General features: G+C 44.0%; 2 protein-coding genes and 1 pseudogene across 2 annotated transcripts in view; 1 reads left to right on the top strand and 2 right to left on the bottom strand.

Annotated features, from left to right (window-relative positions):
• Nucleotides 1-2,047: 2,047 nt before the first annotated feature.
• LOC110573437 lies at nt 2,048-3,074 on the bottom strand (annotated as a pseudogene).
• Nucleotides 3,075-37,220: 34,146 nt separating this feature from the next.
• AIM2 (absent in melanoma 2) lies at nt 37,221-44,689 on the top strand. The gene is given in 8 exon segments (XM_044916019.1): nt 37,221-37,264; nt 41,184-41,225; nt 41,227-41,338; nt 41,396-41,477; nt 43,379-43,457; nt 43,711-43,790; nt 43,793-43,893; nt 44,669-44,689. Coding segments are annotated over 8 exon segments (561 nt in total).
• An 8,452-nt stretch (nt 44,690-53,141) lies between these two features.
• Nucleotides 53,142-61,050, bottom strand: part of IFI16 (interferon gamma inducible protein 16) — a 93,493-nt gene continuing 85,584 nt past the window's right edge. Inside the window, 3 exon segments of the mRNA XM_044915881.1 lie at nt 53,142-53,457; nt 54,433-54,618; nt 55,983-56,405. Coding sequence (XP_044771816.1) covers nt 53,377-53,457; nt 54,433-54,618; nt 55,983-56,405 — 690 coding nt within the window. The 3' untranslated portion in view covers nt 53,142-53,376.

Here is a 61,050-nt window from a genome sequence, read left to right as displayed (position 1 = left end):
TGGTAGAGTTTGGTAAGCCTGGTTTCTAAGCAAGAAAACCCCTCCACGGTCACGTAGGTGATTAAGTGGCTTAACTGGAATGGGAAACGGGACGTGAGGGCTTCCTCAACAGCTCCTATCACTCATTTGTACAGGAAATAGAGAATCCCACCTGTTGAATAAGACTTTAACTTTTCCACCGCCACCAAACACATGGTTCTTGGGGGAAGAGCTTGAGGTGCTGGATTCTGACAAGACTCTGGTTGGAATCCTGACTCGGCCACTTACTGTCTCTGGGACTTGGAGCAAGTTACTTCAGTTTTCCCATCAGTCATGGGGATAATCATATGACCTACCTCAGAGAGTAGGTACTGGAAGCCTGGACCTCCCACTCCCCTCCACCGTTTTGCCCATCACTTCACCCCCTCTCTGGCAACCATCAGCTTGCCCTCTGTATTTATAAATCTGGTTCTGCTTTTTCCTTGTTTATTCATTTTTTTCATTTTTTAGATTCTACATGTAAATGAAATCATATGGTATTTGTGTTCTCCATCAGACTTATTTCACTTAGCCTAATACCTTCAAGGTCCACCTGTGTTGTTGCAAGTGCTGTGCCCTCAGACGCTTTAAGGTTCTGGCGCAGAGCATGTGCCCAGCACTGGCTGTCCATAACTAGCCTTTGCCTCCATCAGCCACAGCCAGGTTCCTATCTTTCCTCCTGAGAGGCAGCTCTTTACCTTCACCTTGTCTCCAGGGATTCTTTCCATCTTCCCTGGGATCCTGGCCCCACCCTGCTGGCAATTATCCACATGCTAGTGCAAGCTTGGAGGTCTGGCTCAAGAGTTACAACAATGTATACCATGTATGGACTCCAGTTAATAGTGCGGGATTGTATATTTGAAAGCACTAAGAGAGTAGATCTTAAAAGTTTTCATCACAAGAAAAAATACTTGTTTTGGTTTGTCTCCCTCTCTGGTTTCGTCTTGTTTCATTTTTCCCTCCCTTCCCCATGATCCTCTGTCTTGTTTCTCAAATTCATCATATCAGTGAGATCATATGATAATTGTAACTGAAAGAGACTCTTAATCTCAGGAAACAAACTGAAGGTTGCTGGAGTGAAGGGGGGTGGGAGGGATGGGTGGCTGGGGGATGGACATTGGGGAGGGTATGTGCTATGGTGAGCACTGTGAATTGTGTTAAGACTGATGGATCACAGACCTGTACCCCTGAAACAAATAATACATTATATGTTAATAAAAAAAATTTGGAAGGAAAAGTAAAAAAGAAAATTTTGTGAGTTGGCTGAGGAGAAGTGTGAGGGTGCAGGATGTCAACTAGACTTCTTGTGGTGACGGATGTCAACTAGACTTCTTGTGGTGATCATTTTGCAATAAATACAAATACTGAGTCGTTAAAAAGTTATGACGATGAAGGAGATTTTAAAATCGGCGTAGGGATACTAAGTACCTAGGTACCTTTCCACAGGTAACTCTGCTGCAGACAGTTTAGTCCAGGAGCAAATTACAGAACAATAGCTGTGATAATACCACAGGCCATTAGAAAGAGGAGTAGCCCGCTGAGGCCGCTGCCTGGGGCTCCTTGTGTAAGACAGACTGCATGTGCCTTGTCTTCCCAGCTAAGGGCTGCAACAAGCTAGCAGGACAGCATACATAGTAGGTAACATGTAAGGAATGATTCCAAGTGTCCTTTGCACACAGGACTCTGAGCATCTTTTGAGGGCACGTTTTCTAAGGATAAAAAGAACTCGGGGAAATCAGTCGTTTCATTGTAGATGTTATAATTTTGAGATTATCATATGTGTATTGTAGATAAAGCAAATAAGCAAAAGCTGTTGGTGATATTAGAATCCAAGGTTTTCATTACATATATATATATATTATTTTTTCTGCCAAAAGTTTTATTGTTTCCATTTGGTCCACAGCTTGGGAGAGGGCTCCAGGGCGGCTAAAAAGCTACCTAGTGGCTGTAGGGAGAGGCTCAGGCACAAGACTTGGCACGGGGGGGATGCCAGGGGGGCCCCTCACAGGCTGCTGGGCTCCAGAGGCTCCTAGTCGCGCTTGAGGATGAGCCTTTTGAAGAGATGCTCCCCCAGCCCAGCCTGGGGGCTAGACAGCCTGTGGAGGCTAGTCAGGAGGTACCCACCATCTTTTTATTGTTATGTTAATCACCATACATTACATCATTAGTTTTAGATGTAGTGTTCCATGATTCATTGTTTGCATATAACACCCAGTGCTCCATGCAGAACGTGCCCTCCTTAATACCCATCACCAGGCTAACCCATCCTCCCACCCCCCTCCCCTCTAGAACCCTCACTTTGTTTCTCAGAGTCCATAGTCTCTCATGTTTCATCTCCCCCTCCCATTTCCCCCCCTTCATTCTTCCCCTCCTGCTATCTTCTTCTTCTTCTTTTTTTTTTAAATATATAATGTATTATTTGTTTCAGAGGTACAGGTCTGTGATTCAACCGTCTTGCACAATTCACAGCACTCACCATAGCACATACCCTCCCCAATGTCCATCCCCCAGCCACCCCATCCCTCCCACCCCCACCACTCCAGCAACCCTCAGTTTGTTTCCTGCGATTAAGAATTCCTCATATCAGTGAGGTCATACGATACATGTCTTTCTCTGATGGTCCCCCACCATCTTGATGAATTTCACCTCCTCATCTAGGAAGTGGCTCCAGGAAGTCACAGAGATGGGGTCTGCGTGGGCAGAACCCAGGGCATGCAGCTCCAGAAGGGTCTGGTTCAGGCTCTGCTCCAGAGACAGGGCGGCTTCCATGGTGTCCACGGTTTCACCCCCCTCATCCTAGGATGGTTTGTGCGCAAGCATGCGAAGAGGGCGTGGCCGCTGCACTGGTTTTGCATCTTTAAGAGATATTCAGCACCCTCACACTTCTCCTCAGCCAACTCACAGAAGTGGCCAAGACCCTCCAGAGCCACACCCTCCTGGTGGAAATAGAAGCCCAGAGAGAGGTAGGTGTAGGATGCTCACAGATGCATGTTGACCAGGTGGTTGATGGCGGCCTCCACCTCGGTGGAATAATTCTGGTGAATCTGGGAGCTCATGGTGGATTGGTAATAAGTTGCTAAGCTCCAAATAGGGTGTTGGCTGGTCCCGAAGGCAGATTGTGGCCAAGGAGATGGCTCTGAAGGTTGGGACTGGAAGAAAGGTTGTGGTTGAAGGCTGGTAGAAAGGGCATCCCTGTGTCTGTTCCATCTATCCATACACTGCTGAAGCGAGAGACAGATCCACAGGACCACCAGGCGCATTGTTCAAGGTTTTCATTATATGAGAAAAGAGAAAATATGGAAACAAAGAAGTTTAATGGGGGGGACTATAATATCAAATCTGAGTTAATATCAATACAAGCACAAAGTTAATGTAATACAATCTGCACATAATCCATATAAACTATAGCAGTATTATATACAACCTAATCCATGTGAACTGTTAATCTATATTATGCATCCATACATATGGGGGAGGTGGGGAGAAGGGACAGAGAGAGAAATGCAGGAGTTTGCTCTGTCCAGTGAAAGGGCTTGGAATCCATTATGTCCGGGAGCAATGAACACACCTGACCTTCAGGTGCTGTCTTCTAAAATACCATTCTCACTAGAAGAATCAGGACTCCTTCGAGGAATGGCGAGTTCTAGGTTTAAGGCAGGGGATATTGAAGGCGAGCTTAAGATCTCTCACAGTATCAGAATGAGAGGAAATGCCAAAGACTGACTGGGTCCTGTCAAAAGAACCCAGATGAAGGGCTCTCACCAGCCAAATTTGGGACAATATGAGCATCAAAAAGAAGAAGGTTTGTGATTGATCGTATGAATAAAAATGTCAGCCTTTAATGATAAAAAAAAAAGTAAGAGAAAAGGAAAAACAAGAGAAAGGGGAAATAAAAGTGTCTTTGCTACCATGGGGATTCTTAGTACACAACTCTTATTCTGAAAATTCGTAGTTAAGAGGAAATAAGTAAGCTTTACCTTGTTTATTATTCATCTGGATAGGTAGGTTTTATGCTGCAGTAATGAACAACCTTAAAGTCTCAGTGGCTTAAAACAAGAGTTTGTTTCTCACCTTCACTACGTATCACTCTTGGGTTTGCAGGTGTTCTGATCCGCATCATCCTCCACAGGGACTCGGTCATTTAGGATGCTGCTAGTCTCTGAGGAAGTGGAAGGAAGGTGCTGGAAAGTACATCCACACGCCTGCTCATATTTCATTGGCCCAAGCAAGTTACACGGCCGTGTCCAAATTCAGGAGAGTGGAAAGTTCAATCCCATGATGGCAGATTCGGTAACTTTTGTAGGAAATAACCTCCTCTCCTCTGCCCCAGGAGCAGAGGGGCTGACTGTGTGACTTGCTGTGGCTGATGAGGGTGGGGGTCAGTGACAGCATGCTGGCCCAAAGCAGAGGCTCTGGGAGGCACGTCCCACTTTCCCTTTCTCCTTCGCACTCAGCTCATCCCGCGGAAGGAGAGCAGGCCCCCGGGAGCCATGGCTTCCTTGTTTGGACGCCTGGTGACCCTGACCCATCACCTGGAGCCACACCCAACACAGCTGCAGCTGAGCCAGCGCCAAATCACAGCTCTGGGAGCAAGCAGTGTTTGTTGTGATAAGCCACCATGATTTGGGGCTGTTTGTTACGAAGCTGGAGCTGACTGATACACCCATCCAGGACCCAGAGGGAAGAAGAAAACGGCGTGTTGGTGAACAGCTGCCTCTCAACGAAGGAGCCCTCGTGAGTCCCGCGGGAGATGGCACCAGCCAACCCTGTGGGCGGAAGGTGGTTAGGAACAGAGTGCTTGGATGGGGCCTCAGTATCACCCTACAGACTCCTTGCTCTTTGCCAAGGGTTAAGGGTACCTTTGAAACAGAGAGCGCTAATGTCAAGTCGGCCCGACGGCTTGCGCCGCCCGCCCCCTGCTGAGTCAGTGTAAGTGATATAGCACTCTCTTTGCAACGGTTTGCCTAAAATGTTTATCGGTGTTTACGCAGGGCTTCAGTCCAGAGCGCGTACAGGAGACTCGGGAGTCCCGCGAACACCAGCCCGAGAACCAGCACATGAGGAACGTGATAACTTTATAAGGCGATTGTCCGAGACGCCTCAAAGTGTCAGTCCATGGGGATCAAACAGCCACCTGTGTGGGGGGCTGTTCTGGTTTCAAAGTGACAAAAGGTATAAAACAAATGTTGCGCTTACTCCCTGATACGATTCTAGGTCGTATCAGTTGGAAAAAAACTGTGAAAGTGCCGGTTGCTCAGTTTGGGAAATCTGACTCCAACGTGGACATTGGGGGCTAACAGGGTATTTTTGATACTATTCCTAGACATGATAGAGGTATCAAGGCTATTTGGGGATTTTTTTTCTTATTATAGGAGATGCAGGCTAAAGTGTTTAGTGGCTAAATATCATGATATCTAACCTAATTTCAAGTGGTTCAGCAATAAATTTATACAGGTAAACACATATCCATATAATGTTTGCAATTAAGGGATAATGTTAACGTTTCTTGAGTCTAAGTGTTGGGTATACAAGTATCTTATTCTGTCAAATTTATATTTGAAATTTTTCATAATAAAAAAAGCTAGAAACAAAACAAAGCAAGATATGGCAGCGGGGAGGGTGTGAAATTCACATCTGTGCCCAAAATGTTGCCCTCATCCCGAGGTGCACGAGGTAAGTGTGGCCGTGATTTGTTTTCTCGTCCCTGCTTCTGGGCCATTTCATTTCAGGGATTCTGAGCTTGAACGGTTGCTCTTGGCCTTCTGCATCCTGAATCTTTTTCTCTTTACAAAGAACCATCCATTGATTAGGGAGAGAGATCAATAATCACACTTTACTTGACTTATGGCCCCTCTGGAGAAACCATATCTTACTTGATGGCCTGGTGCTTCTTAGTTTTAGAAAGAATAACATTATATATATATTATAGATGCATGTACTTGACTTTGATGTGTTAATATTTTTCCCGTATTCCAACCTATTCTGCCTCATTGGACAAGGCGTTTCTCTTCTTTAAGGTTAATTTCACCTTTGCTCCAGAGCATGTCCTTTCCTGATGCCTTCAGGGTCTGATCTGGTCTGTGATCCTCTCTCTTCACGGCCTCTTGACTCTTGGCCTTCAGCTTAACACACACACAATTTGTAGAGCCAATTTGTAGGTCTTATATTTCTGCTGGACATCAGCCTGGTGAGCTACTGGCATGAATTTACTATTTCTAATACGGTCTGTCAGATCATCTCGTACCTTTGGTGTGTTGAGGGGGTGGTTCCAGGAGAATCAAGGCTCTATGTGCCCCTGCCTTAGGGCTGGGAGATCATCTCGATTTCCTAGTGGACCTGTGCATGCCAGCTCGAAGACCGCAGCGTTGTACTAACATGGTAACTGGTGTTACCAGCCACTTCACTGCCCCGTTTCTCTGGTGGGGCTTCCCAGCTCACTCACCACTCTGCCTGGCTATGCGGGTAACCATGACTGCAACCTGGACCTCACTCGAAGCTATAGGGATGCATTGGCTCACACGGCAGACAGACTGGAATGTTCTCAGTGGTGGTTTTCAAACTTTACACATGGTGACAGCTTGCTGCGGCCAGGAGCTTTGGATTTATTAGGTCTGGGATGTTGCAATTCTGGTAAGTTTCTAGGTGAGGCTGACATTGCTGGTCCAGGGACCACACTTTGAAAACCACGACTCTAAGCATGAACTCCCTTGAAAATGGGGAAAGGAGATGAAGCAAGAGCTCTTTGTTTTCATTTCCCTATACCTAAAATATCTTTGGCTGAGGTCTCAAGTTAATAGGAGAAAAGCTTGAGTGAAAAAGGGAACAGAAGGCTAAGAACTCGATGGGAGGAACCCTAAAGCCCTTCGTTAACCAGGCCCTTTCTTCTGGGGCTTAGCACTCTGTGACCCTGCAGGAGGGCCAAGTTTGCAAGGGAAGCGAGCAGGTGGTGCCTTGTCCTTGTCTTTCAAAGCCTTCTTTTTATCATGTCCCATTGCTAATAAATGCAAAGCTTTACCTAGTATGTTTTTCCACCCTACCAAGACAAATAGTCCCCCTGAAGCTTTGGCTCAAGGACTAGTCTGCCATAGAACAAGATCCAAGTGAGTTAAGGCCCATGTGCAGTTTTCTGGAAAAAGCTCTGGGGAGCCAGTTGCTGATCAGAAAATTAGTTACAGATTTGTGTGGTGGAGGAAGATCTGGTATTGACTTTATTCCAGAAAAGGAAAAGCCGTGGGTAGTCTGACCTTAAACCTTCAGTTGACTGGGGGGGATAGATATCACCTTTTATTTTACCACAACAGAGACCTTAACAAAGGAAATGCATTTGGCTGAGGTGGGAATTAGAATATGCTGTGTAGGGGGTTGACCCAGATGGAGCCTAAAAGGAATTCTGATTTTTCTGGGTGTGTTGGTCTGCAGGTGTCTTATTGACATGAGTTCGTATTTAGAGGCTTTTGATTTCTGGCTGAAGGAGGGAGAAGCTTAAGGGCTGGGGAGCAGTTCCTAGGAAAAAGACAACAGTGACATGACAAAATTATTATAAGGTTAACGTCAGAGCACAAAACTGTATTCTGCATTATTCCCGCAATTAAAAAAATACCTAGCAGATGAACTCTCACTTCACAAACTCAGATAGGCAAGAAGTATGTCTTTTTATTTTTTATTTTATTTTTTAAAAGATTTTATTTATTTATTTGAGAGAGAGAGAGAGAGAAAACGAACAGGGTGGGGAGGGGCACTGGGAGAAGCAGACTCCCCGCCGAGCTGGGAGCCCGAAGAAGTATGACTTTTTAAATGCTTTCTATTACACATTTTCATTTCCATTTTTTGTAGTCTATTCGATGGCAGAAATTTTACTTCAGTCCACTTAAGATTGGACCCCATTTTTTCCCACAGTCACAGCTGAATCCCTAGAGTTTGGGGAACGAATTAGATTCATGTGATAACTTTCCTTTAAAATTTGCTGAGACATCTTTAAAGCCCTATTGAAAATATAATAAATATTTCTGAATGTGCCGTCAGATGAAAGTTGTTAATTGTGTCATTCGACTCTCCTGTATCTTGGCTGAATGCTTGTGGCTGTTTGAAGTATAATTTATGGAAAGCAGTATGCTATATTCTCCCACTTTCACAGTGATTTATCGGTTTATTCCTGCAGGTCCATCACTTTCGGTGTAGATCCAGAGTCTATTTAATAACGTGCATCCATGTTTAGAATGGTTATATTGCTTTGGTAACTTTAATCATCGCGCAGAAACTCTGTCTTTAATGAAGCTATTTGCCTTAAAGTCTTCTGTGACTGACATTAACGTGGCCAGACTGGCTGTGTCTGGTTGTTACTGGGCTGATGTATCTCTTCCCATTCTCTGCCTTCCCCACGGTTCAGTGCTTTCATGCATTAGGTGTGTCTTTCTGCAAACAGCCTCAGAGCTGCATTGTGTTGCAATCCACTCTGACATTCTCATTTAGCTGGCAAGTTCAGTGTATATGTATGGGAATAATTGATATATTTGGATTTGGTGTTACTATTTGTTTTCATATTATACTTTCTGGTCTAGGTTTGTGTCCCTCTCTTTAAAAATCCTTTCCTAGGAACAATATTCATATATCTCCCTTGATCCCTGTTTCCTACATCTGCGGGCACATGTCATTTTCTTAAAGTCCAATAATTTGCTTCCTGGTGCAGCCTTTTTGTCTGAATATTTAGCAACAAGTTCTTTCTCATTTGTAAATCGAGGTGAAATTCACACGCTATAAAATTAACCATTTTACAGTGAATAATTCTACGGCATGTCATATACTCCTAACGTCTAGCCGCCACCGCTGGCCAGTTCCAAAATTGGACAAGTTCCCTCTTGCCGTGTGCAGACGGTCCCCAACTTACAATGGTTTGACTTACAATTCTTTTTTGACGTCATGATGGTGCAGAAGCACAGGGGAAACTGTGCCTTGAGTTTTGAATTGGGGTCTTTTCCCGGGGTGGTGATGTGCCGGAGACCCCCTCTCGTGATGCTGGGCTGTGGGCAGCGGCCGTGGCTCCCAAGCAGCCACGGGGTCACCAGGGTCAACAACCAACGTGCTGACCACCATCCCGGCCCCGTGCAGCCATTCTGTTTTTCACTTTCAGCACAGCATTCAGTAAGTTACATGAGCTATTCAACACTTTATTATGAAACAGGCTTTGTGGTGGATGATTCTGCCCCACCGCAGGCTCCTGTAAGCATTCTGAGCGCTTGTCAGGGAGGCACGGCTGAGCTGTGATGTTCGGTAGGTTAGGTGTGGGAAATGCAATTTCAACTTATGATGTTTTCAATTTCCAGTGGGTTTTTCAGGATGTAACACCACTGTAAGTCAAGGAAGAACTGCATTTTACTAGGCCTCGAGCTGGGTTGTTTTAATTTTGTTAAAAAAAGGGGGGCGCCTGGGTGGCTCAGTCGTTAAGCGTCTGCCTTCGGCTCGGGTCATGATCCCAGGGTCCTGGGGTCGAGCCCCGCATCGGGCTCCCTGCTCGGCGGGAAGCCTGCTTCTCCCTCTCCCTCTACTGTTCCCCCTGCTTGTGCTCTCTCGCTCTCTATCAAATAAATAAATAAAATCTTAAAAAAAAAAAAAGAGCTCTATAACCCGGGAGGAGGTGTGGCCTGCCCTTGTCCTCACTCCCTCTCCACTCTGCTGTTAGAATAATCATACGTCTGATCTGAGGTCAAAAAGCAGATGGATGTGTCAGTCCTCCATCATCTGGCTGGGGTTGTCGTTGTGACCTAGTGTTCGCTAGGGCGGCCGCTTCTAACTCAGTCTTGTCCTACTGACTTTATTTTTTAATTTTTGAAGCTGAGCTGTGATTGACATATGACATTGTACTGGTTTCAGATGTCCTGTGTGTCACAGATGCTGAACGCTGGGTCCCAGGAAAATGCCCAGCAAGGGCTGTGGCTGGAGTGCTGACGGGCTCTCCCCATCTGCGTGCGTTAGGGTGAGGGTGTGTAACCCCCACGTGTGGGATGGGACACTGCCGGGACCCGGCGCCCTCACCCTCACCCCACATTCTCCCGTTGCTTTCCGGACACGGCCATTCCTGAGCGTACGTAGAAAGGAGGAGGATGTGAACAGATGACATCTCGGCCGCTAAAATATCGACCCACACGCCGTGAAGGATTTGATTTCAGTTTTCTCTGTGGTGTAGACCCCACTTCTGGAATCTGAAGGGGCAGGAATTGGGGGAGGGACAAAGTGTCTTCCAGACGTTTTGCTTGTAGGTGACAGGTTTGGGTGGGGGACACTAGGGCTTCTGACTGCTCTCATCGAGGTGTTTCAGTCAGGCTCCCACACTCTGGGCTGACTGGTGGTGTAAGAGTTGTGTGTTTGTGTTTGTTTCTCGCCAAGTTTTACATTTGTCTTTCTCTTCATAAATAATTTACCGGAAAGTGGGGAACGGTTGTGTCAGGAACTCTGCATAGTCGTTGTTGTTTTTTTTTTAATGATACTTCGAGGCCCATAGACCCTGGTACCAAGGGCACAGTGGAAGAGTCTGGATTGTAGTGTTGGGGTCTTTTGTGAATAAATGGTGACTGAACATTTTTGGCAGCTCAGACTCTTGTTCCCAAAGCCTTCATTGGAGAAGGTGTCATAGGCTGACCCTGAAGCCATCCTTCCTGTGGAGGAAGGGCCACGGTCTTGGTCTCAGCCACCTGCTCAGACATCAGGGAGAGACTGAAGGGAGAACTGCGTTGTCCTGTGACCGCCGAAGCCTCTGTCCTGTGGGCCGGTCACTGCACAGCCGTGTCCCATGACTTAGCAAGGTCACTGCCGTCCCGGGATGACAAACACCGTGGGGTCTGGAAATTCTTCTTCACAGCTTCTGCGATACAGTTTCCTTCCTTCTTCCCCATGGGGGAATCTCCAGCAGATGTCCATGTATTTGGAGGTCTGTTTGGGGTAGGTGGGCAGAGCCCCGAGAGGAGCGGTGGCTCCAATGACCTGAGTTTCATTTATAAGTCCAGTCATTTTACTTTACGTCATTTGTTTTTGTCATTGATCTTATCACCCCTTGACACATTTTTTTTTTTGTTTCTCACGTTAAAAGATAAGTTTGCCTTTTCTGAATTGCATCACCATTGCCGAGTACACAGCAAAATAAATTAATAATGAAAAAATTAATATTCGTTGCGTTAAGGTAGCTCTTTGGGTGGATGAATGGGCAGTAGCGGCAGAACTCGCTGAGGGAGCTGTAAGCCGAGACTCCCTGTGTCCACCCGCGGCCAACCTCCCGCTCCTCTTCAAAGGATTGAGGAGCACTCTCTTCTTGGACGTTGGGGGTCCTGTGGGTTCGCCCTCCTGCTCTGCGAGCCATCGCGCCAAGCATGTCGGGCAGAGTCTGCCCGGCCCACACCACCAGGACCCCGGCACACGGTCTGCACATACCATTCCCGAGGACCCTCTGACCACCGGGATGGTTTCTGAGCACAGGGAGAAATTGCTCTGCATGTGATTTCCCCTTTGCTTTAAAGTAAAAGCCAGAGGCCGGACTGTAGCTTTTCAGTAGGGCCACCCATCATCCCCGTTTATGGCTGTTGTCCCAGTGGTATTATTAATGTCCCATCTTTACTCGTAAGTGGGTCCAGTTTGGACGCTGCACTATGTCCCTTCTTCCTCTACCCCTCCCCCGATGTACTTCTCTGACCTGTTACCGCCCATTCTCGCTCTCCTGTGGCCACCCTCAGCTCCCCACTGTCCCTTGAACTCATGCGTGTGCCCCTGCCCCCAGAGCCTTCATGTGAGCTGTTTCTATTTCTGGAACACTCTTCCATGGGTTATCTGCATAATCAATTCCTTCAAGTCTTTGCTTAAATTTTACCTTCTCAGTGAGACATAGGTTGACCATAGGCCTTGTTGTTTCTGTTCCCTGCTGTAGCAGAAGAGCCTGGAATGCCTTGCACTGTAAGCATCAGTACACATTTGTTGAATGAAGGAGTGAAAGAATGAATGAAAACTTATGTTATTTTCTATTTACCCCAAAGACTTGCCAGGTGACTGGCTAGCTGTAAAGATCCAAGTTGTTACTAGCTGACGATGACTTACTAGTTTATCCCTAAACTGGGCATCTTTTTCATTTTTATTTCCCAATAAATTGGACCTTTTTACGGCATGGGACTTGACCATTTTGTCACAGACCAGTTTAAGGGAAACTTGGAAGAGAGGCAGGTCTTTAGAATCCCTAGAAATAATCCCACAGAAGCATCTCTCTATTTTATCTAAAAGACAGGCTAACCCAGCAGAAATGGTTCTAAAAGTAAAAGAGTATCAATGTTGGCATCATGCTCTGTGGTTTATGGAGCTCTCTCAATCCCACTATCTTATTTAAGCCTTATAATAGCACTTTCTATTATCCCTATTTAGTTTATGAGGAAACATAACCCAGAGAGAATGATGATTTCCTGCAAGATCTATGGCTGGTTGTGTGGCAGAGTGTTTAAGTGGCAAAGTGACTTCCCACGACTGGTTTAGTGCCACACTATGTCTGATGTCCCTTTCTAGATTATATCAGGACACGCTTTCATTAGTTGTGCCTTCTGGGGTCTCTGGGAGAGTATACAGGAGACAGAGAATGTCATGACCCACAGCACATGAGAGGATGTTGTCCCAGTCCTATTGTGCAGCTCGATGGACACTAAGGGAGCAAGGCCAGGGACATTTGCCACCCAGGTCCAAATGGACACTTTATGCAAGGCTTTCATAAGAAACAGAGAAAGACTCTTTCTTAGGATATTTCACAGTCCCCTCCCAATGTCCTCTTACAATCATGACAACTATATCCATTAGTAATAATAGTTACCCTGTACTAAGCACACTGTATGTCATGAACTATTCTAAGTATGGGTGTTAATTCACTTACATCTCATATCAACTCTTTGTAGCAGGCATTGTGATTAACCTATTTCCACAAAAGGTCCTAAAAGCACATTTGAGCCCATCTCACAGCTAGAAATTGGTAGAAAGGCGGTTTGAACTCATATGGCTCAAGAAAGTGCTCCAGAAAAGTGCTGTCCAATAGAAATATAAGCCACATGTGGTTTTAAATCTTCTAGCAGTTACATTAAAAAGTGAAAAGAAACATCCGTGCATACCCAGAGGGTATTATGCTAAGTGAAATAAGTCAGATGGAGAAAGACAAATACCATATGATTTCACTTATATGTAGAGCCTAAAAAACAAAAACAAAAGTAGAAACAAACCCATTAATACAGAGGGCAAACTGGTGGTTGCCAGAGGAGAGGGGAGTGGGAAGAGGGACAAAATGGGTGAAGGGGAGTGGGAGGTACAGGCTTCTAGTTATGGAATGACTAGGTCCCGGGGTGGAAGGGCACAGCGTATGGAACACAGTCGGTGATGCTGTAATAGCCCCGTCTGGTGACAGATGGCAGCTACAGTTACGGTGAGCACCACATAAAGTACAGAGATACGCACTCACTCTGTTGTACCCCTGAGACTAATGTAACATTGTGCATCAGCTATACTTCAATAATAAATAAATGTGAAAAGAAACAGATGAAGTCAATTTTAATAATGTGTTTGATTTAACCCAATGTATCAAAAACTTAATACTTCAACATGTAACCATATAAAAATTATTAATATGATAGTTCACAGTTTGGCACTAAGTCTTCTAAGTGTGGTATGCATTTTACTCTTAGAGCACGTCTCAACTTGGAGTCTAAATTTTCATCAGAAATACTTAAACTATATTTAGATTTCATTAAATGTATAATTGAAAAAATAGATTTCCATATTCAAGTTATTTCAGTCATACCTAAAGTTTTCCAGTAACTGAATCAAGTATGAGTTTTTAAATTAAAATTAAATACAGTGTAAAATTCAGTCCCTCTGTGGTACATTCTGAGTGCCCTAGAGCCCCCTGTGGCCAGTGACCACTGTGCAGGGGGCTCTGATGCCCATGTCCATGCCCGAGACGCCAGACTGCTCTAGTTTCTGGGAGAGGCCCCACTGCCATTTTGGCTCGGCCCCAACTGCCCCATCCCTGCGTGGTTCTTTTGATCTTCTTCTGAGCTTTTCAGATATTCGGACGTTCAGCCCATAATTCCCATCTTCATCTTTAGCATTAACATCAAATGTCCTGAATTACACAGATCCCACATCATGCTTGGAGAAAGGTGAACGACATCATAAAACTAATAAAAAACTATGCCGGTTTTCCTTACTAGCTCTGCTTAACATACAAGAGAATTCAGGATAAGTTAGGACTATCTCTCACCCATCCAGGATAGAAATAATAGCCAGATTAGATTGCATGTCAGAGCCTTTGCTTAGTGAGGCTCCAAAATCGCTCCTTTGTTTATGACCAAAAGCCCTGCACATTCCCTTTGAGTCGGTGTGGGTGAATTTGGGAGAAGGAGAGGGTTGGTAAGAAACTGAAGAGAGGAAGTTCCGCCTAGAATTCCCTTTCGTGTTTCCGACCTGGCGTTCAGGGAGGGAGTCCTTGTCCCCTCTGCAGCCAACAGGGCAGAAGATGAGAGATCTGTCCAGCACTTGAAGTATGGCTGGTGTAAAACCAAGGAAGTAGATTTACTTTTGTTTGATTTTACTCAATTTTAAATTTACACAGCCACACGTGGTGGGGGCATCCATGCTGGAGAGCACACAGGCTCTGTGAGGCGAGGGACTGTGGCCCCCCTCCTATCATAGTTCCCAGCACACGTGCCTGGGAAAACTGTAGGTGGTGTGTCTCTTACAGGTTGATCCTTCTGTGCTGAGATGGAGAAGAACTTCTGTTTTACAGGACGTGGGTGTCTGTGCTGAGGAGCTCAAGAGATTGAGGTTTCCACCGTGTGTGCAAAAGGTCTTCAGACATGAGCCAGCAACCCTGTGAGGCTCAAGGTAGGTGAATTCCTGATAGAAAATGCTTCTTCTGCCTCTGCTCTGAACTGTATGAGACATTCTTTAAAATGCACGTTCATGAATTGTCTGAAGGCCTACAAAATAAGAAGAATGAAGGCTATCCCTCCTGGGCATGGAATACTACTTCAGACGGAGTGGGCAATCTTCTGTTTGTCTTTCGTGCCTGGGCGGCTGTGGTGGAAAATGACCTGAGATGGAAAATGTGGCCTGAGATGGAAAATGGATTTGCCGATTTAGTGATGTGAGCAAACTGGGTTTGAGCCCCACAACAAGCATTAATCTAAGTGGTTTATGTGCACTGATTTACATGACCCTCAAGTTCCACCATCTCTCCATTTTACAGAGAAGAAAATTAAAACATGGGATAAGTGACTTGCTCGAAGTCACTCAGCTGACTCAGTGAAATGCGGGAACGGGGTTTGAACCCACACATCGAGGTTCTGCTCTCCCTGTGTTGCCTTGACAATCACTAGCTCACTCTCGCTATACTTACCCTTCCCGTAGCAAGTTTGCTGTGGGCTGTGACATGGTGTGTGTGCGTGTGCGGGGTGAGCTTCCCCAAGACGATGGTGTGTGCGCATGCAGGGTGAGCTTCCCCAAGATGATGGTTTTGTGCTCAGCCTGGCAGGTGAGGGGCTGGATGAACAAGGCGTGAGGTGACACACAGTCTGGGGGGAAAGAATTCACCTTGGAATTAGAGCCTCTGGTTTCTTACTGATGAAATTTGGGGAAATATTACTTATTTCATGTGGTTATTACAATTATGTAATGTGATGTAGGTGGAAGGGCTTTAGGTATCGAAGAATCTAAAATACTGGCACATTGGCCATTAAGTGATGCCAGATCTCAGAGATTACGCAGTTACAGGACTTAGTGTTTTACCTAAGATTTGGGGGAATTCTGGCTTTTTTCTACCGGCAGTTCAAGGATTCATCTTCCTCGAGCGTGAAAGAGAGGCCTGAGGGCTTCCTTGCAATTTCAGATTTTCTGCGTCTTAGAGTCGCCTTAATATCAAAGCAACAAAATGTCTAGGAATTAACCCAGATCGGAAGCACGCAAGAGATTAAAGGATGAAGGGATACCTTTGTTCATGTCACTAAAGGCCAGTGCAGCCCCTCAGAGCCCCTTCCAGGAGATGAAAGTCACCTGCAGCCCACGTAAGCATCCCGTGGCGCCTGGCTGCCAACACCCCCGAGGCTCCAAGCCTCGTCGTGGCCGGCTCCGGCTCTGACGTGCGTGAGGAGCCGGGCACCTGTCTCCCTGAGGTACCGCTGGCTGTTCTGGTTGTGTCCGCCCCTCAAGGAAGAGCCGGAAGGCCGTGGGCATTATGCAAAGTGTGGAGACACTTCCCTGCAAAGCAATAATTTAAAAACGTCTCTTAGGGGCGCCTGGGTGGCTCAGGCGTTAAGCGTCTGCCTTCAGCTCAGGTCATGATCCCAGGGTCCTGGGATTGAGCCCCGCATCAGGCTCCCTGCTCCGTGGGAAGCCTGCTTCTCCCTCTCCCACTCCCCCTGCTTGTATTCCCTCTCTCGCTGTGTCTCTCTCTGTCAAATAAATAAATAAAATCTTAAAAAAGTCTTTATAAAAACGTCTCTTAAAGCTGGGAAAAGAAACTATGGATTAGTAGCTTCAAAATCCATAAAGCACTTGCAGTGAAAATAAATGGTCATTTATTTGTTAAATCCTAGGTGATTCTTCCCCAGCTGTATATACATGGCCCAGCGAACAACCACGGAGCTATGAGCTAGCCTTGGGTGCCAGGTGATGTTGGCACATCAACCTATTCCTCTTCACAACATTTCTGCAGGGTGGACGTTCTATCTTTCTTTTCCAGATAAGACTCAGAGAGGCTAAGCCGTATGCCCGGAGCCGAGAGCTGGTACCTGGAAGGATGTGAAGATGTGTCGACACTGCCTGGTGCCTGCTCCTGGCACTGCCCCAGCTCGCCTGCCTTGAGTCTCAAGTGAGACGTCTTGGGTAACCAGCCGAAGGGGGTGTCCCCAGCGTGCGGTAACTCGGTGGGTGGACAGCAGAGAGCGGCACACCGGCTTCAAAAGACAGGGTGTCCCAGGAACCACCACCCTCTCTTTCCATAGTAGAGCCTTCTGACAGCCAAGACCTGCTCCACCAAGATGAGTTACACCCTTGTTTATGGTACCAGGGGAGAGTTCATAAAAATGCACGGGTGTGATGTGATGGCTCAAATTTTACTGAGATTTAATATGTGAAACCCACACTGTCTGCAGTTTCTTCTCTGCTTGGCCCCTCCATCACTGGGATAGCCTTGACTCGAACAGGAGCTTCTGTGATCATCATTATAAAGGACAAATCCAGGCTGTGATGTTTTCTTTTCAATGTTTTTACTTCCTCCTTGGGGAATTCTTGCTAGGATACAAATGTACAATGTTGCCAGTTAAGTTATTAAAATTTTAAATGCTTCTAGCCACTGCAGATTTCCAGGCATCCATTATGATGTTTCAAGAGTGGGTCTTTCCACCTCAAGGCAAGTGTGGTACTTAGAGAGCTCAAGTTACAGACACTTTGGCTCTCAGAGGAACGAGGTTCCTTTCAATACAGGCCATGAACGAGGAAGAAGAACAAGGTGAGGGGATAGAGTCTTCTAGAGCACTTAGCTGGGAAGATAGAGACAGCAGAGGGAGCTCTCGTGTGAACAGAGGGCTGCAGGCTGGGGTGGCACCGCCGGGCATGAGCCCCCTTGCCTGCCTGTCTCTGCCCTGGGCACAGACGGAGCCCGCGGCTCAGCTGCATCCCCACCGAGTGAGTCAGAGCGCAGGCGTCCACACGGCGCAAACTACTCTCCATCCCAGCTCTACCGTGTCCCACCCTGGGGAGAGGTTGCAGTCCCTTAGGGTGTGGAGGGAAAAGAGAGAGGGCAATGCAGAGTTGTGTGCACTTCGAATTAGATTGAATTACGTTAGATTATAACACCTGTGTAACAGAACACCACTCTTCCCATAACTACACTGACTCGTAGCCAGTGAGGAAAATGGTCCGAAAGGCTCATCACAGAAGGGTCAGAGTGCTTGTCTCTCTGGATGGTGGGTTATGAGTGTTGGCTTTTTTCTACATTTGTTTGGCTACATTTTCTGATTTTCAGTCATGATTTTAATTGCTTTTGTAACAACAACAAAAAGAAAAAGGCATGAGCTTAATGAAAGAAATAATAAAATAATTTTTTTATATTCAGGTTGTTTTACTTTTTTTTTCTAGCATAAACAGGCTAGAACAAGAATAACTGGCTGAAAATAAATAGAACGTATGAAACAAAAAGGTAGAACAAAATCCTTAATTTTGGAGAAATTATTTGTAAAAATGAAAATCTTTAGAAATAGTTGCAGAAGAGTTTTATGGTCTGCCAAGCTGCCAATACTTAAAAAAATCATTGAGAACATTTGATTCTTCAACATTATTAAATACAGCATAGATACACAGAGCACCTGTTTAAGATGCAAACAGTATAACACAGCACAACAAATATCTTCGTGCCTGTCACCTGATTTATAAAATATACTATTCCTGTTATTTTGGAAACTCCCCGGCTGCCCTCCAGTCCCACCCACTTCCTGCCCCCCCCCGAAATAACTATTATCCTGAATTTTGTGGGTCTTTATCCCTCTGATTTTCTTTCAAGTTTTGTATCAATAACAATATATTATTTAAGTTGTTCATTTTTATATGTTAAATAAATGGAATCATATGTATATTCTTCTGCAACTCACTAAGATTCATTCATGTTATTATTGTGACTGTTGTCACAATTCACAGTTGTGTAATATTCCACTACACGAATCTATGAATATACCACAATTTATTTGTCCATTTGACAGTTGGTTACTATTTTTTTTTTTGCTTTAATAAACTGCTTCTAAAAATCCTCTAGGACTTGGAGTGCTGTGTCATAGGATAGGTGTATCTTTAAAATTAATAAGCAGTGTATATTTGTAAACCACACATCTGATAAGGGTTAATATCCAAAATAAGTAAGAAGCTCATACAACTCAATAGCAAAAAAGCAAACACTCCAATTTCAAAATGGGCAAAGAACCTGAATTGATACTTTTCCTAAAAAGATATTCAGATAGCCAACAGGTATATGAAAAGATGCTCAACATCAGTAATTATTAGGAAAATGCAAATTAAAACCATGGTGAGATATCACCTCACACCTGTTAGAATGATCATCATCAAAAAGACAAGAAATAACAGGTGTTGTCAAGGATGTGGAGGAAAGGGAGCCTAAGTGCACTGTTGGTGGGAAGGTAGACTGGCGCAGCCACTCTGGAAAATAGTATGGAGGTTCCTCAAAAAATTAAAAATAGAACCACGTCTGATCCAGCGATTCTACTTCTGGGTATAAATCTGAAGGAAATGAAATCACTGTCCTGAACAGGTGCGTGCACCCTTGTGTTCATTGCAGCATTATTCACAGTAGCTAAACATGAGAACAACCCAAGTGTCCGTCAGTAGATGAATGGACAAAGAAGATGTGGTGTATCTGCAATGGAATATTATTCAGCCATCAAAAAGAAGGGCATTCTACTCTTTGAGGATGTACCTGGAGAGCATTATGCTAAGTGAATTAAGTTAAAGAAAGACAAATACTATATGACCTCACTTACAAGTAGAATCAGAACAAAGCCAAACCCATAGCAACCGAGGTCAGATTTGTGGTTGCCAGCATGGGGAGTCAGGGCTGGGGGACTCGGGTGAAGGTGGTCAAAAGGTACAAACTTAGAAGATAAAAACATTCTGGGGATGTGATGTCCAGCATGGTGACTACAGTTAACAATACCATATTATATATTTGAAAGTTGCTAAGAGAGTAGATCTTAAAAGTTCTCATCACAAGGAAAAGAATTGTAACTATGCATATTGGTGGACGTTAACTAGATTTATTGTGGTGATCCTTTCACAATATATACAAATATCGAATCATTATGTCATACGCATTAGACTTATAAACACGTCAATTGTATCTCAATAAAACTGGAAAAAAAACCCCAGTGTACTAGATAATGCCACGTTATGCTCCACACACGGATGGCTCCCACACCTCCGCCTGCAGTGTAAGATGTTCTGTCTGGCCACATGCTCACCAGCTTTGTTCTTCCCTGTGGATGGAGAAACACCGTCTCACTGGGGTCTCTGCGTTCCTTTCCTTGATGTCCTGTGATGAGGTTAAGCAGCTTCTTCCGTGTTCGTCCTGCAGCTGTGTTTTCCTCAGTGCTAAGTGTCGCCCACGACCGTTGCTCATCTGTCTACTGCGGCACTTTGCCTCCTTCTTGCAGATTTACTGCTCGGAGCGTTCTGCACATGGATCCTTTGTCAGTTATGGGCCTGCACATGCCTTCTCCCAGGTTCTGGCGCGTTCTTTACACTTTCTCTGATACATTTTAATTAACAGACAGTCTCAATTTTAATGTAATATAATTTATCAACTTTTTTTCCCCGTGGTTTTCATTCTGGATCCTTTAGAGCTTCACAGCCATGAAGCTGTTGTTTTATGTTTTCACCTAAAAGTGTTATGATTTTGTCTTTCTCACTTCAGTTTTCAATTGACTTGAAATGGATTTATGTGTATCGTTTCCTTTTTATTTCGTATGGAAATATGCAAAGTGCTATCAACACAGTTCTTCCTGGTCAAATATGCACTGACACATTTCGTGTTTTCTCTGTTCCATAACTTGATGAAAATTAATTCTGCCAATTTTTGGTGCATATTTTTTCCAGTCCTTTTAGGTTATCTGAGATATCTATTGTGCTGACCGACATCTGCAAGCTTCCCCTTCCATCTCTGGGTTTTCAAGACACCAACCCAGGGTTCTCTGTGGCTCTGAGTGAATGATCAACAGCTGGATCACGACAGAATCCTGTGACACACCTCCACATATTGTTCTTCCAGGCTGAATTCTATCCACAAATCAAAACTCTAGAGGTGCACGTTTCAAAGCACCTGCAGATTCACTAATCGGTATCATGAATTTATTTTTTTCCTAGGTTATCTGTTGCAAAGATTAAATCCATTTTTCCCCCAGAAATCTAACGTGCCTGACTACATCACTCCACTGACCCGCAGGAAATTCAGATGCCTTTGAATATTCTAGAGCCAGGGAGGAGAGCTGAAGGAACCCGCTGTGCCTTGTGGAATTATGCAAGCTGCCACCGATACATTTTTCCATTTGTAAATGTCATGGAAGGGTGTGAGTGTGTGTATGTGTGTGTGTGCATCTCTGCAATATTTAATTTATGCAGAAACAGATTGGCATTTGGTTAAGATTTTAGGCTCTGGAGAAAAACTACCTGGGATCAAATTCTGACTCCTCTACTGTGTTTTTGTGACCTTGGGCAGGTAACCTATCCTCTTCGCACCTTTGTTTCTCTAGCTGAACATGGACAGCAGAATTGTTTCCATCCGTAGGGTTGTGGTTGGGCCTGGAGAATCCCCGAAATGGCATGAGGATGCTCCCTCACCCTCTCAGCTTCCCGACATGGGCTGTCTGTGTCCGTGGCCCCCACGTGCTCCCCTCCCCCGGAAGAGAACGTCGGCCTGTTCCCATCTGATACTGTGTGGCTGTCGGAGTCCCTAACCCGTGTAGTGGTGGAGCGTGCTGGTGGAGTTTAACTTCTGCCCAGTTAGGACGGAAGCTGTTCTGTGCTGTCAAACGCTTGCAGCAGATACATGCCCAGAACATAGGTCATCTCGTGTACGGTAGGTAGCAACGGACTGTTTTCAGATAACGCCACATGGTACATTGGTCCCTGTTTCACATTCCTCTTCAATGACATTTTGGTGGCTGGACTCTTAGTTCTGCAGGTAATGTTTTCTTTTTTAACTGTTCAACTTGGGTTAGGATGAATAGCCACTTATGTAAGTCTGAGTTCACGCGTGTGCTTCCTAAGTTACATACTGAATGTATGTGCATTGCCAGGTTATGACCATTTTCTCTCCCTTTTCGAGAATCTTTAATTCACTGTAAGAGCCACACTAATCGAAGGATTTCACGTCGATCATTTCCTTCCTTGGTTTGTGAACTAGAAACAGGGCTCTCTTGAGGGCGTGTGTGTCTTTGGACAAAGCTCCTTCTTCGCTTCCTCTGCCCCTGTTACCTTGCAAAACTCCAAGGACACCATTCGCTTTCTGTTCCGTGTCTCAGGTGTCCTCGAAGCCCCCTTCGTGACAGAACATTTTTATAGATGAGATGGGTTTAAATGTCCACCTCTTTAAGACGAACTTTTCAATGGAGAGGGACAAAGCCACTTCTTTTGGTTTGGAAATCACAGGTATTTTGATGAACACACACACACACACCATTTGTGAACACGTCCTTGACATTGCAGCCCTCTTAAATTACTTTCCAAATGAAAAAGGTATCTGGAGAGGAAATCCTTGAGCTGATTGCCTTGATTCAGGCTTTCCTCCAGATTGCTCCCTGGAAAGAGATAATGAGGATGCATGTGATGCTGGTATCTTGTATGTATATCCTTTTCTTCATTGTCCTCAGCGACATGCTGTCTGCCCTCAAGCATAAAGGGTGGTCTTGTGACTGTGAGTCTTCAGGGGTCACGGGAGCTCCTCCTCCCGTCCCCCAGAGGGAACAGTGGGAAGGAGCCCAGCCTATAATATGAGAATGGAAAGACAGGGTCCCCCCAGGCCCGTGTGACAAGTGTGTCACTGTGTGCTGACTCTGCCCCGCTCTTTTCAGGGTCCTGAAGCCACACACAGTAAAAATCCCACTGAAGTCCTGTCCTCCATGCTTGTGAGACCAACAATGGCTGAACGTGGAAAACTTACACATTTTTTCAACTGTATTATTTACATTACTTTTATATTTTCCTGATTTTTTTTTTCTGCCCTCCTAGGGCAGAGGAGGACCTCATGAGCCGAATTCTATAAAGCTTTGGACTGAGATTTCTCACTCAGCTGATTCATCTTTCCTACTCTCACAGCCTGTGTTTGCACTTGAAGAAGAAACTAGAGGGAAGGAAGGTCATGGGAGGTTACTCCAGAAAAGCTTGAGTCTTTGAGGCTGAGACCCTTCACGCTAACATCGTTAAGCAGAGCATTTCCTAATGAACATTTTCAGCATCCACTGAAGAGACAGCTTTACCCCAAAAGGGGATCAAAACTCACTGACCCAGGGGTTTCCTCAGGGCGCACCATGACTTACCCGTGTCAGATGCTTACACTGGTGGGAAGACCCCAGCCTCGTCATACCTGAGAACACCAGATACTCAGCTCACAGCAAAAACAAAACGAACAAGTAACCTCCACACGACCTTGTAGGAAAGACAATGAGAGTTTTCAATATGAAGATTTAAGGTAAAGTTTTGGACTCGGCCTAGAGTGCTCATAGAGCATCCTTAAGGAAAGCTTTTTATTTGGATATGAAATAACTGGAGGTCAGAGAATTCAAGGGGCACAATGGCCACGACAAAGTACTGAAGTGCGAGGCCACGGCACCCTCCCAGGGGTGCAGGGGAAGGGCTCCTTGCCTGACTTCCAGTTGGTGAGGTCTTTCTACCTTCTGGCAGGTGCTCTTCTGGCAAACACCTTCCCGCGGCGCTCCTGGGCTCCATTTAAAGGGGCAGCATTTGTAAACACGCCTGATGTGGGGGCTGAGTGTTGTCTTAGGTTGCCCCCCAAGAAGCAGACGAGGTTGGCCTATGGGGGGGGCTCGGGAGCCCCTGAAAGGAGATGCGGGGCAGACCCAGCAGAGGGTGAAGGTGGACATGGGAGCGGGGGGCCTCAGCCAATCTCCTGAGTCCCAGGGGTGGCCTGCAATTGTCCCCAGCCAAGTGAGGGGGCTGGGACCGTGAGGCTCTGCTGGACCCCTGGCTGCAGGCTGTCTCCAGGGAAGATGCACCCTTGAGCTGGCAGCCTCCTTTTGCTCTCCGGGCGGCAGCCAGACTGAGGGCTGCAGTTGGGGGCTCCGGCACCCGGCTGGTGCTCTGTAGCCTCCAGACAGTCGCAGTTGGGATCTTGGGATTTGGGGGATCAGGGAAATGCCTTTGTTTGGGCTGCTACAGAATGTAAAGGACCAAGCTGAGTGGCCCTGTGTTTTGTGTTGCATTTCAGCTGTCCTGACAGCATAGGGATGAAACTAGGAAATGCCTTCTTAAGGAAGGACCAGATAGACTGAGTAGGGAAGCCAGGCTGTAGGGGGGCTGGACAAACAACCCAAAATAGGAGCCTCGGGAAGCAAGACATGCCTGTGTGTCTCCTACCTCCTCTTAGCGGCCGGCTCTTGTTGGTTAGAGGTGTAGTTCTGCACATTGCCACCGGGCGGCAGCGTTGTGTCACCTTTAGGGGCCGGGCTTGGCTTCGCAGGCTGGAGATCAGACCCTGTTTGCACCACCCTTCACAGAACACCCCTAAGCCTCTCCTCCCTCATCTATAAGACGGGGACGGTTCTACTGCTTACTAGGCACTAGCAATCTTTATGGCAATCGTACTTGTAAGCACCTGCGTGAGTGGCTCAGAAACAGCGGGTCACCCCAGCCGGGAGCTGCTGCACAGACCTTGTGCGCCTGGAACGTGGGACGGTCCTCCGCAGACTTTCTTAACAAGGACACTGTGTTTTCTTTGACTAAAAGACGGAGGAGGAAAGGGAGACAGAGTGGGCCGGATGACGGACTAAGGCCCAGCTCGAGAATGGAGATAGACTTAAGAACAGCTACTTTGAGCCATCCATACGTAGGGAAATGCGGACAGCACCGTGTCTCGGACGTCGGGGCTTGGTGGAAGAACACCCTCTGCCTCCTCGGGGGCGTGTGCTTTGGGATTTAATTGGGAAAACCAGGCCGAAGCTGTAGGTCATGCCCAGACCCAGGCCCAAGTGACTCACGAGGCTCCTGGAGCCTGCACGCCTCCACCCATGAAGGAAGGTCCCGGCCACGTGCGAGGGCCAGGCGATGACGGGCGATCCAGGCCTCAGAGACACAACTTCTGGGTCTCCCGTACACAGACCCGACGCCATTCAGCCAATGCCATCACCCCCCGACGGTCGGTCAAAGTGACCCTGGGCTGTTCTGTCCCCTCCCCCTTCCTGCCCGCCTGGTGTCCCCGTGTCCCGCTCTCCCCGCTCATCGCAGGCTGCCCTCCTGCTTTGCGCCATTTGTATTTTCCCTCAGCTGCCCTGGGAAATGAGAAATAGGGGAAATTTCTGATGATGCAGAAAATCTGAGGGATCAAAGAGCTGTTTGGCACTGCAGAAATCTCCCTGACGGTGCAACTTGTCACGGTTAAATTCAAAACTGAGCTCTCCAGAAGGAAGGAGAAGCTGGGGTTGCCTTTCATAACACACATGGTGTGACAGATGATCATCATTAAAAATCCATTAACACACGATTAATACAAATGTTGGGATTTAAATACCCAAATTGCCGTTCTGGTCCCCCCCCACCCCTGTTCTTATGTCAGGGCCCCTCGCGCAGCTCAGCGCGAGTTTGGTGCCTTCCGGGAGTGGGAGGGGGCCTTCCCAGTGGGGGCGTTTAAAGGGTAACAGCGTCAGGTATGTTGATCATCTCGATTTTTCATCACAGCGTCGCCTGGCTGCCGTCATCCCTCCCCTCCCCCGATCTCAGTGACATCGGCCAGCTGTGGGGGCCCAGGAGGCGGGAGGCTGTGGGGCTGGAGGCTTGCTCCCTTTGAGAATGGAGGCTCCACCTGCAGGGTCAGGAGGCGAAGGTACGGAGGGCTCGGTCATCGCTGATTCAGAATACGCTGAGGTTGGGTTTTTCATTCCATGTCTGGAGGGAAGTGGGCAGCGTGAACATGTGCATGCACACCCTGAGTTTTAGGCTGGCAGGGTGGTGGGAGTCTTGGTCATTTGGGTGAATTCTTTTTTATTCGCAGTACATGAGAAATGAATATTTAACAAATTTGCATTGTAGTCTTACTATATTCCAGCCCCTGTGCTGATTTTTTACTTTTGTTTTTCAACACGATAGATTTAGTTTCTGCCCCTACAGAGTTTACATTTTGGTGGATAAGGTGGACAAGACATGGGGCCTCGTAAATCCATATGATGGCAGTGATAATGCAGATATTCACGGAAGTGGAGAGCGGTTGTGGAGTGCCTTCTCTCCGTTACTTTGCTCAGTGCTTTAAATGCATCAACTCCTGTAATACCGTGTGGATTCGGCGCTCTCGGCCTTGGACGGGTTAAGAGACGGGCCCAAGGTCACACAGTGGGAGACGCAGGGCTTTGAACCCCCACAGCGTGTGCCAGGGCCCCTGTGCTAAAGAAGCAGAGGATCGTCCTGGGTGTGATGGAATGAACCCGGACTTAACACACAACCCGGACTAAGGCCGGCAGGATTTGAAAATACTTTTGGAGAAAGTCAACTATGAAGAAGTGATTGGGAATTTGTGCAATGCGGGAGGGTGAAGCGCCAGGGGTGCTGAGTGGCCTGGAGCTTGGCGCACCGGGGCTGAGGGACGTGGGGAAAGGCCTGACCACAGGGCAGTGAGATAAGGTGGAGACCACATACCCCCAGCAAAGGGCCCGGGCTCGTGAGGAAGAGGCACCGAGAACATATGCAAACGTGTATGTGGTCCAGGTGCTGGGAAAGCTTTAGGATCTGCTCGCAGGCCCATCACTGCCTCACCCACGCTGTCCTTGCCCGGCTCTGCGCCAGAACGTCGTGAGGTCCAGTCAACAGAGCCAACCAGATGGAATCATGGCAGGAGGGATGACATTTGGAGGAAATGAACAATTCTCTAGTGACTCTTTCCTGGAAGGATTTGCTAAGTCTGAACCTCATCCTCTTGAAACTCTGTCTGGCCTTTTTTATTATTATTATTATGTTATGTTAATCACCATACATTACATCATTAGTTTTTGATGTAGTGTTCCATGATTCATTGTTTGCGTATAACACCCAGTGCTCCATGCAGAATGTACCCTCTTTAATACCCATCACCAGGCTAACCCATCCCCCCACCCCTCCCCTCTAGAACCCTCAGTTTGTTTTTCAGAGTCCATAGTCTCTCGTGGTTCGTCTCCCCCTCCAATTTCCACCCTCTTTATTTTTCCCTTCCTGTTATCTTCTTCTTTTTTTTTTTTTTAACATCTAATGGATTATTTGTTTCAGAGGTACAGATCTGTGATTCAACAGTCTTGCACAATTCACAGAGCTCACCATAGCACATACCCTCCCCAGTGTCTATCACCCAGTCACCCCATCCCTCCCACCCCCCCACCACTCCAGCAACCCTCAGTTTTTTTCCTGAGATTAAGAATTCCTCATATCAGTGAGGTCATATGATACATGTCTTTCTCTGATTGACTTATTTCGCTCAGCGTAACACCCTCCAGTTCCATCCACGTCATTGCAAATGGCAAGATCTCATTCCTTTTGATGGCTGCATAATATTCCATTGTATATATATACCACATCTTCTTTATCCATTCGTCTGTCAGTGGACATCTTGGCTCTTTCCACAGTTTCGCTATTGTGAACATTGCTGCTATAAACATTGGGGTGCACATACCCCTTTGGATCCCTACATCTGTATCTTTGGGGTAAATACCCAGTAGTGCAATTGCTGGATCCTATGGTAGCTCTATTTTCAACTTTTTGAGGAACCACCATACTGTTTTCCTTCCAGGACTCCCCCAGCCCCTGCTCCTTTTGCTGTCCGCTCTGGTGTTTCTCTGGAAGTCCCCCTGGCCGACTCTTCTTCTTCAGCCCCACTGCAAACTGTCCCAGGTCCAGTGGCTCCCAGGCCGGCCCTCCCCTCACTTGGCGAGCGCAGTCCTGGTGAGCTCACCCGGCTCTACACCACTGACGACCATCTGTATTCTGACACTGCCCATGTCATCACCTGGAGTTCTGACCTTTCATCTCAGCTCCAGGCTCGTGGATACACTGAAGCATCTCCAATTACACACCTCACAGGGCCCTTAAACCCGAGGCTTCTAGCACTGAAGCCGCTCGCTGCCCCCACCCCCAGGGACTCCTGCACACCCCCTTTCTCTGCAATGACCCCATCATTCACTGGCTTTCCTGAGCCAGAAACCTGAGAGTGATTCTTGACGCCTTATCTCTTTGAATGTGTTTATAGCAGACACGTGTCATGTTTACGGGTGGCCATTGTCTTTTAAATAATTCACATATAGAAGTTCACCTCTGCATTCAGAAGTCAAACTGGCCATTCTTCTGGCAGCCCAGAATCGCACTCATGGGGCACAGGCTTGCCAGTTCCTTCCTCCCCAGTGAGGCTGGACCTGCAAGTTATCGCCAAGACAACCAGGCTCCACGTGGGGCTTCCGGCTTGTTGATGCACCTGGCTTCAGATGCACCTGGCTTTTAGGGGACAGCAGCGATTACAAGGTCAAATCCCTGCTCTGGACGTGGTGTTAGGGCTACAAGTTTCAGGTTTAAGGGCAGGCAAGTCTGGACACAAGCATGGAGCTTGTTCATCCAGCTTTGGTGCCTGGTTTGCAGCATCCTTGCGGGTCGGGGGCAGGTGAGATGATGATAGAGGCACAGTGGTAGGTGATGTGGGGAACAAAGGCAGAAGAGAAATTATTAAATTTCCTTACTCCCTACAGCCTATTGACAAGTCCTTGAAACAGGCAGAGTGACCTTCCTCTAGGGACTCAACTGCCTCGATGTTGACACTTTGCTAAGGGCAAAAAGCAATCCTAGCCCAACCCCCGACACCCCCCCTCCCCAGGATCCTGCAAGCCTACTTTAACATATAAAAATTCTTTTGGAAATTTCCTCTATCTCTACCCCTGGAGATACATGTTGGCAATCAACCCCCAAGCATATGACCCACCGATATACATCTGAAGGGTCTCATGACTGAGTTTCTACTAAACAGTAATAAATGACCTTTCCTAACAATAGGTAGCCCCCTCAGGATCCTGGGAACCTTGTTTCCAAAATACCTAGGTGGCTTACACTATCCCTAATCCCCTTCCGACTTGAAAGTATATACTGGGCCACTCCTCATGACCCCAATGCAGTTCTTTCTGCCCACAAGTCCTGCCCCATGCTTTAATAAACCATCTTTTTGTACCATAGATGTCTCAAGAATTCTTTCTTGGCCGTCAGCTCACCAGGACTGCGCTCGCTGAGTGAGGGGAGGGCCGGCCTGGGAGCCACTGGACCTGGGACAGTTTGCAGTGGGGCCGAAGAAGAAGAGTCAGCCAGGGGGACTTCCAGGGGTACTAACATTCTTTCCTACATCGGTGGGTTTCTCTGAGTTTGGGCTTGACTGTCCTTCAGGCGTCCCCATGATCAGAGAGGTTAATAGTTTCTAATAATGCTGCTTTGTATATGTACGTTAAATGATCACATTGTACACCCTTTAAAAAATCACATTGTGCAAAAAAAAATTTTTTTTAGTAAAATAAAAATTTGTCAGAGTAGATTCGTGGTTTGCAGTAGAATCTTGCACACTTTCAGACCTTTGCTGCCCCTCTGGTGGAGAGTTGAGCTGAGTGCTAGCCGATGCCCATGTCTGGTGGGCATGGGCTCGAAAGCATGGATTTACTTCCATTTTACTGTCACTTTACGCAGTGTCTCTGAGCCTGTGTTGTCCCTCGTAAGCTTTAGCCTCCCTGGCAGTTTCCCTATGGCTGATTTGTGACATGGTTCTTTATGCCACAGTTCCCCTGGCGGGGTCCCCACCCTGCCTTATGGGGTGGTGGCCCAGTTTACGTGGCGTAAGCCCCACACAGTGATGTGGTTTTGGAATATAGGTGAGGTTTGGTGGGGTGAGGTCCCGAGCCAACGGCCAAGAAAGAATTCTTGAGGTGTCTTTGGTGCAGAATGGAAGTTTTATAAAAGCCCCGGGACAGGTCCCGTGGGCAGAAAGAATGGCTGCCCCCCGGGGTTGTGAGGGGTGGCTGATTATATACTTGGGAGTTGGAGGTAAGGAAAAAGGGAGGTTTTCCAAAGATTTTTGTATGCTAAAGAGGACCTACAAGATATTGGAGGCCTTGTCATTGTCAAGTTGATGTTGTTTTTCCCTCTCATAAAGTATTAACATGAAGACAGTTGGGAGTTTCCTTCTGGAAATTAGGTTATTGATAAGAATGCTTTTTTCTTGTAAATCACTAAGACAGTTTGTAACTGAGGGAGACTCGTGTCTTGCTGGACTGTGATCTCTGTAAGTTAACCATTTGTTTTTCCTTCCCTTAGCACACCTCAGGATGCCTGAGGAATGTCACACAGATCCCACCTGGGGGTTGGTGGGGGGGCAGGTGTCAGCTTGTGCTTTGTCCTCAGCTTGCCTTCTGCTCCCTCATCAATAGCACTTGGGGATCTCTCGATAAAGAATGTCACTTGGCACAGTGCCAGGTCTGGTCTTCCTGACCCCAGGCCCACGGCTGCTCTGGCGTGACTTAAGGGCGCACCATTTCTTTGTCGCTCGTGAGCCACGTGCCCTTCCAGCCAGGAAATCCTCTCCATCTCCACCCCGCGCACCCACCTCCCCGTACTTCGCTTGTCTCCGTCCTTGGGAAAGCATTTTTAATGGATATCCACCCACATTCTCTTTTAAGTTTTGGGTCCAGGTTCCCACCTCCCATCCCAGGTAGATCCCATCCCAGGTAAAACTGCTATTTGCCACAAAATATTGCTGCTATGTACCTACTCCCAGCGCTCTGTGTACTGACAGCTAACTTGGAACGGCTGTTCTTTGCAAGGCTTGAGGAGAGGCTTTTAATTTACTCACATGGATTCATCTTGTTCTAACAGTGTCCTTCAGGGCAGATTGACAGCATTTTCCCTGTTTTAGAGTTGAGGATATAGACGCTTTTCTTCGGAAGGTTGTGATTTTCCGGATGTGACACATAGATGTAAATGGCAGAACCAGGATTTGGGTCTGTGTCTGTCTGACCATAGAGCTGTCAGCCGTTGGGAGCAGGTTAGCAGCCTGAGACCCTCGGGGCTCAGAAATCCCGGCGTGAGGAAGGGGGGCGCTCCTCCTTCAGAGCTGGTGCCACGCGGGAAAGGCCGGGTGGGCCTCCTTCGTTACGCAGGGCGTGTCTCCAACAGAAACCCTTCTAAGAAGGCAGCACTTACTGAAGCAACTTGCATTTGTTCTTATGCGTCACCGATTTTCTCCCCCTGCCTGGACATCCCCATCAGCGTGAAAACAAGCTGTCATTTCTCCAGGGTTGGAAAAGCCAGCAGACATCAGAAGACCCTGCCGCGCCCGCACCTCCCTCCTGCTCCAGCATGTTCTCTGGCCCGTTGCAGCCACAGCCCTGGCTTTGCTTACAGGCTCCCTTGTCTCTCCGTCAAATCTGCCCTTGCTCATGGCACCAGGGAGACCAAGCGGCTAAGGGGGCATTCCTGCCGGCCTCACCTGGCCTGGCCCATCAGAAACACGTGACCCAAGGGCACCTGGGTGGCTCAGTTGGTTAAGCGGCTGCCTTCAGCTCAGGTCATGATCCCAGGATCCTGGGATCGAGCCCCGCGTCGGGCTCCCTGCTCAGCAGGGAGCCTGCTTCTCCCTCTCCCTCTGCCTGCCTCTCTGCCTACCTGTGCTCTCTCTCTCTGTCAAATAAATAAATAAAATCTTTAAAAAAAAAAAAAAAGAAAGAAACACGTGACCCAGTTGAGCCCTTTATGTCCTTAAGAACTATCTTAACACCTTTGTGCTGGATTTCATCCTCCCTCCCCAGCTGCTCTCTTACCATCCCTGGGGCTGGTCAGCCTTCGCCCCTCACGCTTTGAACGCCGGAGCGGCCCCAGGCTGGGCTTTACCTGCTGCTCCCCGTATGCTAATGACTCCCAACTGCTCTCTCCAGACCAGCATTCTCTCTGGAACTCTGCCTGCGCACCTGCAATACGGTCCTGAAGCCCTAATAGGCATCTCAAAGTGTACATTTCCAAACCCAAGTTCCTGAACAACCCCCAACACCTGCTCCTCTGACATCCTTCCAACCATCAAGAATGACTTGATTCTTCTGGGTGCTCGGTCTGAAAATCTGGGTGTTTTTCTTCACTCCTCTTTGACACTCCATATCCAACCTCTCAGCAGATCCCACTGGGTACAAATCAAATACATATAAAACCCACCGCTCCTTATATATCCACTGCCCCGCTCCTGGACCGGGCACCTTTGTCTCTCACCTGCATCCTGACAGCCTCCGAACTGGCCGTGCTGCTCCATCCGTCCCTGCTGCCCTTCAGCACATGCTCCATCAGGCAGCCAGACGGAGGTACCGAAAATGCATATCTCATACTCCACTTCTCTGCTCAGAAACATCTAATTTCACTCAGAGAGCAAGTTGCTTATGGGGCCTTACATGATCTGGTCTAACTCTTCCTCTCTGCGTTCGTCTCCATCTGTTCTTCCCCTGTCCGTCCTGTCCACACTGATTTAACAACCCTGGAATGCTCCGGAGACACCCTTGTCCCAGGTCCTTGCACTTCCTGGTCTCTCCTCCGGAGCCCCGTTCCCTGTGAAGCTGTGGGCTTACCCTCCTTTCCCGAGTCCTCTGCTTACTTTTTGCTGTTTCGCTCTCCGGTCCCCACCTTTAACTAGCACTGTAGGTTATCAACTGCACCCCATTTCTGCACCCTCTGCCCGCCCCTCCTTCACTTCCCCCCATGGACTTAGCACCATCCAAGGTATTTTTATATACTTGTTCATGTGTTTATTTTCAGTTTCTCTTCCCAGCAAAGAAGCTCATTTGTAAGCAGAGATTCTCTCTTGTCTCTTTTGCTTGTTTATTTATTCATGGTGCCCCCAAAAATATCATATATATGGTATTTGTTAAATATTTGTTGAATTAAAAAATGGAGAAATGAGCCTCTCTTCCAAGCTTGCAGAAACAGGCAAATGATTGTATGTGTGTGAGTGTATGTGTGAGTAATAAAAGCCAGACTTAAAGGTTGGAGAGAATATTATTCAGCTCAATCACTGAAACTAAAGACTGATGTTCACTTGCAAATTCCAGCCCCTTTGTTATTGTCATTTGCTCCAGATGCTGAAACCCACTGAATTTCTAAGCCCATCCTGGCTGGTAGCATGAAGAACCCAGCTCGCAAAGGAGTCTAAAATTTGTCTTGCTGCCATAGAACCAGTGAGACTCATGTAACTGTGGACATTTTCTTCTCCCTCCCTATACCTCCTCTCTCTGAATTGCCTGGGTTTGTACCACAGAGTGCCTGCCTCTGTTTCCATGCTGGATGTTTCATCCTCCCGAGAGTGAGATTCTTCGAAGCTTAACTTGTTTGGCAAGTCCTCCACTCCAACCCCCTCAGCCCCAGCCTGTATTTAGAGATCCTAACATTTTACACGTGATTCCATATGACAAGGTGTTATTGATAAAGATAAATCAGCGTCGATTAACAATTATTTTCTGTCCTCCCAACGGGGAAAAGATATTACGAAAGGGTTACCATACAGCGAGTCAAACTGCCTGCCAACAGGACATGTGGGACTCTTCGAGATGTGTGTGCCTATATTCTCAGACACCTGCTGCTAAGTAAGATCCTTCCGTGAAAGGTCAGATGGCTTGAAGCCTGGCCCCGATTTCCACCTGACCCTGAATTCTACATCCTAAATCACTATGACTTCTGCCACATCAGATGGTCTCAGTTACTGATATATCCTGAGCCAAACTCCTTTTCACTCAGGGGAGGTTGAGCTTAGTAGGGGACAAGTGTGCTGAACTCTAAATAGAGTGAGGTGGAAAGCTGATGGTTCAGGCAAAGAAAAGAATGGCTAATAATGATCTCGGAGAGTTTAGGACCCTTGAGGGTACAGCCGTATTCTGTTGGCATGACCACTGCAAAGTAGTCAATCAGCCCGATCTCACTAGATTACCAGACCCCAGGAAATGGGGTCTCAAGAAAAAGCCTTTTATTAGGTGTGAGGCGAAAAGAGTAACTGCTCTTTTCAAAGAAGTAACTTCACAAGTCAATCCTTTCTCAGTACTTTGACTCTTTTTTATATTCGTTAAGTGTTTATGAGGATCAAAAACTGTCAGAAAGTATTCACATATTTATTTTTGAATCATGTGTGTTTTCTAGAGATACACTGCATATTTGCAAACATAAACATCCTTAAACATACGTTCATGTTTATATAAATACATGTATGCAATCTATCATTATTTAAAGTATCAGAAATGATTTTATTGGGTCTTATATTTTCAAAGTACATTTTGACAGTATTACCGAATCATGCTCCAATATACATACAATCTTAATTTGTATGCTGATCGGTAGTGTATGAGTCCCGTTTCGTCATATCCTAACCCAAACTTGATATTATAAAACTTTTATATACTTTTATATATCAGTCTTTAAAACTGAAAGTGTGACAAGTGATGAACTCATTGTTGTCTTACTTTGTACCTCTCTGAATGAGAATAAACATCTTTGTACCCATCAAAAAAAAAATAAATGGCTAATATCAGAATTTAAAGAGGGCCAGATATGGGGGGGGGGGACAGGTTCCTTCCAAATCAAAGCCAATAGCACCAGCTTTTTAATTTTTTTAATACAGGGAATCATTTTGAAGTGGGAGACCAAGGTGGAAGACTGAATCTTGCGGACAAAGGAGAGTGAGTGAAGTGATAGTTTTATTAAGGATACAGAAAAAAACTCCTGGGAGTGAGAAGGGTCCTGATAGGTTGCCCCTGAGGGCTTTTAGGGTTGGTCTTTTATTGAAGGCTAGCCAGGGAACTTAAATCCTTTTAACATCTCTATTGAGAGCACCACTAAGGACTAGTAATAACACCTTTAATGGGTTGCTTCCTTTTTTTAGGCTCCGGTAATGCTTTGTTGGTCACAAGTAACTGTTAGAACAAGATCCCACCTCTGACACCTTAGGGCAGGGTGGTCTGGTTTGTTCCCTTATCTCTGGTTTCCTTAGAAACATTTTGGAGATTTCTGTGAGCCTCATCCCATAGCCCCTACCTATCTCTCCCTACCTAGCCCTGCCTGTCCCTTACTCAATTTGACACTTTTTTGCACAATAAAAAAGTAGTTGGCAATAGAAAAAGCAGAGGGCCTGGATTCAGAAGACTTGGATTTATGTCTTCGTACTTCCCTTTACTGTCTGTGTGGCCTTGGGTCAGTCATTCCATTTCAGATACCAAATTTAATTTGTAGTAACTGGAAGATTGTAATCAATGAAACTGGTGTGTGTCAGGCACACCCTGCTGAGTATTTACAGCCCTGTTTTCCAAGCAAACTCTGAAAGGTAGGAATTAACATCCCCAGCTCAGAGGTAGGAAGGTTGCTCTCCTCTCCATCTGCCAGGCACCAGGTGAAAGCGCTCTGGGGATGGGCAGGTGCCGGCCAGTGATGAGTCACACTCGGGGAGCAGGACTAGCGTGTGCACCCTGAAGTCACGGGGCTTCCAGAGAGATCTGAATGAGTTTTCTTTCATGTTACCATATGACAAATATTTATAAACAAAAGTTTAAGTAAACAGATCTTCTGGAGTCAAATGCAAATTTTACATTTACAAGATAAAAGAAGATCTTCAGAGAAACAGCCAAGCCTTTGTTTTCTTATACAGTGTGTAAAATGTATCAAAACACGATTGTTATTATGTAAGGGGCTAGATGGAATTCTTGCGAGTGGGGAAACATGCTAACCTGACTGTTTACGTATTGTAGAGACTCAGCCAAAGTCAGCTCCCCTTCCTCCTTTCATCCACAGGATGGGGGCACTTGGGTGACTTTATCACTCCAGGTATTTCAGACGGATTTGTTAATTTGAAAATAGTTCTGATAATAGTTTGAGTTTTCACTTACGAACGCTACACATGGAGGTAGTTTTTCCAGTTGTCACCAGGCTGCAGGAAAAACATCAGGAAAAACCACTGTCACTGGAGCCTGTCGACTGACCACTGACGGGGGCACTCGGGCTCCAGGCACACGCCCTGGGTTATTCTCAGCCCATGAACATTCTCTCTTGTTCTTTGGCTTATGTCTTCCACTCCATAGACTTGGTCTGGCAGCCTCAACTAACTACTAATGAGGCCAGACATCTTCTTTTTAATGATTATCAGACATGTGAATAAATTGCTTATTCATATCTTTTGCTCACTTTTCAGACAGACTGGTTATCTTTTTCCTTATTAATAGGTGGTTCTTCATATGTTCTGAATTCAAAACTTCTATTAGTTCTACACATTGCAGATATTTTATCCTTTTGGGGCTTGTATTTTTACTTTGGTGTGTGTGTTTCTTCCCACAAAAAGATGCAGAACTTTCATGCAGTTACATGTGACCAGATTTTTCTCTCTGGCATGTCCTTTTGTACCTCATTTGAGAAGCCCTCCCCCACCTCAGTGAGAGACGCTGCTGTGAGTTCCTCGGCAGCACGCTCTTCCTATGTAGGTATTTGATATATGTATTCTTGTATGATGTGAGATAAGGCTTCCTGCCATATCATCTGTCCCCACAGATTGCCATTTGTCCCAACACTTAGAGCTGCCTATTCTTTCCTCGTGATGGGTAATGCCACTTCGTTATAGACCATGTTCATGGACACGTGATCCTGTTCTCACCTTCTCTATTTATTAGTTGATTTTTCTCTGTGCCACTATCAGATTGCTTCAATTCTCATGCATTCATAGTAAGTGTTGATATCTAGTAGGGATGGTCCTTCCTAACAAATCTCTTAAACTTGGAGTATTTTTGTCTTTACTTTTTTATGCAGGTCTTAGGCTCATCCTGAAGAGCACTCCAGAAAGCCCTTTGAGGCTCTGCGTGGAGTTTATAGGTTAATTTGACAAGTGACCATTTTACTGCATTGAATCTTTATTGATTAAAAGTATCATAGATATTCTTAATTATTTAGATCTTCTTATAAATCTTTCAATAAAGTTTTAAAATTTTCTCTTTAAAGTACTGATCTTTTGTGAGATGCTCTTAGATACGTCGTAGTTTATTTGTTACTGGAAATTGCACTTTTTTTTTTCAAGATTTTTTTTTCTATTGGAGTCTTCCTGAAATTTAAAAAAAAAATGCAATTTTTGTGTGTTCATCTTAATATCTAAAAACATTGCTGAGTTGTTATTTTTAATATTTTATATTTTGGATATCCCACATAGATAGTAAAATTATTATAAGGGGGTATTGGCAACAGGACGGAAATATCAATGGCACAAAATAAAGACTCCAGAAATGGACCAACTCATACACGGACAACTGATTTTCAGCAAAGGTGCAAAAACGAGTGAGTGGAATCTGTTTTAAAAATACCTGTAGAAAGTGTGCTGTTCTCTGAGAATTGCAGAGGCATTGGGTAACCTCTGGAGAAACCCTTTCTTGGACATGGACACAGGACACCACGAGTTCTTCAAGTACCATTTATGCAGGTATGTAGTGTTCTCAACCTTCGCCCCAGGCCTGAGGTAGCATAACGAGATGATAGCACCGAACACCGCAGCCTGCGATGTAAACCCGTTTCCCCTCCACAGGCCCTGCCCACCCCCTTCCTAGTCCCCAGCCTGCTGTGGTCCGGCCACAGATCTTTCCCTTCTGACTCAGGGGTTCCTTCTTCTATCTCCTCCCACTGATGACAATATCAATTTCCCACAAGAGACTGCTTTTTTCTCTTTTTTAAGATTTTATTTATTTATTTAAGATAGCACAAGAACGAGAGAGCACAAGGAGGGGAGGGACAGAAGGAGCGGGAGAAGCAGACTCCCCGCTGAGCAGGGAGCCTGACTTGGGGTTTGCTCCCAGGACCCCGGGATCATGACCTGAGCCGAAGGCAGACGCTTAACCGACTGAGCCACCCAGGTGCCCCAAGACTGTCTTTTTATATTATTCACAAAATCACAAATGTCTCCATCTGAAGTACCTTACCTACAGTTGCTTTACGTTCCTGATTTTGTTCCCTAAGAGCAATGGACACATCTGGCTTTATATCTGGATGACGACCAGAGCCAGCAAAGGAGCCTCTCACCCAAGGACCTCTCCCAGTGAGAGTCTCCACATGCAGCAATTCTAGGATTCTACATACAACTTCCATAGCAAAATTTACAACAGCTTTTATATAATATTTGTGTGTGTACAACATGAATAGCCCGGCCTCCACACATGATCCTCCAGTGAGTGAACAGTGAATGTAGGTAATGATGTCAAATGATGTAAGCACACGTGGCTACACAGGTAGATGCTGCGGCACCAGGGACACTCGACAGAAGTACACGTACGTCCTTTTCCTTGGCTGTTTGAGGTTAGAAGTGTAGCTCTTGAAGTTGGCCCCAAGAGGGCAGTAACTACTCGTAATTGCTCCCAGAAGTGAGAGCGCAGGGCTTTTCTGATTCTGCGCGAGGAATCTAGAAGTTTGGGTGGACATAGGTTGACAACATTTAGAAATGTCTTCCAGTTTTTCTCTTAAATCAAGAATTCATTCTTCTCTCTGTCTGGGATAGCACCCAGTTTCCCCTCCTGCAGCCTTTCTCAAGTTTGCTGTGATAATAATGATTCTAGGATTTTATACCCCAACCAGGTAAAAGTGATCCAATTTGGGGCCACGTGGGAAACAGGAATGACTGGTAGCTCCGTAGCCCATAGAAGAAGTCAGCTAAGTTCCTATTTTGTGACTCCAAAATTCCTTTCTAGGTCATTCTTAGGCCAACTTTGGATGGGAACGTTTATCCATGCTGCCCTGAACTATTCTGGTAGGAAACCAGGTTTTGTTCTGTTCCCTGTGGATTTCACTTTTCCTTTGTGGAATGTTGTCTCTGCATAGCCACTGCCTGTCCACATTCAGAGTGCTGTGTGCTGTTTTGCCCGATGACTTCACCTCATAGAAGGTAGAGGAGACCTGGACAAACCATGAGTGGAGACAGAGTCAATAATCAATAGATGGGACAGACTGCTACAGGCAGAGAGATGAAGAACGTGAGGACGTAGAGCTCACAGGAGATGTGATCAGGGTCTGTGAAAGCTCTGTAAGATTAAAGCAGAAGGTTGAAAATTATAAATGAGATAATACATAGAAATGTGCTCCTGACTACTGCATATTTACCCCAAGACACAGATGTAGTGAAAAGAAGGGCCATATGCACCCCAATGTTCACAGCAGCAATGTCAGCAATAGCCAAACTGTGGAAAGAGCCGAGATGCCCTTCAACAGATGAATGGATAAAGAAGATGTGGTCCATATACACAATGGAATATTACTCAGCCATCACAAAGGATGAATACCCAACTTTTACATCAACATGGATGGGACTGGAGGAGATTATGCTAAGTGAAATAAGTCGAGCAGAGAAAGTCAATTATCATATGTTTTCACTTGTTTGTGGAACATAAAGAATAGCATGGAGGACATTAGGAGAAGGAAGGGAAAAATGAAGGGGGTGGAAATCGGACGGGGAGATGAACCATGAGAGACTATGGACCTGAGAAACAAACAGGGTTTTAGAGGGGAGGGGGGAAGGGGGATTGGTTAGCCCGGTGATGGGTATTAAGGAGGGCACGTACTGCATGGAGCACTGGGTGTTATATGAAAACAATGGATCGTGGATCACTACATCAAAAACTAATGATGTATTGTATGGTGACTAACATAACATAATAAAATTAAAAATAAAATAAAATAAAAATAAAAACAAAAACAAAAAACTAAAAAGAAATGTGCTCCTGATTGTTAAGGAAAGTGAGATCCTTGGTACCACCAATGCTTCCTTGGTACCACTGTGTGTGAGATACAATGACTGCCATGCTGGGGGACACGATGTGGTGATGCCCTCCATCTCTCTGGAGTCTGTGTCTCTCCCATGCTATCTCTCTGGAGTCTGTGTCTCTCTGGAGTCTGTGTCTCACCCATGCTATCAACACAGAAGGGAGACTTGATCTGCATACCTCCTGAGACACCTGTTTCATGGAACTAACTTACCTGTGGAGGGCTAGGTTCTCTTCTTCGGAGGGCAGAGACCTCTCCGTATTCCCCTGATAGAGAGCCGGCCACTTTCTACAGTGAGAGGTAGTGACAGAGAACCCACTGCCTCCTAAGACAGCTCATTGTTCTTAAACAGCTCTAATGATTAAATCATTCTTCTTTCTAGTAAACTCAAAGTTTAAAGTCATAGCTTGTCTTGTTATTTCTAGCCCAGAACTACTCATTTCTATCAGAAACAACATCCAATAACTTTTTACCCCTTCTTCTGCCCAAGAGTATCTCAAATAATTGACCACGACTGGAATTTGGCTTTTCATGATGAAATATAACTTGGCCATCGGCCCGGGACACGAAGCCAGATTATACAGCTGCATTATGGTGGTCTCGGTGAGGAGCCTGCATGTCATTCACCCATCCATCCATGTGTCATTTCAGTAAATATGCATTGAGCATCTAATAGGCAACAGGAACTCCTTTAGGTCCTGGTGATAAAATAGGGAGTTGAAAACAAATCCAAGTTTTGGAGAACTTACACTCCAATGAAGGAAGTAGATATAATTCTGATTAATGAAGATTAATGAATTAATAAGCTGAGATATAGGCTCTGAATGAAGGAGATAGTCCTTCAAGAGCAGGTGTCAAGGGAACCTAACAAAAGCCAGGAGTGAGAGGTGGAGGTGTCAGATGAGGCTTCTCGAGGCAGGCGACCCTTGAGCTCAGCTCTGAGAAAGGGATAGGAGTGGACAGTGCCTTCAATCTCAGGGAACACGGTGTGACAAAGCCTTGTGCAGACATCATTGGCTTACTTAAGGACTTGAGAGAAAACCAGTGTGGCTGGAACACAGAGAATGACGAGATGCCCTTTGAGAGATACCCAAAGTCTGGCTGGGTGGAGCATGATTAGAATTCTCTTTGTTTGAAGAGAAATCAGAAGTGATCAAAAGGATTTAAACAGGGGAATGATACCAGATTTGCATTTTGAAGTGATCCTTCTGGATATTGTTGGGGGAAAATGTGATGAGCCAGTTTGACTGTGGGAAGAACAACTATAAGTCAGGAAGAGTAAGTAGTAGCTTTGATTAGGTCATAAAATGGAAACGGAGGAAAATACACTGAATTGAAAGAGATTTGCTAAGAAGGCTTAGGATTTGTGACAGATTGGGAGTGGAAGGCTAATGAGCAGTACTGTCAGGGAGTCAGTACTGTCAGTAATGTCAGTACTGTCAAACTTTGGTTTCATTCAAACAATTCAGTTTGCCAGGGTGAAATGTATCCATGCCACAGTGGCTACAGACAGTTCCCCTTTGTGAAAGTTTTCATAAGAGCTAAAAGATAAATTCACTCCAAAAAAATAATTATAATATCAAATATTGGCACAGTCATTTCCTGGAAGTGAATGGTGCCTCATTTGTGTTTGATGCAGATCAGTGTCCCAAAGCGCATTATCAGAAACGCTAGTAAAACCCCAAAGATCGATGAGCTTCAAACTCAGCCCCTTGGAATAATTGTGAACAGGCTGTTTGCAGTCCTGAAGGTAAGTTTCTATATATGATTTTATATTGCTTACTAAGATTAGCTTATTCTCCACTAGGAGCTTGAAGAGGATTTAGAAATTATTCATTTCAAAGTCTCTATACAGAATAGAGCCAAAAGTAATAACCTCTCCCCCAAAAGTAAAGAGCTGCAGAGTGAATACGCTAAAACCAAAATACATTAAAAGTGTTTTATTCTCAAGAAGCTGTCACAATCCTGTTTCAACTTCCTTTCATCCTTGTAGCTTCTGAAAGAGGGATTACTTCATACACGAACAGTGTTTGCCCTCTGGGTGATTTTTGCACTTTATACATAGGAACTGTATTTTAGGTTACTATTTTTGTGAATATACAATCACTGTAGTAGAGTGATAAGCCAGATTAATTGACTGGGAAGACCAATAAGTAGAGCAGGCTAAAGAGTGAGGAGGAGGAGGAGGAGGAGAAGGAGAAGAAAGAAGAAGAACGAAGAAGAAGAAGAAGAAGAAAAGAAGAAAAGAAGAAGGAGAAGGAAAAGGAAGAAGGAGAAGAGGAGGAGGAGGAGAAGGAAAAGTGGAGGAGGAGGACAAGAGTTGGTTTGAGGAGAGGTACTAGAAGTGAGGACTAATCACGTATTTGCCTCGGAGCCTCAGAGGGACTGGCTGTGACTACTTCCCTGGACTGGGGTCAGACCTGAAGGACTACAGGGAGGGACCCCACTTGCTCTGCCTCCAGGAGCCTTAGATGAGCCCTACTGTTTGGGGTTAGTTGCAAAGGAACCGATAGGGCAAATCTGTCCTCCTGGAAAATTCAAGCCAAAAATGACCTCGGATAAGACGTCCATATTCTCCATCCCAGTTCTTAGCCTTTAATATGGCAACCACCCACAAACATGTACTCATTTAGCCCATTAAATTAAACCTAACATACTACCAATCTTTCATGTAACTGATCAATACCCTACTCCCTTTTGACTTGTACTTGATTGTGGTTATTTCTTGTCATTTGCTGTAAGAGTGGCAAACTTTCCCCTTCTTCCCTTTTAGGTTCTTTGACTGATCTAATAATTAAATTGACATAAGACAGAAATTTAGGAGAAAAACTTAATTTTGTATGAACTGGGGCCCCATAAAAAATATGAGACTCAGAGATTGTCAGGCAGTCAGGCTTATATGGTGTCCCGAGCTAAAGAGAAGGGGGCGGGGGTCTGGGGCTTCAGAGGAGCAAGGCAGTTCACAGGAAAATGAGAAGATCCGATGTTTGGTACACAGATGTTTGTCCTGCCACACCACTAAGTCTGTCTTATATAAACAGTTATCTTGGGTAATAGCTTTTTTCCTGGTATAGGGCCCCCATCTAAATATTTTTTGTACAGTTAAAGGAGAGGCAAAAAAACTTTTCCTGAGTCTTGTGGGTCTTAATTGCCTTCAGCTAAAAACAATCTGCATGCCAAATGGCACATTTTAGGGTAAATATTTCTATTTCCCTCATTCCTAACTCTTGCTTAGACTCTTTACTAGGTTTTGCATCATTTGCTCATGTCTCTCCTGGATTGGTTGTTTTAAGTGACTGTCCTCCAACTCTGGGATCTTCTTTCCACTGCCTGCTCTGGCTACTGGCCCTGGAAAAACCCCATATTTTCCATCTGCCAGTTATTGGCTCAGGCCATCCTGGCCTCCCAAAGGAGGGGAGCTTTGGACGGGAAAGATGGACACGGGAGGCAATTGTCCTAAGTAAGACAATTACGTCTACCGGAATTTGCTAACACGTATTACTTATGTATCTGCCTCTTTCAAATCTGAATTTGTTTCCTTCTGCAGACCTACCGTAGTTCAACTTACCATTTTTAGACTTTGCAATGGTGCAAAAGTGATCTGCATTCAGTAGAAACTGTACCTCGAGTTTTGAATTTGGATCTCTTCCTGGGTTAGTGATGTGTGGACAGTACCCTCTCAGGATGCTGGGCAGCAGCCGTGGCTCCCAGGCAGCCACGTGATCACCAGGGTCAATAATTGACACACAACCATTCTGCCCCATATAACCATTCCATTTTTCACTTTCAGTATGGGATTCAATAAGTTACATGAGATATGCAACACTTTACTATCAAATAGGCTTTATGTTCGATGATTTTGCCCAACTGTAAGTTCATGTATAAGTGTTCTGAGCACGATTAAGGTAAGTGTGGCTAAACTGTGATGTTTAGTAAGTTAGTTGTATTAAATGCCATTTTCAACGTATGATGTTTTCAACTTATGATGGGTTTATCGGGATATAACCCCATCATAAGTGGAGGAAGATCTGTATTTCCTTCTGGAGGCTGTTGCCGGCACTTCTAGTATCTGACTGATTTCTTAATTAGACTATCAAAGGTTGGGTGTTGATTTCTTTGCAGAAAACAGAAGAATCATATATTATTTGACCTAAATGACAACACAGGGAGCATGGAGGCATTGGTGCTTGGAAAACAGAACAAAGTCAATGTGAGGAAGGGGATATACTTTGACTTACATTCTTCAGGCTGTCGAAAACTGGAGAAAAAGTATAGTTGAAATATGGGGCTCACAGTTTCATTAAGGTGGGAGTTGCATGGAGGAAAGTCTCTCCTTCAAGGGGATGATATTTTGTATTTACTTTCAGAAAGCTGGACAGGTGCTTTAGAACAGGATATGGTGTGAAATTCCATGATATTCAGTATACCTGCATCTCACAGAACTTAGGAACCTCCCTTTTCTGAAACACATATCCTACCCACACAGTCAAGAGGACATGGGTTTCACAAGGCAGAGACATACATGAAGGTGCCCACACAGTCCCACAGAGTTCATCGGTGACACTGTAAGTCTAATGCAGACAGTTTGCCCAAAGTTGGGCAAATTATTTTGAGAGATGTATGTAAAAGTAGGCACAGTCCCCAACATCTTGAGGACACATTTCTCAGAGTCAGTCCAGACATCCCTGCACTGATCATACTCCAGGGCAACTGAGGCAGGATAAGCCGCCTCCCTCCTCCTGTCCTTTGTCTGTCCTTCACACTGGTGCATGCTGCTGCCACCAATTGGCCCTCTTCCCCATGCCACAACATTGTTTCCACTGGCTCCTGTCTTTGTAAGAGTGGGAGTGCAGACAGGGGACAGTGCCATGCTCTTGTTAAGCAGGACTGTATATCTCAGGCCAGACATAACTTAAGGAGAGAGACTCAAGAGTGAAAAAAATGTACTAGAAGGAAGGGAAGGAGATAATTTTATAAGAAGAAAAGAAAGATATACTTTACGAGGATGGAGTCACTGCAAGCAGAGAAGGGGTAACTGATGAACTACTTCTCAGACTATATGTATTTTTTCTCCATGCAGGTTATTAAGCCCAAAAATTGAAATGAAAGGATCAATTCAGATCAACTGGTCTAGCATTTAATTGAAGAATACCTGATATACCCCCTTCAACCAGACTGAGCTGCCCGAGAACAGCAGCGGGCAGGCTTCTCCCCCTCCCAGATTAGCCAGGAGGGGGTCACTGTTGGATGAACAACTCCAAAATCACAACATATTGTGACAGTAAAGGTTTATTTCTCATTCACTCCAGCCCTGTGTCAGGTTTAGTTTGGGGTAAGGATAGGGCTCTGCTCTATGTGGACATTTAGGGAGACTGTCATTGTTCAATAAACACCCATTGAATGAATAAAATTGAAGCAAAATTCTGCCATCTTTAGGACATGGATGAAGACCTATTAAAACAGAGGGAAGAAAAAGTTGTTCTACTCCTGCAAAAAGGGTAGAAATAGGTTCTGGGAGCAGAATATAAAGGGTTCTCTTACATCCGAGGGAGGGACAAGATAGGGGTGAAAATCTCACCCATAAGACTTAGGATACAATGCCTTCCAAAGGCCGATGCTGAGTGAGGAACTCCCCCATCACTCCACAACCTGCTGCTGACTGCCAGGCTAAAGAAGCACCAAATAACAAGTCAGTTGCTAGGGGATGATCAAGAGCATGTAAAAGATATATCTTCTTAGGTTCAGGTGTGAAGGGAAGACCTAAAGCTAATGGTGTAGCACTAGAAGAAGTTTAAACATGTGGTGCCCTGAGAGTGAATAACACCAGTAAATCTCAAAGCCAGCTCTGCTCCTGACCAGATTAATTCAGTTACTATGGTAAAGTCATAGCAAAAGATAATCTGTGCTCATTTCCAGGTAGAAATACTGTCTACCTCAATTTCTACCATCATGGATAGCTTTTGATAAAATTTGTGAGGCACACAAAGAAGTAGAAGAAAAAAGATATGTCAAGAGACAAATCAATCTTGGGGTGCCTGGGTGGCTCTGTTGGCTAAGTCTCTGATTTCAGCTGAGGTCATGATCTCAGGGTTCTGGGATTGGGCCCCCCGTGTCAGGCTCCCTGCTCAGTGGGAAATCTGCTTCTCCCTCTCCTCTGCCCTTCCACCTGCTCATGCTCTCTCTCTCTCTGTCCCTCTCTCTTTGTCCCATATAAGTAAATAAAATCTTAAAAAAAAAAAGGATACAAATCAACCAAAACAAAGTCAGATAAGATTCAGATGTTCAAACGATCAGTTAGGGTATTTCAAATAGATGGAAAACATGCATCATTGGATGAACAATTTCAGTAGAAAAATGGAAACTAAGAAAAAGAATGAATTGGAAATGCTAGAAATGAAAAACACAGTTATAGGGATGAGGAAAGCCTATGACAGAATCATCAGTAGACTTGACACAGTACAGGAAAGAGTCAAGATCCTAGGGATGGATAAAAAATACTCACATGGAAACATTAAAAAGAAAAAAATGAAAAGAATGAAAAGATTAGAGTATCTAAGAAATGTGGGACAATAGCAAGCAGTTTAAAATACCAGCAATTAGAATCCCATAAAGAGAACAGAGATTGAGACATAAGGAATATGTGAAAAGAAATGAAGGTAAAGAATTTTTAAAAACTAATTACAGAAAAATCACCACAGATCCAAGAATCTCAGAGAACACCAGGCAGAATAAATAATAATAATGAAATGTTAGTAATGAACCACACACACTTAGGTATACCATATTCAAACTGCTAAAAGACAAAGCAAAAATCCTGAAGGCAGCATGGGCAAGGGGGAGATGCATAGACACAGACAGAAGAATGACAGCAGATTTCTCGTCAGAAACTAGTGAAGCCAGAAGACCATGTACTGACATCTTTAATGTTCTGAAAGATAAAGACAACTGTCAAAGCAGAATTCCAAACTAGTAAAAAATATTCAAACATGGAGGAGAAATAGACATTTTCAGACCCACAAAACTGAGGTAATTTACTCAGTGGGACTGAATTAAAGAAAATGTTAAGAAATGTTAAGCAAAGGAATTTATTATTATTTTAAAGATTTATTTATGAGAGAGAGAAAGAGAGCATGAGTGAGAGAGTGAGAGAGAGCATGAGCAGGGGGGGAGGGGTAGAGGGAGAAACAGACTCCCCGCTGAGCAGGGAGTCCAATGCGGGACTCGATCCCAGGACCCTGGGATCATGACCTGAGCTGAAGGCAGACGCTTAACCAACTGAGCCACCCAGGCGCCCCAGGAATTTATTTATTAAAAGATTTATTTCTTTATTTGAGAGAGAGGGATTGTGGGGGGGAGATAGAAAGAGAGGGAGAGAGAGTTTCAAGCAGATTCAGTGCTAAATGTGGAGCCCATCCTGGGGCTCAATCCCACAACCCCGAGATCACGACCTGAGCTGAAACCAAGAGTCAGACACTCAACCAACTGCACCATCCAGGAGCCCCAGGCAAAGGAATTTAAAGCCCTATGGAAATTTAAATCTATACAAAGAAAAGTACACTAAAGGTATTATAAAATTTGTTTTTCTTATTTTTAAGTACTCTAAAAGATAACGGATATTCAAAAGGCGGGGTTGGCAAAATGTTCCATAAAGGGCCAAACATTTACTTTAAACTATACGTTCCCTACAGTCTCTGTTATAGCTGCTGACCTCTGAACTGGCTACAACAGTATTCTTGGAAAATTCATGAATGAATGAGCATGCTTATGTTCCAGTAAAACTGTATTATGGATGCTGAAATTGGAATTTTTTTATAATTTTCATGTGTCATACAATATTCTTTTGATTTTTTTCCACCCAAACGTCAAAAACAGGTAAAGACCATTCTTTACTTGTGGGATGTACAAAAACAGGTAGCATATTGACAAAAACAGTCAATGGGCTGGATGAAGCCTATGGGCCACCGTTTGCCAATTCCTAGTCTGAAGCAAAAATATTAGCAAAGTATTATGTGTTTGTAGAATAAATAAAAGTAAAATATTTGGCTGGGACGCCTGGTGTCTCAGTCGTTAAGCATCTGCCTTCAGCTCAGGTCATGATCCCAGGGTCCTGGGATCGAGCCCCGCATCGGGCTCTCTGTTGGGCGGGAAGCCTGCTTCTCCCTCTCCCACTCCCCCTGCTTTGTTCCCTCTCTTGCTGTGTCTCTCTCTGTCAAATAAATAAATTAAATATTTTTAAAAAGTAAAATATTTGGCATCAATAGCACAAAATAGGAGAGGGAGGAATTAGGAATATGCTACTGGAAGATCCTTACACAACATGCCAAGTAGCATGATGATATTTGAAGATACTTTCTGATTGAAGACATGTGTTGTAAGCTCTAAGGCATAGACTAAAAAATATTTTTAAAAGAGACATATATAATAAGATAGCTTGTCATATTGGAAAAAGGATTGGCATTCAGACCTAATGGAAGTAACAGTTCAGAAATAGGCCCACACATATACAATCTGTTGATTTTCTACAAAAGTACAACCACAATTTGATGGAGAAAGGATCATTTTTGAACAAATAATATCAGAATGGAATATTCATATTTAAAAAAATGAACCTGATCCATACCTTGCTCTCTGCATAAAAATTAACTCAAATGGATCCTTGACTTAAATGCAGAACCTAAAACTATAAAACTAGAAGAAATACAAGAGAAAATCTGTGATGTTGGTTTAGGCAAAGATTTCTTAGATATAACTCCAAAAGCACACAGGACACATTTTTTTGATAATTTAACTTTATCAACATAAAAAAATTCTCTTGGAAAGGTACCTTTAAGGCATAGAAAAGTATACCATAATTTGAGACTTAGTATTTGATAGTCACATAGCTGCTAAAGATCCTGTTCCCAGAATTTATAATGAACTCTTAAAACTCCATAAGAACAAACAACTGAATTTTTAAAAAGGAAAAAAAAAAAAAGATACCCAGGTGGCAAATGAGCACCTAACAAGCTGCTCAAAATAATTCGTCTTTAGGGGAAATTCACATTAAAGCTGCTATGGGATGCAACTATGCACCAACTCGATGGGCTGAAATTGAAAAAGACTGGCCATGCCAAGTACTGATGGGGTCAGGAAGGAACCAGAACCGTAGGAGAGTCAAATGACACAACCACTTAGCAAAGAGTTTGGCAGGCTTTTTAAAAAGTTAACACATACGTGCAAGACTGAGCCCGTGGAGGACGCAGAGCCAATGAAATGTTCACACACTGCAGATGGGAATGAGCAATGTTACAGTCACTTTAGAAAGCGGTTTGGAAATTTCTTGTAAATTTAAGCATATGCTTGTATTGAACCAGCATCTTGATCCAAGGTTTTCCATGTGAAATGATAACCTGTGTCCACACAAACATCTGTATGTGAATATTTCTAGAAGTTTGATGTGTAATTAGGCAAAAATGTACACCACTCAATTGTTCCTCACCTGGGGAATGGATAAACAAACTTTGGTAGAATTCCACACAACAAAAAGAGAATAAACTACAGATACACACAACTACATGGATGAATCATAAACGCATCATACAAGTGAAAGAAGCCAGACTCAGAACTCTATACACATTTTTATTTTATTTTATTTTTTTAGAGAGAGAGAGTGCTCCAAGCGAAGGCTGGGGCAGAGAGAGAGAGAGTGAGGGAATCTCAAACAGGCTTCATGACCAGAGGGGAGCCTGTGGCCAGGCTCGATCTCATGATGCTGAGATCATGACCTGAGCCAAAATCAAGAGTTGGACGCTTAACCAATGGTGCCACTCAGGTGCCCCATATATACATTTTTAATTCCACTTTGTGAAATTCTGGAACAGGCAAAAGTATAAAATAAATAAGTCATGGAGATGAAAAGTACAGCATAGGGAATATAGTCGATAATATTGTAATCATGTATGGTGACAGAGGTGGACCACACTTATGGTGGGTATTGAATGATGTACAGAATTGCTGAATCAATATGTTGTACACCTAAAACTAATATAACATTATACATCGATTATACTTTAATAGTAGATTTAACTTAAAAAAAAAAGAAACTATATCAGTGGTTGTCAGGAGCCTGGAATCGGGGGAAGAGTAAATAATAAAGTAGCATGAAGGAAATTTTGGCTACAGTTGAATTGTTCTAGATCTTGATTTTGTGGTGGTTAAACTGCATGCACTTGTAAAAGCTCAAAGAACTTTGGGTGCCTGGTGGCTCTTGATTTTGGCTCAGGTCATGATCTCAGGGTCATGAGATTAAGCCCGGTGTTGGGCTCCTCACTCAGTGTGGAGTAGGCTTGAGATTCTTTCTCTTTGGGGCTCCTGGGTGGCTCAGTCGTTAAGCGTCTGCCTTCAGCTCGGGTCATGATCCCAGGGTCCTGGGATCGAGCCCCGCATCGGGCTCCCTGCTCAGCGGGAAGCCAGCTTCTCCCTCTCCCACTCCCCCTGCTTGTGTTCCCTCTCTGGCTCTTTCTCTCTGTCAAATAAATAAATAAATAAAATCTTAAAAAAAACACAAAAATTCTTTCTCTTTCTCCCTGTCCCTTTACCCCTCCCCCTGCTCATGCACACTCTATAAATAAATAAATAAAATCTTTAAAAAGAACCTCAAAGAACTTTGCACTAATAACAGTGAATTTTACTGTATGCATATTATACCTTAATTTAAAAAATGGAAAATATGTAGCACATAGGAAGATAAAATTGTGTATGTTTTTAATACCCTTTTGATTGTGTTTTTGATCTCTCTAGAATAAGTACCCATTGCTTTTATAATAAATAAGATGAAGCTATTTTTTTAAAGACTCACAAAAACTGGATCAAGGATTTTATTATTATTATTATTTAATGATCTCTATGCCCAACGTGGGGCTTGAACTCATAGCCCCAAGATCAAGAAGTCACATGACTGAGCCAGCCAGATGCCCTCAGATCAAGGATTTTAAAACAATGAGTATTTCTTATTTGTTAGATTAATAATATGCAGTTTATGAATGTGATAATGATATAATTATTAAGAACAGTGTTCTCAGAAGTATTAATTGGCACATCAATTTGGCAATATTATTAACACATATATTCATATTCCTTGATCCAAAAACCCCACTTATAGGTATTTGACCTAGAAATATGTTGGCCTATGGGCATTACATAAATACTGTTTTAAATAAAGAATAATTCAAAATAATTGAAGTAAACAATGAGTTAAAATAGTCATGATAAATTTGTTATTGAATATGACTACAGTTTATGACTATGTTCTGACACATAAAGATTTATAACACATACCGTTAAATAGGAAATGCAAGTTACAAACAGCAGTGTAATAGCTTTCTTTACTAAATATTACAGGCTAGCTAATTGTTAAGTGCTTTGTAGAGATGCCTTGTTTAATGGCCACCACAGATAATAACTATTATGTTTTCACCATTATTAACTCTATTTTTACAAATGAAGAAAACGAGGCATTTAGTTTGGATGTACATCTTCTCATCAGAGCCGTACGGTGATACTTCGAGATACTTGGAGATATTTCTCTGCCTCCTGCATACCTTAAGACCACTTGGTACAACTATAGCAATGAGGAGTTTGTGATGGTAGATAGCATCTCTGAGCTGTGAATTTCTCTTGGATCCCACACTTCAAATCTAGGGGAACTTCTAGCTTCTCACCTACTTCATGCTGGGGTAGAGGAGAAATTCCAAAGGGGGCAAAGTGCAAAAATAGAAGATAGAGCAGGTCCATGGCATTAGAGGATGAAGCTATTTAGGTGAACACAAAATCAAAGACCCCATTTTTTTTGGGTGGGGGGCCATATCCTGTTTATCTCCTTTAGAGACACAGTATGCTTGGAAGCAGTAAGTTCCAGAGGGAATCATTACATCAGTAAGGAGAGTCAGAACACGGATTGGACAGGTCACTGCAAGAGCTCATTCTTTAACTCTTAATCACCGTTATCTGCATCTTATAGAATAGTCAATTACAGAAAGTTTGTATAAAGTAATACGAATCTGAAGCAATAAGAGTAAGAACATAAAGACTATGAGTATGTAGCTCAGGATACAAATCATTTCTGTGTGAAGCCTTCTTAATCCTGAAGGTCCATAAATCAAGTCTGATTTGGAGGAAGTTTTAGCAGTCGGTGACATCTCAGCATCAAATCCATTCCCAAACTAGCTGAGGGATGCTATGATCTTGATGACTTCCCTCAATCTCTCTAAACTTCACTTTTTTCATTGCAGATGAAGAAGCTGGACTCAGTACTTCTATGTTCCTTCACTGTCTGGTTTCCCAAAATGACCAAAATTACCTTGAATGTATATCTATACTATAAATACTATGTATATACCATATTTAATATATATCATGTATCTATCTTAATAATATATATTATTAATATATTATTAATATATTAATGCATATTATTATTTCTATATGTTATTAAAATGGTATCACTCAAGGAGATAAAAACAGGTATATATTTTACTCTTGGCATCTAAGCCTCCAGAATACAAGACCCACCATCAGAAAGGAGGCAGTTCAAGCGAGAACAACTCATTCTTTTTCCACGGACCTTGGCCCCAAACCATGAAGGCAGATCTGTAATGCCTCTTTTCCTTAGATTAGTTGCACATAAACAGCCTGGGACCTTCCCAGAGGGAGACATCCCATTCCATCCTTCACAGCTTCCACCTCATCCTCCTTCCCTCCCCCTCACACACCTACCACAAACCAGGACCACAGCCTGATTCTCAACTGAGGACTGGGATTGAATCTGAGTATCATTAGGAGAAAGTGATTTCACCTTCCTGTTCCTTGCTTTTCTCATATGAGGAGAATAAAGAGGAGAAAACTATCAACCATCTATGGCTAGGCTGGAGACTAAGTGACACAAAGTAATTGCAAAACACCAGGTAGTAAATATGGGATCAAGAAATAGACTGTAAATGTCAGTTTTGGGATACCCACTTTCTGCCATTGTACTCTATAGGAAATTAATGATTCTTCAGTGCTTGCCTCATGCAGATCTTTGCCTGGGGCAACTTCCTGATGGAATCCACCTTTGTGCAGCATGAGAACCAGGAAATATGGTTGCACAGCTACTGAGCTGTTGGCGCTTGATGTCACACAGGGCTAGAATCACGTGAAACAGAGAAGCGCCTTCATGCAAACCACCAGAAGGTGCCTCATTTGACAGACCAATGAGCCATTATGCCCCCTCAGGGACACCAATTCTGAATAGATTGTTCTGAGCTAAAGCAATTCTTCCCTGGGACACAGGGCTTGGCAACTGAAGCACAGAGGGTTTCTGTGCTAACATGTGCCCTCAGCTGGCTTTCTCTGAGCAGGGCACAGCCCATTCAAACGTGCCTGTTCTTGACCCCAGCCTTACCTTGTCAAGATCACACCCAAAGTATAAATGCAAATACTGCTTGGGACCTGGGTGCCCCACCCTGGTCTGCGGGCCACAGACGATTTGCTTTTAAGCAACATACCAATGAGTTAGACTCCTGTTATAGCACTCCTTTAGAAAAAAAAAGTTTATTATTTTTTCCAAATTATAAAAATTATACATGCAAAATATGGCCATAGGATGGCATAGAAAAGTATAGAAAAGGAAATAAAAAGCACCCATTAGGACTCTATTCCCTAGCAGCAATAGCTGGTATATCTATCACTGAATTTGTCTCATATATATGTATTTTTTTTCTATAATTAGATTTACCTCCACAGACATCATTGTTAATGGCATCCAGGTTTTTAGAAGGGTGTTATAGTGAGGTTTTCCATATGTGAATCAGGATTGAGTGGTTGTTTCTTGTTTTTCCTGGACTTGATGACCTTGAAGAAGAAAGAGATGAAGACAGAGCAGTTGAGATGCGGCTGATTCTTTCTCCCTGTACTGACTCTTTCTCCCAGCCACTGACTACATCCCCTTCTCTCTTCTCCCTGTAAAGCTCTCACTCTCACCTCTCCCCTTCAGTGAATTCCTGTCCTTTGATTCACCCCCGACCTTGATTGAGATCCTGAAATGAGAGAGTCACTCACACACAGCATGAGTACATGTGGACAGGCAGGAGAGAGGAAAGAGCAGGTGTACTCAATGCAAAGAGCTGAGGGGGAAGTTTCTCACTGGGAAGACAGGTGGGAGGAGAGTGTGAGGCTGTGAGGGAAAGGCTGGAAAGTTTGAGGGCCTCAGAATTGGAGAGACCTAAGAGTGGGGGACTGCTGTGTGTCTGAATGCATCAACCTTTGTATTGATCTGTTTCACTCTGGTATTAGCCTTTGATGGTCTTCCCACAATCCCTCATGGATGTGTGTGACAAAGAACATGGACTTAGTCCTTTAGTACCAACCCCATCTGTCTGTGTAGACCAGTCTGTATATCTCATTAAAGGCAGCTCACTTTGTGTTTTGAGATATTCAGGGGCACTGTTGATCATTTAGGTCTGGTATGAGCTCTCTTTAACATCCTCTGGGATAGATGACATTTCCCCCATATTTTAGATGAAGGACCTGAGGTTCCTGGTATTTAAGTCCACTAGCCAGTTAGGAAATCACAGAGCCAGGATTTGAAGCAAATCTGCCTTAATGAAGCCCAAATTTACTAAATAATCTCCCTTCTTTGATACATTCAACCAATTCTACAATACTTAGCTAATTTTATATACTTGGAAGGCCTCTCTAGGGTTTCTCTCTTCAACATGATTAAAAATCTCTTTCTTTAAAAAAAGAAAGAATGATGGAAAGGACAGTCAGTCTAGTTTTCTTTAAGTCTTCTATGTTGGAAAAATGATGTTCCCCAGAAGTTCCCACCTTGATGAAACTGTGAATTACAGATCTCAGCTGTCTCGGATCCGCACTTAGTTCAAAGCAGATGAGTTTGAGTTTATCACCTTCCTCACAGTTGACTTTGGTAAGTCGTCCATACACCAAGACCTCCATCTTCCCTGTATTATCTTGTATTTCATACAAAATGATGTGTTCATTCAACACTTTTTTCTGTAAAAGAAAATCAACACCCTTCTCCTGAGAACTGGATCAGGTTTCCACATCTATGAGAAACACAGGGTGTGGGTGTAAACTTTTGTCTCTGACAGGTTAATATGAGCTGGAGGTTCAGAACGAGGGGTGGAAAATAGCTTAAAATATTTTGTTCAGAGAATTCTTATGAGTCTGAGGATTGCCACTAATCATGATTAAGTAGATTATGTCATTTCTGTAATTCTTCTCCATTGTCTATTTATTCACTCCTCCCATTCTGCCTGAATCCTGAATCTAGATCATCTAGTCCCATTGTTCTAGGTTCCTTCTCACACACTACTCACTAATTCTGCATATGCACCTGTGTGCACAGCCACTTACACAGAGGGCGCAGGAAACAACAGGGGTAGAAGGAAAGAGCCACCCTAGAAGACACCTTTAATGGAATATGGAACAAAACTTCCCATAGAAAAGTAAGGTTGGCTCAGCTTAGTATTTCCATGATGAGTTGGGACAGAAATACCTTCACTAATTCTAAGAATTAACCCAAATTCTGCATTTTATTGACCATATTAATAAATTGAGTATTTTTAAAAAATTTTTTGGGGGGAGGGGTCATTGGAGATGGAGAGAGAGAATCTTAAGCAGACTCCACACCCAGCATGGAGACCAATGTGGGGCTCAATCTCAGAACCCTGAAATCATGACCTGAGCTGAAATCAAGAGTTGGACGCTTAACTGACTGAGCCACCCAGGTACCCCATAAATTGAGTATTAAAAAACATGATTTCTCTAGTCTTTTCAGTATCTATATTTCCTATTAGATAATGCCAAAGTCAGTTGCCCTACAATATTTTGATGAGTGAATGTGAAGAGAAGAGCACTTTAGGATTCAGATGATCAGAATCTTAGCTAACTGTTGGAAACAGCTGCATTTTAGGGCAGAGTCATCTTTTTATTTTTTCCTCTGTTTGTCAAAACTAGCATCCAAGTTTGGGAGGGTAACTATTCACAGTTAACTTAAGCTGTCACTGAAATGGATGAAACAAAACTCAAACAAAATCATAAGGATATGTATACTAATAGAAAGTCTGCACTGTACTGGACCAGAATACCTGTGAATGGATCATCATATCTGATAAGTGCCAGGAATTCTGGGAAATCTCTTTCTGTAGAATTTGCATGGCATTACCTTGGGAAGCAGAATATGAAGAGTTTTTCTATCCCATATCCTGAAGTGGGAAGCTTCTACCCAACTACTCTGGTCACTGGGGCCTTGAGTTCCTATGATTCAGAAGTTAACCAAACTCTACTTGGCAAGTCAGACCTTCAGATTCTGGGGTTGCAGAAGAAATAGTACAAAACAATGGTGTTGGGCTTACCTTATGCACCTGATATATCCCACTCACAAATGTTCCTGGCTCCTGTGAGTAAAGATTATTGATTTTAGGAGTTGCATTTGCATTTTGGATCAGTCTGCTTGAGATTTCCATCTTTCGGTCAGCATTGACATCAGACACACAAGTGGCATCATACACCTCCAGGAACCCATTGCGACCATAGTAATCTGATATGGTGATGACTTTCTTTGGGATGAACTTCTCCTTCAGGCTGACATGAAAAACCTTCACTTGGAAGAATTGGCTCTCAGTAGCCACAGTGGCATGGAACATCTTTCTCTCTGCTTCCATGAGATCATATGCAAATGGTTCTGTTGCTTTCAGCACCATCACTTCCTTGGGGCCCTTCTGGAAACCCTCTTCTATGGAAGCTTCTCTAGGTACAGCCTTCAATCTTGGTTTCTACTTGGAAGTACACATCAAAAAGAGACACAGTTAAGAAAGGGAATACACAGTCACTTTCTAGTGCGACTCACCTAGGCTCGATGTTGAGCCTCCAGAAATACCTGATTGGATAGATTTGGAAAAAAATGAACTGGGCAGAAATGGCTGATCTGGTATAATGTAGCCTGTGAAAGACATGGAGAAGAGTTAAACATAATTTTATTTATTTTCTTCATTATTTTATGAGTTTGGGAGGAATAATATTTTTTCTTTAAATGTGATTAACCCAAGATAAAAAGTATTTCTCCTAGGAGAGCTCTGTCAAGCATAGAGGAAGTGGGCAATAGCCATGTTGTCATGAAGGGATTCCCAGTAGAGATGACGATGAATATATCATCTTAATTTACCAATCAATTCATTTTAGTGAGCAAAGTAAGATATAAATAGGGAAGGAAATAAATCATCCTAACAGCACTGACAGTGGGAAAGGCTCCAGTCAGAAACCACTGATTTCATCTGGAATCAATCCCAGTAGAAGTCACAACTGAAAGATGGAAATCACTAGCCCTTTTCCAAGAAGTACTGTGCTAAAAAGAGATTAAACAAGCACTGGAGAATCTCATGAACTTCACTAATTTGGAAGTGCCCTGGCTCCAGGCTCTTGAAGAGTAGCAGAATGAGCCATCTGAAAATATGCTTCCTTGGCATAGAATTATTTTGAGCTGATTATTTAAAAAAATAGCAGATATAGGAAAAGCTCTACAAAGAGAATAGAAATTGCCCTTTTGTAAGGAACATGCATTTGTAACAGTGTCTCTCTCTCCACCAGGAAGAGAAGGACAACTCTAAATCACAAGAAAATCTTATGATGAAAAATGACCTGACTGAAATCTGCATAACAAACACCCTTGTTTATCCACTTTTCCTGGTAATCTCCATAAGTGGACTTCACACCTTCCTTTCTCTTGTCTTTAGCTGAAGATGATATTTTAGCCAGTGGTTTAGTCCACCTCAGGGAGTTACTAATTTTTCCCTGGTTTCTCCCAGGTATATATGAAGTATATATATTATAACAAACTTCTGCTTGTTTTTCTCTTATTAATCTGTCTCTTATTATAGGGGTCTCAGCCAAGAACTTAGAAGGGTAAAGGAGGAGAATAATTTCCCCCTTTACCACACTTCTCTGTTGGAATAATGGCAGGACCCTGAGGAGAAGCATGTCAGTGGAGAAGCCAAGTGTCAGGGGAATTTCTCTGACATCCTGTCTCCCCAGTGGCCTGAATCACATAAGAGTTTCAGGAGAGCACTTGGAATTGGAGGGAAGTATTGATATGTAAAAGGAAGTAAAGGAAGTATGAAGGCAAGGAGAAAGGTGGGTCCCAGGGTCAAGTATGAGGCCACAAGTTGGCTGTCACGGAGACTAGCAATGCTTCTTGTGATCTGACTTGGAAAACTATTATGGATCTACCCTGAGGCTCATGGAATCATATCTAATGGACACATGTTCTTCTTTTGCTCATTGCAGGTCTGAGGAATACTGGAAATAACCTAAAGTCAAATAATACAGAATTATTTTTCTAATTTATGGAATAACTGTGTAATTTCCCTTATACATTAAAATAAGAATTTAAATCTACATTGGTTGACTTAAATAGCACTTTAAGGCATATTAAGTGACAAAAAACCCCTCAAACTGGATTATAGAAAAATATATGTCATGTGACAAAATGATATTCTTTGTACATACATAACAAAGGGTAAAATCAGAAAGACTATTTTCAAAATGTGATGTTTGATGTAAGAGAGATCACACAGTAAAATTTTACCTATTTTTGTCTGTGTATCTCCATTTCCTAAATTTCCTAAGATAATATTATTTATATAATAAAAAATGGGAGAGGAAGAATGGGTGATAGTGCTCTGGTTGACTCTGTATTTCTACACCCTCTTCCACATAAGCGGTCTCTGTTGTGCATTGAGGAAAACACAAAAATAAAATCAAACAAATAAATGACCAATTAAATCCCATGTGGAATAAGGATGATTATCTGTCCATTGGCTCTTAGGTTATTTTAATGCAGAGGGGGATATAATTAGAGTTGGAATTTGAATTTAGGTGGGATATTAAAATATATACTCAGTAAATAAATGAGTGATTTAAATAAAGAAATAATTGTATGCAGTTGGGGATTACTAAGAAGCCCTTCCAGGGTTCTTTTGATCCTTGTCAACAGCTAACAAGGAAGGGAAATACTGGAAACAGGCACTCTGTACCTTGGTTAAGGAACTGCTGGATGGGATTTTTGGCAGCGTCTGCAGAATGCAGGGAGGACTTGCATTTGGGCATGTGCTGGTTGCTGAAGGTTCTAGAAACTGACTCTGGTCCTGGAATAGCTGCATCCTTATGGTGTCATCAATTTTGGTGGTTATATCATCTCTTCTCTGTAGAAAAATAGACTTTTGTTCTTTTTTGTGGTTGTTTCCGAAATTAGATGAAATATAATATGCTTTCATTTCATTCTTACTCTGTAAAACAGGACCTTAACTCTACTAATTAGATCCTGTTGCAGGGGGAATAGGAGTGAATATGTAGACATCCTACCCTTACCTTTCTCTCATCTCAACCAGGATTAGACATCTCACTCTGCAAATGTTAAAAGTTCGGATGACTGAAATTTCATTGGTCTGAGATAGAATATGGTGGCTCTACATTTCCTGCAGAACTGGTCCAAATCAACTGATGAGGTATAACTCTCAGAGCTATCTTTCTGTTGTAAGGATAGCATATCTCACACAAGGTTGGCCACATTTATGGGCACTTATTAACTCAGCCTTTCTCATCAAGTACATCAGTTTCTATCATCCGCTCTTCAGCATTTAGAAGATCCAGCCCTCCATCCAGTAGGAGCTCTAATCCTAACCCTGATGGAGACGTTCTCTCAACATGTGATTTCTCAGCCACGGATTCTGCTATCTTTACAGAGTGGGCCAGACAACCTGAAACTTTCAGCATTCTGAGCTGTATTCAGTACATTCAATATCCCACCCAAACCATGGCCACTGGCTGTACATTTTCTCAGTAAGGTTGGGAAATATTGTGGTAATCATGGGCCTTTACTGCCTTTCATTGCTTAATGAAAGCTATTAAATAATCATCACATTAGTTAATTAGCCACAGTTTTTAGCACTTCTGACATTCAGTAATCTAATTTTTAAAGTGCCAATTGTTGAAAGGCATATAACAGAGCTGCCTCTGTAGAGCAGCTTCTTGATTACACAACCTCTGGCCACCCTGGGCACCTGGCATATGGAAACAACCCCAAACCTAACACTAACTGCTTAAATGTCTAAAAATGAATTGTAGACATTTTAACGTCAGCATATCTACTCTAGATTTGGGATATGCTAACTAAATGTTAAACTTTAGATTTCAAAGTCTGGATTTGAATCCAGTACCAAGTAAATGCCCAGTGCACAGAAATGTCTTCATCATTGTTTTCCCATGGATTTTTAGAAGTTTGTACTCTGCTCTGATAAACAGTATTTCATGGTTTATGATGACCCTGTTGACGGCAACTCTGTTATAAGTAACCTTATAAAAGTAGTCTCTCCGTTCATATCAGCCACATATACTTAGTCATCTTATTGACAGGATCATCTTGAGCTATTACTTTTTAAAATTCAGTGATCATAAACTGGAATCACAGTAATAGGACTTAGATGATGAAAATATAATCTTCATTTGGATAATAGTTTGAATGCATAAGCAGGTCATTTTCTCTAAGAGTATATCCTCCACCTCCCACCTGGTTCACGAATCATGCCATTCTATGCTGTTTGTTTCAAGGACATATAAAGCAGAAATCAAAGGTGAGAGTGAGCTGTTCATGGCTTTGGATCCAAAAAAGCAAACAAAGCACACATCTTAGAGAAAATCCTTGGGAGACCCTGAGATGAGTCAGAGCAAGGCTTTCCTACTCACGTAATGAAGCACAGACTGAATGGTCAGAAACCCTTTTGGCAGGGGTCCTGTGCATGTGGCCAGACCCCAGAGGAGGAATGATACCATAGGACACATAGGTGTAAGAGAGTGAGGGGGCAGAGGAGCCTCCCTGGGGTCCCTGTGCTCCAAGGAGGTTTCAGGGCAGCAGAAGGATTCTTAAGTGAGAAGAAATGACCATGTCACATGTACAGGCAGATGGGGATGTAGAAACTGTCACTTCCAAGCCAGTATGCATGGCAAAAGTAGAGTTATCTTGAGATGGGCACTATGTCATCGTCATGGCAAAGAGACAGGGGGACTGAAGTTCCGATGACCAGATAAGGTCGCAGCCATGGCTGCCTGGTCTGGAGGCAAACAGGCAGAGGTTGCTAGCTCCATCCAATAAGTATGTCCTGGAGAGACTGTGGAGGAATTATCAGTTATGGGGGCTGACATCAGGAAGAAGAAGGAGACAGAACTTGAGGAACCTTGTTCATAAGGAGTCTGCCCTCAACTCTATGTGTGTTTTGGGGGCAGGGTCCAGCCTGGGTCAGGGGGCAGCTTAGGGTCAGGTAATAAAGTATACTAGAAGTCAGTGATTAAAATGCTGCCTTGCCCATTCCTCAGGTTGCCTGTGTATTCACCACAGAATGGACATTGTACCCCCGAGTGCTGGCAGCCCCT

The sequence above is a fragment of the Neomonachus schauinslandi genome, chromosome 6 (genome assembly GCF_002201575.2).
Source record: "Neomonachus schauinslandi chromosome 6, ASM220157v2, whole genome shotgun sequence".
Lineage (NCBI taxonomy): Eukaryota > Metazoa > Chordata > Mammalia > Carnivora > Phocidae > Neomonachus > Neomonachus schauinslandi.
Note: the sequence above shows the minus strand (reverse complement) of the source record. Positions and strands in the feature narration are given on the sequence as shown.